The 69,004-nt window shown below is 31.5% G+C and overlaps 2 protein-coding genes across 3 annotated transcripts in view; one reads left to right on the top strand and one right to left on the bottom strand.

The window, feature by feature from the left end:
• LOC118182100 (protein dpy-30 homolog) overlaps window positions 1-1,365 on the top strand; it is a 13,344-nt gene extending 11,979 nt beyond the window's left edge. Inside the window, exon 4 of the mRNA XM_035351387.2 lies at window positions 1,003-1,365. Coding sequence (XP_035207278.1) covers window positions 1,003-1,099 — 97 coding nt within the window. The 3' untranslated portion in view covers window positions 1,100-1,365. The remainder of the gene's footprint in view (window positions 1-1,002) is intronic.
• Window positions 1,366-13,259: 11,894 nt separating this feature from the next.
• On the bottom strand, window positions 13,260-60,025 carry LOC118182101 (serine/threonine-protein kinase VRK1-like). 2 transcript variants are annotated; one of them, XM_035351388.2, is made up of 11 exons: window positions 59,867-60,025; window positions 50,989-51,135; window positions 50,844-50,890; window positions 45,291-45,360; window positions 36,871-37,067; window positions 28,896-28,994; window positions 23,994-24,123; window positions 22,622-22,742; window positions 18,614-18,672; window positions 15,535-15,683; window positions 13,260-14,304 (listed from the first exon to the last, which is right to left on the bottom strand). In XM_035351388.2, the coding sequence occupies exons 1-11, from the start codon at window positions 59,877-59,879 to the stop codon at window positions 14,098-14,100; spliced, it is 1,239 nt and encodes a 412-aa protein (XP_035207279.1). In that variant the 5' UTR covers window positions 59,880-60,025; the 3' UTR covers window positions 13,260-14,097. The 2 variants fall into 2 exon arrangements, with proteins under 2 accessions (XP_035207279.1, XP_035207280.1); XM_035351389.2 differs by lacking the exon at window positions 28,896-28,994 and having other exon boundaries at window positions 59,867-60,024.
• Between the last annotated feature and the right edge of the window lie 8,979 nt (window positions 60,026-69,004).

Genomic DNA, 69,004 nt, shown 5'->3' on the forward strand with positions numbered 1-69,004 from the left:
AGTTATGAGAAGAGTACCTAAATCAACTGGAGAATCAACCAAAACACAACAAAAGTATCGAGCACCTTTGGTAGTTACAGAAGTTTTACCAAGTGATACCTATAGAGTGACTCAATTAGAAGAGAAGGTGAAAGAACATTTCTTTAGTACGACAGCTCATGTGAGCCAATTAAAGTCATGGCAGTGTCAAGCTGAATCAGAAGAAGATGATGGTGATGACATTAGTGTTACTGGGGATAACGATAACAACACGCCGCATATTACTAAAACTAGGACACGGAAAAAGAATAGAAAACAACGGTGAATCTATATGACAGCTAAAGACTTTCGAACTAATAAACATTAATATTACAGATTTAATTTTTTTAAATATAAGTTCTTAATGTTCCGAGGTCGTAACTAAGTCAGGATGCCCGAATGTAAATGCAACGTATTAATTTTATTTAAAATGTATTTTCCCGATTGGCAACAACAGTTTTTTTCAGAACGATAACAATTTGAACTGTAATGTTTTTTTGTTTTTTGAGCAGTAATGTTGACGGTAATGTTTCTGAATAAAGCGAGTATTTAACAATTAATGTTTGATGGAATGTGTTTTTAATAAAGGAACTAATTAAATGCTAACAGTATTGTCACATAAAACCAAGCAACTTAAACAACTTACATTGAAAGAAATGTTTAATAAAGTAAACAAATAAATATCAAGCTTTTTTTTTTTTTTGTAAATTTTGATACCCTTTAGATTATAATTGTTCTTTATTTCATAAATTATGGTTTCATATTTTTAATTTCATAATTTACCAAATTTAAACGGATGATCTGTAATCGAGAAAAATCGATTATCCGGAATCGCCGAAGTCCCGACGAGTCTGGATTAAAGACTTTTGACTGTGTATTACATTGAAAGATTATTTGCTACTGTCTTTGTAAAAATATATATCTGATGGCTATTTAAAAGTTTGTTTTGTTTAGAATAATGAAATGCTTCATTTTATGTTTTAGGCCTCCTGATCCAATACAATATTTAGCAGATTTTCTTATCAGAAATAAAGCGCAGTATTCTCAGTCCATTGATTTACCAGATGGATCTTCCAGTTAATCTAGAGCCATTTTTCCTCAGCGAAATGTCCAGTTTTATATATTTCACATATTGCAATTCATTTGTAGTTTGCATAAGAAATATTTCTCATTCTTCATATTTAAAATACCATCTTTGTAAAAATGCATGTCTTCAACCACGTAATTACTTGTAACATGTTTTAGGAGTTACTAAATTATCAGTAAAATTCTCAGTGAAAGCTGGAAGTTTATTCTTTGTTTTGGACTTTGCATTCTGTATAATAAAGTAGATATGTTTGAAATGTTTGTAGTTTTAAAATCACTTCTGTTTTTAAACTTGAGTGTATTAAGTGGCTGAATTTCAGAGATGATGATTTGTACATTAGAAACCATGATACGAATTCTTCACTTTTCAAGTTGAAGAGTAACTACATATTAAAAATTAATAGTGAAACTAATCATATTTACACAATTTTTTATAAAAATGTTTTTTCCACGAAATTTTATTTCTTACTAACAACTATTCTGTGTTTGCTTCATATTGTTCAACAGCATTTTGTTTTCCAATTTCATGAAACTGCTACAGCCTTTTTCATCAGGTTTGGTTCAGGAACTTTTCTTAGAATTTGCAGTATTTTTCTAGATTCGATTGATGATGGTATGTTGTCATTTTCACTGTCAGTTTCAGCATTCTTTCATGGTTATTTTTTGTATATATTGTCCCAATACTGTTGTTAATTGACACAGTATATTATAAAAATGAACTTTTCTTTACTGATGCCTGTAACATTAGTTATAGTTTGTAATTTCTCAGAAGCTTCTGCATAAAAGCCAAATTTTCAAAAAGTTTTAACTGATTTTAAAAGATTAATCCCTTTCATATGTGTGGACTTTAGCGGTGATTTTTAACTTATCTCATTCAAAGTACTTGCATTTTCATAAAATTCAGTTCTTTTTACCACGTACTGAATATCTTTATGGAATAACATTTGAAAGTGTTTATAATCCACTTCTTAAATGATGAATGTTAGAAGTTGTATTTGCAGGAAGAGACACTAGTGTTTTTCAAAAAAAAAAAAAAAAAAAAAAAAAACATGCTGCACAGTTATCTAATTAGTAAAGCCTTTTTTCTTTTCCTGTTTGCTGTTCCGTTTAAAAAGAAAATCGGTAAAAATAGCATTTGTTATCCATGAGTACTTGTTGCTATGGTTAAGTTAGTAAATTCTTGGCTCCTTTTAAATGTCGAGGTTTTCTATTTTTGTCAACAACAAGTGCTGTCTTCCTAATTATTGAGTCTATATTACATGTTAATAACATGGTAACTTATTTTCTGAGTTTCTTAAATCAGCTGCTGTTTCACTTTTAACACATTGAATGGTATAAAGCATGTTATTGGTCATTGATGTCCCCCATGGCGCTATGAAGACTGGCATTGAGTTTCCTCGTAGCACCATCAGGGACATCGATGACCGTCGAAGCCAAGATAAATAAATTTTCCAATATTATCATCATTGCTAAAATGCCATGAAGAAAAAATGCAGTACAGAACATATCCCCCCCCAAAAAAAATAATTTTATTTATATATAGCATGCAAGTTTAAATATGTGCACATTTTGCAGTGTGTTGTATTGAAACACTCCAGGCAAATTAAAGTGAAGCAATGCAGTCTTCACAGTGTATCACAACTTTTTAGGTACAGTTTTTGCCTTTAGCTTACCTAGGTTTTTCAAAAAATTTTTAGCATACCTTGTAAAATCCTCTAACAAACTTAGCTTTTCTTGCCAATTTTACTTCCTTGTATGAAGTAAAGTACTATTTGCTGTGATTACAATACTTCCTTTACTTCGTACAAGGAATTGCTAAAAATTCCGGGTACAAATTTCAAGGAAAATATCCATTTTGACTGCTATCAAATAAAATTTAACAATTTTTTTTGTGTGACATCTGTACGTAAGGACAGAATAAAGGAATCTTTTTCTCCAAACGAATTATAAAACTGATTTAAAATTGATCCTGAAGAGATTTTTTTAATCTCATTTTATTAAGGTATTACATACATGAATGATAGGCATGGTTAACAATAGATTAAATAAATAAACTACGAAAAGCTTTGATAAGTTTGAGTAAGATAAGTGGCACTGAAGAATTGGTCTTTTACCAATGAGACTTTAATAAAATGGCAGGTCTTTTATTAACCCTCTGAGCGGCACATAATTTTAGATTCATCATGAAAATCGGTATTTAAACAGCATTTATTAATTGAGTTCATATAATTATTTATTTTAGGTTGTATTTTCATAAACTTAAATTCCTTAAGATGACATTTACATTATTAAAGGAAGTAAGAAAGTAAAATATCTTAACTTATAAGCTAATATATGCCATGTAGCAAAACTTCTGATGACCAGATAAAGCCGGTCATAACACTCGGAGGGTTAATTAGTATTTTTTTTTACTGTTGGAAGTTTGAACATAATAAGCAGCGAGTACTGTACAGTCAAATCTCGATAACGGTGATTTCCCAGTACTGATAGTAAAATCTTTTAAAACAGGAGACTCTAAAGTAGACATAGAAGTATGCAGTGAAATAGAAAAATTATTTATTGAACCTCACTAAAAAATATCTTAGCAAAAGGAATATATGAAAATATTTTGTATAAATTATAATTCACCAAAATAATTAAATTTTTATGTTAAAACTTTTTCTATCTACCTACTTCCTTGAACAAGCATTAAATACATATATTTTACAATATATTGTAATAAATTTAATGTATTTCACTTCACGTTTCATTATGGTGTTTCTAAGTGAAAAAATTAAAATATATTTCTCGAGTTTAAAACTGCATATCGTCTTGTCATTATCATTAGTTTGAACATGTAAATATTCAGGGAACAGAGCATTTAATCTAAAATATTCCCCTCTTCGTTCATGGATATATAGAAATAAAAAAGGGAGGAGGGAATTTGGAAGGAGCTCAAAACTTTCTTGCTTTTGAATTATGGACTTTTGTGTGAACAAATTTCACTCTGTAAGATGGCTAAACTGACAAAAGATTTACCTTTGCATCAGTTATGAAGTATCCCTATTAAATTTCAAATTTGTATGCTGGAGAAAAAAATTAGCATTTTTTCTCTGAATACATTGGCTTCCAGAAGTTAAGCAATGAAAAGATTCTGTCATTTTATGTTTGGAGCCAATATGTGACAAGTTCCTGCACATTTGCATGGCTTCAGAAATGCTGACTAGACAAATTTCTCGAGATGTAGATAAGTGATAAGTGAGTAGATAAGTGATAAGTGAGTAAGATAAGTGGCACTGAAGAATTGGTCTTTTACCAATGAGACTTTAATAAAATGGCAGGTCTTTTATTAACCCTCTGAGCGGCACATAATTTTAGATTCATCATGAAAATCGGTATTTAAACAGCATTTATTAATTGAGTTCATATAATTATTTATTTTAGGTTGTATTTTCATAAACTTAAATTCCTTAAGATGACATTTACATTATTAAAGGAAGTAAGAAAGTAAAATATCTTAACTTATAAGCTAATATATGCCATGTAGCAAAACTTCTGATGACCAGATAAAGCCGGTCATAACACTCGGAGGGTTAATTAGTATTTTTTTTTACTGTTGGAAGTTTGAACATAATAAGCAGCGAGTACTGTACAGTCAAATCTCGATAACGGTGATTTCCCAGTACTGATAGTAAAATCTTTTAAAACAGGAGACTCTAAAGTAGACATAGAAGTATGCAGTGAAATAGAAAAATTATTTATTGAACCTCACTAAAAAATATCTTAGCAAAAGGAATATATGAAAATATTTTGTATAAATTATAATTCACCAAAATAATTAAATTTTTATGTTAAAACTTTTTCTATCTACCTACTTCCTTGAACAAGCATTAAATACATATATTTTACAATATATTGTAATAAATTTAATGTATTTCACTTCACGTTTCATTATGGTGTTTCTAAGTGAAAAAATTAAAATATATTTCTCGAGTTTAAAACTGCATATCGTCTTGTCATTATCATTAGTTTGAACATGTAAATATTCAGGGAACAGAGCATTTAATCTAAAATATTCCCCTCTTCGTTCATGGATATATAGAAATAAAAAAGGGAGGAGGGAATTTGGAAGGAGCTCAAAACTTTCTTGCTTTTGAATTATGGACTTTTGTGTGAACAAATTTCACTCTGTAAGATGGCTAAACTGACAAAAGATTTACCTTTGCATCAGTTATGAAGTATCCCTATTAAATTTCAAATTTGTATGCTGGAGAAAAAAATTAGCATTTTTTCTCTGAATACATTGGCTTCCAGAAGTTAAGCAATGAAAAGATTCTGTCATTTTATGTTTGGAGCCAATATGTGACAAGTTCCTGCACATTTGCATGGCTTCAGAAATGCTGACTAGACAAATTTCTCGAGATGTAAGAAAAGATGGATATCGGTGAGAATGAGTTTGGGACTACATGGCAGATATTCAAACATCTTCAATTGCGTCTATCAGATCTGTTGTGCAGTCAACTGTATGAGGTCATTTGTTACTGTACACATTGAGCCAGCATTGTTTTGTCTTATTGTTTTGAATAGCCTATCACAATGTTTCATGGTAATAAACAATGTTCAAGTTTTTACCTCCGGCCAGCAAGTCAAGTAGATTTCCCTGTTTGTCCCATAATGAAGCATAAACATATTTTCCCCTATTGGCTATCCACTATAATGCGAATGTGTAGATTGCTGTTTGCTTTCTCTAATAAAATATGCAACTTATATTTCATCATTAGTGATGACCAAGTTCTGAATCAAGGCCATCATTTGGGCACTGCTGCAAAAAAAAAAAAAAGTTAATGCTAAGTCTATATACTTTGCAGTGTATTCGAATGTCAGTTGCTTCTGTAGCCATCTTGTGCATAATTTTGAAAATAGTGGGCTTTGTAACATTTCATATAACAAGAAATGGGAAATGCTGCAGAGTTCTCGAAAATGTACTGCTGCACTTGCTTCACAGTGCCATCCATATCAATGCTGCTCCTAATGCATGATTTGTCAACTTCTGAATACTGACTGCAGCATGTGATCTTGACTACATATGTTCATGACATCTGACCATACACCATTATATTTTTAAACATGGAAGCAATATCTTCAGGGTGGGTGATTACTTCCTGCTCTAAAGATATTGCTTTCATGTTTTTTCCCTAACTTTATTAAGAGCTGCTTTTTTTTTTTTTTTTTTTTTTTTTTTTTTTGTCTAAAACTTTCATTACAACCAGAAATTTTCTTCTAACTCTTCACTCTCTGACACTATTTGTCCTTCTCATAAAGTTATTTACATTTAATGCCTCTCATACAGATACATTTAGTACAAAGTATAATTGCTTTGATTTTACTAATGCACATGATAATATCAAACCTTCTAATGAAGTAAAAAATGTCTTGCAGATTAATCCCATTCAGCATATGCTATTTTTTTTTATTTTTGAACAATACATGTTGTCTCTGAAAAATTACTGGATTTGCAGGAAATATAACTTCAATGAAAGAATTGTCTGTCAGTCACAGATAAACTAATTTTCAAGATATTGAACAAATAATGATTTGTATTCAGTATTGTGCAAATGTGTACTGGATTGACAATGTTAAAAATAAAATGTAGAGGCAGCCTAAGTGTGTGTGTGGACAAACGGTTTAAAAAAAATTACTCTTGAAAACTTTAATGACCTTGTGACTCAAACTAAGAAACAACTAAAATTTTCCGAGAGAAGCAGAATGTTGATATTGGGAAAATAATGTTCTGTGTTTTCTGGTTGCTGAAGACAATTATAGATTTCTTATCCACGCCTTTTTTTTTTCAACTCTCAATTTTAACATTAAGTACTTATTAAGAAGAACTCAACTATCTACACTATTTTAATGTTCTTATATCTGTATGAGAGGCATTAATTTAACTTCTTCACATCCAATCCGCCCCACACGGCCCTACATTAAAACAACAAGAACCGCCCGAAAACGGCTGAGATTGTAATCTTGTTTTCTTCTCTCCTCCTAAGGTATGCAGTAGCAGGTGCAGTTCCCCCAAATGCATTGTATCAGTTTACTGCAGACAGCTTGTCCTAAGAGGTTTCTTGTCTTTTGGTTGATCGTGGCATTTTGTTGTTGATTCTTTTGTGATACAGTGTGCTTTTAAGCTTTAACCAGCAATAAAAGAGAAATAATTTAGTTTAAAAAATTAAGGATTATATTTATTTTTAAACATTTTATTCCTTCCTATAAAAATAACGGAAATAAACAAAATCTAAGTTGTGATCATAACAAAGCCAGAAAGGCTTGTTGGTCTAATCTTCAGAATAGTTTTATAAAGAACGAGATTAAAGGCTAATAGAATTTTTGTTAGAAAGTACAAAGGATGTCATTGGAAATCTTGACATTAATGGACGGGGAGGGGAGGAAATTGCTGTGAAATTGGAAAACTATTTCGGGCAGTCCGGTATTTTGAGGATACAGGTTAGCTAAAGGTCTGGATTTCAAAGAGTTAAAAAAAAAAGGCTTCTCTGATCACTGTATAAACAATATTTAAAATGTTAAAAGTTAAATGCTTTCTTCTAATCTCTCTACTTAACACACCTTAATTCTCTGTTGGGTATTTAAATCTATTTACCCTATGGAAACTCCAGCCAAGGTTAAAAAAATTCAGAAGCATTATTTTTAGTGCAGTACCATTAATTGGCATATTTATATATGCCAAGCAGCAGATTACTTTAAACTACAGAAATAGTTTTTTTGTTCACATTTTCGTACTTGCCTGAAGCTCCTCTTAAATAAGAATTGTCATTAAACCACAAAATATTTTATAAAAACTGTTATAACATATGTAGTATGTATGCCTTTTCACACTCTGTTTTCAGTACAGTACAATGTCTGTAATCCGGACTTGTCGGGAAATCGGCGATTCCGTATTCTAGATCAATTTAAATCTGGTAAGATGGCATGCAGAAATTATACAATTAAAAATATGAAATCGTAATTTAATGAAATAAAGAGCAATTATGATCTAAAGGGTATCAAAATTGACAAAAAAAGCTTAATATTTATTTGTTTACTTTATTAAACATTTCTTTCAATGTAAGTTGTTTAACCCCTTCCCTTATGATCTAATTTCCAAATGTGTGGGCCAAAAGCAACACCATAGTCGGTCGCGTGCAGGGACATAAACAACTTTGCTCAGCCTTCGAAACTGTACAAATCGCAAACTTCCTATGATTTGTATATACACGTGCGCAGTACAATTAACTTTGCAAGATGTTTGATAAATAATTACAGTTGGTTGATTATTAAACAAAAAAAGATTTATTGTTGCAAATTATATAATCCATTAATAATAACATTTTTGTTTTAATACAAAACTTTAGTAATCTGACAGTATGATATCTCTCAAAACATGTTGGTACATGTAATGCAATTTTGCACTTTTTGCATTCCCACATTGTCTCCCTGAGTTGTTTATGCTTTGTGCAAACTACACATCTTCGTTATGGGTGTTGGTTCGACGGCGTTGGATCTATATGTTTGGGAAAATGACTCCACTCTTGAGCCTGCAATCTTAGTGGTAAATCTACATTTGACAACTGTCCTTTACGGTTGTAGTTCCGTAATGGGCTATTTTAACCTTATATTCTGCATCCCTGTGTTTTTTCAATATTTATCTTGCTATGCAAAATGAGAGTTATGCCATGTCAAACATGTAAAAGAAAATTTTCCGATACCCCTTCATACACTTTCTCATAAGAGGGAAGCACGCTAGCATTTGATCTTGTCAATCAACTCCTATCATCCCTTTGTTGTATTCGACGATACACTTTGGTTTCCAAGTAGGATTGTGTTGCTTTTTCATTTGCTCAGTCATTGCTACTGTTGTATGTTTTGTAGATAGAATAAAAAGTCTTGTTTATCTTTCCATTTTATTGCCAGTAATCCATTGTAGCTTCTCATTTCATATTCTTCTGTTTTCAAGAAATCTTTCGGCATATTTTTTCTGTTTGCGTGCACTGTTCCAATAACATTAGTTTTACTGTTGAGTAGAGTTACAAAAAGATTTGGTGAAGAATACCAATTGTCCAAATATAATGTATGTCCTTTGTGTAAAATTGGCTTTGATAGTTCTTTGACTACAGTTTCAGATGTATTTTGTCACGGCTAGTGTATATTTTGAAATTATAGCAGTAACCTGTACTGGACTCGCATAATTTATAAACTTTTATACCAAATCTCGTTCTTTTTGACGGATTGTATTGTTTATAGGATAAACGTCCTTTAAATTTTACTAATGATTCGTCAATTGCAATGTCCTCTTGCATAGTATATATTTCTTGGAATTGTTGGTTAAAATAATTTATTACGAGCTTTACTTTACTTAATTTATCACTTTTATTGGCCACCTCATTATGTGCAAAATGCAAAAATCTACCTATTTGTAAAAATCTTTTGTACGGCATCGTTTCTCTAAATATTGGAGTTGCAATAATGGCCCTCTTAGACCAATACATTTTAATTGCGGGTTTCTTCACTTCAGCCGCAATTATACATAGGGCAATATATATTTTTAGTTCATCACAGTCAATAGGAAACCAAGCTTCATCAATTTTTCTCTTTTTTTTTATTATTTATCACTTGTTCCGCATATAGATTTGTCTCCACAAGATTTTCCAAAATATACCATTAAACATATTAAAAACCTCCATTTCCTCTTTGCTTGTACTCAACTGATCTAATGTTGCAGCTTTCATTCTGGCAATTTCCATATATTGCCATATTTTTGGTTGGTTCTCATTTTGAATTCTTCGCTAATCACCAGTTACTTAGTAGCTTTTCGTGTGAAACGTACAATGTCGTTACCACTGGTAGCAAAGTCATTACTGTTCTCAATACTAATTTTTCTTTTTGAAGACATTATAAATGGGCGATTTTATAATACTTCTTACAAACGATGTAACGTCGAATGAGAAGTAACTGAACTCGCACCTCTGGAATGTCTTATGGGCAGAGGCCTCATCAAGTTTCTGAAATGTTTTGCCTGGTAGAGTTATGACGACTCTGAGGCATCTTTTTCGTGTTTGGGCCCGATAACCTTGCGACGCTTCTAAGGTGTCTCATTCATGTTTGGGCCGATAACCTTGCAGCGCCTCTGAGGCGTCTTATTCATGTTTGGTCCGATAACCTTGCGACGCCTCTGAAGCGTCATTGTAAGCGAAGGGTTAAGTTGCTTCGTTTTTTTGTCATAATACTCTCTTTAATTCTATAAACAGACATAATTTCATGCTCAGTTACAAAGTTTCACTGTTCAAGTCCTGTAATTGCTGTGTTGAGAATACCGACTAACTTGTCAATTGAAATTTTGTCGTTTTAAATAACCTCTCTGTCACTTTCTTCACTATCGAAAGCAGTATTTCTAGATCTAGAACCATACTACAGATTTCGCCATCTGTTGATTAATGATTGGGGCATTGTCGTCGCAATGAAAAACTTCTGTTATATCATCTTTATTTATTGCCGCTTCTCCACATTTCTTTACAAAATCCCATAACTGGAAAATTTCACCTTTAGTTTGAGATGGCCGAAAACTTTCAAATTTGCGGCTATCATCTTCGTCATCACCATGAAATATGGTAGCTGGCCATAAATTATGCCGAGCATTTTTTGACGTATTTGGAGACACATCCTTCCAACGCGCATGCATAAAGCATACAAAAAAAAAGTGTGGCTTTGAGGTCCGGATTATAAATAATTCCAGATAATGGATGTCCCGATTACGGACTTTGTACAGTATTTTATTGTGGATAAAAATTTATTGGGAGAAATCAGTATAAAAGATACATTTTTCACATACAAAATGTCTTTGAAGTTTAATTATACGGATGTAAAGCAGATCTCAGCTCAGTTTGCTACATGATTAATATATTAATAATCAATGAAAACCTAATTCAAAATTCAGTTCACCAGATGAAATATACATGTAATGAAACATTATCAGTTCCCATAAATAAAAATTTGAATGTGGTGCAGATCATTTTGTGTGAGGTGTTAAATTTTGTTTTCATTCTTGCATTCCAGATGTATCATTGAAAGCAAAAAATTCCATGCAAATACAAAAACAAATTAACAATAGCATTTCCTCTGTTTTTAGTACTTCTCCATGCATTAAAATGCCTCATACCAGCTATCGACTACAATAAGTTAACAGTTCTAAAACTATTTATACAAAGTAATTTTTCAATAATCCAAGATAATTTCCAGTTTTAATATGTAAATCTTTGCAAAGAAATCCATCTCAGTGCATATAAATTGCCCAGTTTTCTGCAGTGCAACTGTAAGTACTACATGAATGCAGCATGTAATGTACATTAAAAATGTATGTATTGATCAATTTTATTAAGTTGATTAACTGATATAAACATCTGATTACTAACCAAACTCTATTAGCTATATCAATAGAATAAATTTGAATCTTTATCTAGTGAGATAGTAGAAACCTATTACTTTGTGGTTTATTTATTTTGATAGGCAGATTTAATTTATTGATTGAAATTTGTACAATTATTCATCTTCAAAAAAAAAATTAAACACTGAAATCCTTACACTTTTGCTAGAAGCTTACTAATTAAAAAAACTACATAGTATCATGAGACTAGCATTTTAGATGGGAACGTTCGGTACATGGACACTTGATCTTAAAAAAAATTACCACGCAAATGTTATTTTGGAACTTTGTAAAATAGACTTCATAAAGAAAATTTCATGCCTGAATTTTATTGTATAAAAATTTAAACATTTCTCGTTTATGATTTAAAACTTTAATCCCGAATGTCATGATTGTCTATCTGATCATGCGATTTTTTTAATTCTGGTGTATATTACCTTATTTAAAATATTCTTTCATTTTTTTAATGATTTAAATATTATTGAACCCCTTGAGTGGCATGACTGCCTTTATTTGATCGTGAGTTTTTTGGGGCTCTTTGTATATATAAATTTATAATTTTAAATATTGTGCTTTGTTAGTGATAGATTGAATGTTTGTCTTCATGAATAGAAGTTTATGAAAATAGGGACTAAAATAAATTATGCAAATTTAGCTATTAAATGTGTTTTCATTACAGGTCTTCATGATCAGATCCAAAACCGTGCCACTAAGAGGCTTTATAAGTTTATAAAAAGGACTTAATAAATTACACAAATTTAGCAAAAACATAGTTTCAATACAGTTCAAACAGAGCAGCAGCAACTAATAAAACACTATACGGCAAGCCTCATCAACCTATTACCTGCGAGTCACGAGTAATCCATTTTACATTTCCAAGCGACTACTTAGTTTCAAAAATAAATTATAAAAAGAACATTAAAAAAATGCAAACAAAGCTATTAATTTACCTGTGCATCATATCTTGAAAAACTTGAAGATAATAAATTAACTTTGGACAAAATTCATGCCTTTTTCATTCCGTGATATTATTGCCAAGGTGCCATTCTTGAGTTTAAATGCAAACAGTCAAAAAAAAAGTACAGATAGACAAAAACAATTTAGGTTTTTGCTTGACCAAAACATTTCTGCTACAACTCAAGAGCTGTAGAAGTATGTTAAGTGTTGAAAGTGAAATAGCAAACATAACTATAATGGGGCATTATTAGTGAGTTGGTAAACTGTGAAACTACATGGGTGAATAATATGGACTTGAATTTAAGGAGGTCATAATTTTTCCAAACTGTTTGGAAGAAAATAATAATAATGTATTAACTAAAGAGTAATTTTACGTTTAAAACCTTTGAAGAGTATTTTATGATATCTATGCATTGGATGTTTTAAGTAACAAATAATAAACAAGATTCGGTAAATTTGAAGGATTACAATTGCTATATATTTTGCAAAATTATAACCTTTGAAATTATAATTTTCCAAATTTACTCAAATTACTGTACCCGATTCTTGATTAGAATAATTTAGCATTTAATTCTTAAGACTTTTTTAAGGGGGGGACTACAAATTATATATTAATATTTATAAATTTATAGTTATCTTTGGATTACTCACATTTTCTGATTAACATGGCAGTTATCCTTTGTGAGTGTGTGTACATATAAAATGTATATATATTCTTACAGAAAGAGAATGGAATCATAAAAGAAAATAACAAAAGAATTCTATATATTTTTATTTATTAATTTTTAATATAAAACAATACCACACTGAAATTCAAGACAATTAAAATTACATGAATGTGAGATCATATTAAATAAAACCAAAAAATTATCAGTTTTTTAAAATCAATGAAGGAATGAATGCTTTCTTTTCTTCCCTCTGGAGATATAGTACACATGATCAGAGGAGAGTAAAGCACATTGATAGTTTTTAAAAGTACATACTAAAAATTGTGATTTGATGATTAATGCAAAATAAAACTGCATTCTGCTAAAAAAAATTTTTTTAAGGAAACAAAACACAGTTGAAATTCTGTTGACAGATACTTTCTATTAACAGTTTCTGAAATCTTGAATTAGAAAACCAATTCAGTTCCATTAGCCTAAATTGTCTCCTTGGATGACTGTCTATTAATGGGTGTAAAATAAATATATTCTTACAGAAAGAGAATGGAATCATAAAAGAAAATAGTTGGTCTTCGACTGTTATTGTTATATTTCTGTAAACAGTAGCACACACATATATGTAACATTAATTTGTTTCATTTTAGTTTGTGTTAATTTGTAAATTTTAGATTACAAAATGTTAAAAAGTTTCATACATATTCTAATAAAATCTGTTTCAAAGGCACTTTTAAATTAAAGAAAAACTTGCTAATCTGTCTTGTTTCCAAAAAGATGCATGAAATGAAATATTATACATTATGAAATTTGCATGATTTTTTTAAAAATAAACAGTTAAAGCATAAGTTTCTAAGTGAGATAAATATCTTAAGAATAAGAAATGACGTGTTACAGAAGTAGGATTTTTTTTTTTTTTTTTTTTTTTCATTTAGCCTTTTTTGTTATTTGGCGACCTTTAGGTTTCATATCTTTTTTCTGTAATAGTTCTAACATTGCTGGTGTTGGAATAATACTAGGATCTAAAGACACAGATGTTGTCTGCTTCCTTTTTGTCTGAGTGGATCTTGTAGTTCTTACAGTATTTTCTTTGTTAGAAACCTGTTTAGATGCATCTGCTTTTGTGGCTGGTTTCTGTTATTAAAAAAAAAAAAAAAAAAAAGTAAATATTTTAGTAAGTTAGTAATAAAATGAATGGGATTTAAATAATGATAAAAATAAATAAAAATAAATAAATATAAAAATAAATATAAAAATAACATTTATTACTATTAATATTCAGCTTTTAAAAAGAACAGAAAAATTATTGAATATTATTGATGATAATGAATTATGCTCTAAAATATAAAAATAAATTCAGAAATTACTTAACTAAGGTGCAAGCTTATGTAAAATTTAAACAGCACACAAAGTCTTAATTTAAAAAGTTAAAACATCGGTCATATTTCAAAGGATGGCAACAAAATACAGCTGCCAAAAAAGTTTCTGAAAATATAAAAATGAAGAATGATAACTGATAAGCAACAATGCATATTAAATGCATATGTGTAATATGTGTCTTCCTATGTATGCATATGTCCAGCAATATTTTTCTAACACTATTATCTAAGCATCTATACATGTATTTCATAATTATTAAAGTAATTAAGACTACATCTAAATAAAAACAATTCAGATATCAAAAGGCAAGAAACATTTTCTTATAGCACTTTTGTGAATTTTACAATGATAGTATTTTAAGAACTGGCTTCAGATGGTCAATATAAAGCTATTATGCTTCCCACAATGTCGAAACATCCCAAGTCAAGTTGATGATAATGTACAGCAATGTAATGTAACACAATATACCAGTGAAAAAATTTGGGAAAAACTTATCAGTCATGTCTAATGTCAACATATGAGTAGTTTCAGAGATCAATGCACATTATTAGAAAGTGTACTTATCATTTTTCAAATTTATTTAATAAGAGAGTTTCAATTTTCAAAAAATTAAGTTCTCTAAAATTAATGAAGCTAGAATAAGGAGAACATGCTCTTTGGCTTTTAAATTATGAAAGTATTATTTTTACTAGAAAATGACATATATTTAATAATTAAATGCATTTTTAATTATGATTTCATTATTACACTACTTTCTTCTTGTTTTTTTTTTATAACAGTTATATAAGTGTACATTGTGATGAATTGCGATTACATGCAAGTGAATTACAATCTACAAAATTTGGGAAACGCTGACTTAGCCATAAATTTGCATTTAATTCAATTCAAGGTGTATATTAAATATCACATATCAGTCTTCCACATTAAATGCATTCTCTCTTATTTAGAAATTAAAAATCAATACTGCTAAGAAAATTACTATACCTTCACCATTTTCTTAAAAATAAGAAGGCTATCTTTATCACAGCCTTTCTTCTTAAGTTCATCCTTCAGAAATTTCCTACATAAGTTATAATCAGGAGCTTCATCAAAGTCAAGATCACAGACATACTGCAAAAGTTTCGCTATTCCATCTTAAATAAAATTAAAAATTAGGACAATAGTTTTAAAATAAAAATAGCCTCTCGCATGAAATTGTCAATACAATCTTAAATATTCATATATTATGCTACAATTTCAGTAAATAGTTATCACTAAACTATGCAGTATTTAACTTCTTCACTCCATAGCTCCACGCACATATGGACTCTGGCTCAGTGTTATCTAAAATTAGGACATAAGAAAATTTGTAATTCTGACTCCATATGAATATTTAAATTCACAATGAATCTTAAGAGTCCTGACAATGAAACAATTTCTGAAGGTATATTTGAAAATGAGAGCACGTTCACATAAATGAAAGGAATTTTAATTATTATAAAGCTTAAATACATATATAAAGAAATATTATTTAAAAAAATTTCATGTTTCAAAATTTGCTCAAAAGACTCTTATTCATAATAACAACAAATTAAAAACATTACTGTGAATATCCCTATGCTTTTTATAATGGCTTTTAAAACAACAGATCATAGTGACGTACCAAAAAATGTCCACACAAAAATGAAACTCAATTTTTCTAGGTAGTTAAATGTCATAAAAAACATAATAAGTGAAAAATGAAATATTAACAGCATATTTAAAACCCAAATTCCTCTATATTATTTTAACACATTTTTATTACACATTTATTACAGACGAAAACAATAACAAAAGACATACTATGATATAAAATAACTATCTACAATTCTAGAAAGAACCCCTTCACGATGGCATGTTGCTGAAATAAAAACCATCTGCAGATGGGAGTGTCATATATGCATCAGTCCCAAATACCTAGGTGATGCACTGGTGTATCACATCATCTCCAAGGTTAGTTGCATTAAGCAACATGCCGTCTGGTTAAAGAATTACCTGCTGATGCATATATGATACACTTCTCCTGAAGGGGTTAACATGCAGATTAATTCAGATACTTTTTAAAACACCCATAACGAAAAGCAGTAAAATAATTCTATATATCATTAATCATTATCATAATATATCATTAATATAGCTTGTAATTTAAACTGAAATCGGTAATGAATTGCTACAATAAAAAATATAATTGATAGATCTGATTGTTTGGTCTGATCATCTGTCATCCAATGGTTGGCACACTTGGTAATCTGCCTCCACTTCTACTAGATACTTCACCCATAACATGGTGCTATTAGTATTTCATTCAGAAAAGCCTGTCAGTTCTTCACATTTTTTTGCCATTTGCAGTTAATATTCAATCTGAAACTTTGTATTTATACAGTGTGTGTGTGCATTTTTATACTTATTTATTCATGTATCTAGAATTTGATAAAAGTATTGATAAATAAAGCAGAAATATGTGACTTTAACAATTCATGAAAAGCTGAATGAATAACATCAATCTTATGGAATAAGAATTATTCAAAATTTAAATATAGGAATTCATTTGCACTAAATTTATGAAAACTCCACATGCATCAAAGATATAAAACTCAGAAACAAATTAAGAAAGTCCCTCCCTGAAATATTGATAAATATACAGTCCAACTATCCTGCATTGTCTTAATTGGACAGCTTAAGTAATCAAAATGCTTTTAAATTTTGAAGGCCCTTTTTTTTTTAACAAAATGGAGGGACTTGTTAAGCTATTTTAAAGTATGCTGTTGTTGCTAATCCTCAAGTCCAGCTTCTGCTAGACGAAATCCACGAGTTTATTCACCTTAAAAAAGTTATAGACTAACATAGGAAACTTAACCAGATCGTCGTAGTTTTGACTTCCTATTGTTGACAAACAAAAACTATCACTAAACACAGGGTTCGTACACATTTCTGCACGTGGAAAATAAGTACTTTTAAAGATTTTAGGGACCATTAATGAAAAAAATTAAGGGCCTATGAACAAATGGGAACTTGATAAAATCAATTAAAATTATTATTTATGCCTGAACTTCACTAAAAAAAATACCACCTAAAAATAAAATAGATCCATAAGTTGGATGCATTATTATTAAACTTGAATTAATTAATATAATTCTTAATAAGTTTGAGATTAAAATAAACTTTATGAAATTTATTAAGTAGCATTAAATATTTTATACTCATAATAGTTAAACATATTTGAAAGAAGATAAATGGCATTTTATTTATATTTTACTAACAGTTAGCTTTATGTTGATTTTTTAGTCCAAAGAGGCTTTGTCCCTGAAGGACTATTGTTTTCATTTTGCATTGGTTCACTATAAATGTGCATTTCACTTTCCAAACTGTTGCGACCAAATGTTAGAGTCCTGCATTATATTTGAAGAAATTAAATAATGAAAAATCTGCATAAACGTATGCATATTTCTCGCATTATGATAAAACAAGGCTATATAGAGCCATGGAATTTTGAATAATGTAATCCCTAGTGCGAATATGGGCATGTGGACCCCAAATTTGAAATTTGTTTTATTATCAATTTCATATTTTGTAAAACTTTTAACGAATTTTTGATTAACCAACTCAAGGATGTGCACGAGACTTTGTATCGAAAATTCTAAAGATATGCTATATTTAAAACTGTTTTGCAATATTGCTCTTGAAATGAATTTTATAGTTTAAGTGCGAAGAACGCGATATTTAATAAATAAAGGTAACAGACAAAATGTTACAAAAATGCCCCTTTGGATGTAATTTAATTCTTTTTTTTTTTTTTTTTTTTTTTTTTTTAATGTCTAATTTTGTCCCATACTTGCTCAGTCTGATATTTTTCTTTACACTGTTGATAGAAAATTTTACAACTATCAGTCTTAAAAACAGGTGCTAGTGTTCCACTGCATTTAAAAAAAATAAATGAATGAAATAAAAAATTATAAATGATTAATTTTTACACATTATTTCAATATTAAATTCATTTATTTGAAGTAGAAAAATAATAAATAAATAAATTAATTTCTTTTAATACCTGGGCAGTCTCCATCTGGAAATAATTTCTCCAAAAATTCATCTAAATTTGCCATGCACCTATAAAAAGATGATTATGCATAATAAAAATGTTAAGTACATCATAAACATGGATATGTTTATGCTATAAAAATTTAAGACTGTTTATGACAAATTTCTGTTTAGTAAATCTGCATAGAACATTTACAACTCTGTTATATCTAACTTGCATCACCAAATAATTTATAACTTCTTTATACTAATCTGTATCTAGTAATTAAAAGAATTAATTTTAAAACTGCCATTTACTATATATATGTATATATGAAAAAACATACAGAATTAATATCAACCAAGAATAGCAAATTATCTTATTATTAAGATTAGGTCATTTGATTAGGACAAAGCACACAGCAGCAATCAGCCTAAGGGAAGTGATGCCTTTGTGGAGGACCTTCTAAGGGAAACTGGCTTGTATTCATGTTACACATGGGGAAAACTACAAACACCAATCGCACAGCAGGCTGTTCACTTAGGTTTGAGGTCAAGAAAAACTATTAGTACTCAGTAATCTTTAATCGCTTGGCCACTATAAGGGGATATAATATCATATTATGATATTAATATTAATAAATAAATTATAGTTAATTGCATGGTCTTTCGTCAAGGAGCAACTGAAAGAATTATCAAAATAGCTAAACATTTATGTTTCTGAATTATTTCAAAAGAAAATACTCAAAGAAATTTTCTTTTAAATTTAAAAGAATTAAATGAGACTATATTACCACAAAATTCTAAATAAAAAATCTGATGTGTACACCACATGACTTCCTTGTATTGGAATACTAAATTATACGCACTTTTTCTTGCATTTCATTTAAACTGATTGGATTGAATTAAATCTACTTCGCCGACAGCGCATATACCACAATAGAATAAATGCATTCTTTAAAATTCATTCTAGTATTTGTTTACCATAGCGACACTCTGGCGCTAGATTCACTTAACAGTATTAATAATTATATAACAGTTAACTTATATAAAAATTATATAACGGAAACTAAGTTAACTGTTATATAATCCAATAATTATATATAAGTTAACATATATATTTCGTTCATATTATAACTCATAATGCACAAAATTTATATCATTTAAAGAATAGAATTATCTAATCGTTGCCACATTTTCTATTCAAATACTATAATAAAGCTAGAATGATGCATAAAAGAAATTAAGCAAACAAAACAAAAAAGAAACAGTTTTTCACAGACGATTGAGTATTTCTCATTTAATTAATTCAGTTCTCACTTCGCGAGAAGGCAAAAGTACATAAAAACTCAAAATATCTATATTAAAAATTATGAAGTAAATCTTAAACACTTATTTCTTCGAAAAAATTCCAGAAAGAATTAAGCACGATTTAATTGGCAATAATAAATGAATGTGTTATCTTTGTTGTTGCGAAGCTAAGTTTCTCTAGATTGGCAACAAATCCACTAGTCTCCTGTTTCAAATGTAAACATCAATGGCCGCCATTAAAAAAAGGTTTAGCGGCACTTATACAACTTTAAAATTGTTAATAATTCTAAAAATATTGCATACAAGGCATAAAAACCTTAACCGGAAGATAAAAACAACATATTACATTCATTTTTAAAGCAAAAAATGTACAATTTACAAACATATAAGAGTAAAGAAACTGAGATCACTGAACCGGGTAACTGAGTGAATATAGATATAAATCTATTTATGTATGTTTGGTGCGGCCGATTGCAACCTAAATACCAGGTGCACATCTACATGTTATAGCAGTCCTATACACAAAATTTCAACGTTCTGAGGCTACTCGTTTTTGAGTTATGCGAGGTACGCACGTACGTACATAAGTTCGTACAGACGCCACGAAAAATTCTCTTCAGAATTAATTTTAAAGCAGTTTTATAATTTTTTTTGAGGAAACGAGTCTTTTATTCTGCCCTCATGTACAGATATCATGCAAAAACATCGTTAAATTGCATTCGATAGCGGTCAAAATGGATATTTTCGTTGAAATATGCTGCCTGAAACTTTTCGCGATTACAATACTTCCTTTCTACTTCGTACAAGGAAGTAAAAACATTTAAGAAATTTTAAATGGCAATCATCAAGATATAGCCTGCCCAATTTGCCACCCTTGATTAATATTAATTCTCTGGGTTATATATTTTATCTCTTTCTTAAATAATTAATTTTAGGGGATTTTTTTCAACATTAATAGTATTAATTAAATATTCCTTCTTTCTGGTCTTTATACATATACATTTAATACAATATAAAAATACATTTAAATGTCGTGGGGGTACAAAATATGCTAAAACCAGAAATGAAATACAAAATTTTCATCTTTTGTTGCGTCCTTAGGGTAGCACAAAAGTAAATAAAGTAGCTTGTCACTAAACCAAAAAAGGACACAAGTTAAAGTTTAAAATAATCTTAGAAAACAATAATCTCTGTCTTTATCAGTTTAGCCCCTACAGGCTAAAGTAGGTAATGCAAAAATTGCAAAATTATAGCATCAAAAACGTAGACATCTACTCAAAATACATTCAAAATGTCATTGTGAATAAAAATAAATATATTTAAAAAAATTATGAGAGTTGTGTCTGGTAAACTCGGCAAAGTTGTGAGACTAGATATAACCCTCCCATTTTTAAAAGTCTTTTTATTATTTTGTTATTTAACACTACAACTTTTTCCATTCATTGAACTGAAAACACATTAATACTTTACTTGAACTCAAATCAGCAGCTTTTTAGGATTCCTAATCCAGGTAATTCCAAAGTTTTTTCTTTTTCAAATTATTCATTTTCACTACTAAAAATTTTAAAATTCAATAAATGTTTTCCTTATTATTTTTATTGAGTTATTATTTATTAAAACACATTTCTTCATTTTAAAGCTTTTGTTGCTCATGTTATAGATTTTAAGAACACTCTATTTTTTATTTTTTTGATCAAATTTTCATTTATTTCTTCATATGTTTGATTACTTCTGTTGTAACTGTTTTTGGACTTGGTCCACTCAAATTTTAAATTATTATTAGATTTTTAAGCTTTATTTCTTCTTTAAGATTTATACTATTATATATATATATATATATATATTTAACTTGGGCTTTACAAAATTTGCATATGATTTTGTTTTCAAGTATCGGATTATTGTTTTTGCAAGTTTTATTCGACTCTTATCTACTAAAATATTTTTTTTAAATTTGTTTGTTCCTGACAATTTTTTGCACTGCTTACTTCAGCCTGTAAGAGTTGGGCTGATAAAGACCGAGATTACTTTTATTGTTTTTCTAAGATTATAATTCCATACTTTAAACTTAAATTTGCATTTTTATCAGTTCAGAAACAGATTGTTTTATTTATTTCTTTTGTTGCACCAAACCCTTGATGAAGATGGAGTGAAATATGTAAATTTCATATTTCACTTTTGGTTTTGTTATCTTTTGCCCCTCTTCTAGCAGTTTGCCACTGTGGTTCTTTTTTTTTTTTTTTTTCCTCCGGGCGGAAAGGGTTTGTATGATATTATTGATTCTGAACTGAATACATGATGAATTTTAATTTTTTTTTTTTTACTTTGCATTACTAAGGCCCATATCACACATGGATTTGTTTAGACGAACAACTGTTTCCAACAATTTTTCTGCCTGGTTTACTATTGAAAGAAAGATTCACGATTTTTTCCTTCCTTTTGAAAAATATTGCAAGTTGTTCGTTTTCAACCAATCAGCTATCAGCTTGTTTGTAATGAGAACCCGTTTCTCCTTTACATGTTAACCCCAAAATGATCTGTGGTGATTGGCTGCTGTGACAAAGCAGAAAAACTGTTTCAAACAGCTGTTCTTCCGAAACAAACGGATGTGCAATACGAGCCTAATACTATTTGTCGCTGATATCAGGAAGCAACTGGATTAGGTTTTGAACTGTTTTTTACATTGTATTTATTCATTTACATATATAAAAAATACATTAAATAAACTCACTGCTCCTTTTCTCGCTGGAGTTTGTTATTATCCGAGATACAGTGTTCCCAAGGTAGTTCTCCACATAGCCACTGAAGCAAATTGTAGCATAATACTTCCAAATCACTGCGGCGTGAAAAAGCTGTTGAAACAAAATACTAAATTATTACTATTATTTTTTAGTTTTTTTTAATAACAAAATTATAGAAAAAATACAAGAATGATGAAAAATCAGAACTGAAAATTAAGTTAATCCTTTTTGACTAATGCATATATTTTAAATATGGCATACATCAATTCATGATTCATGTATTTTTATTTGCAAAGTTATTCATTAATGGAAATTAGTTATTTATTTGATTTATACATTCTACATCAGGTAAAATAATACGATGTGAATTTTTCATTCTATAATATTCAGAAGCAATCACAATAGAATTTTTATATACAAATTTTCATTTACTTTAATATTAAGGCTTTCATTTCTATTATTTTACTTGACATCAAATAGAGAGCACATTATTTCATATTTCATTACCTAAATTTGGCGATATCAGCCTACATTTCAGTATGGTCCCTGTGTATTGTAATTGATCCCTATATGTAATTGTAACCATATCATCCTTATATGTAACTTTATATGCTTTTTGAAAGTAATTTCGAAAAATGGAAGGTAGTGGAAATTCCTCGGTGGCCAGAGGAAAACTATACAAGACCTAAGAGAGCATCACTTGTCAATTTTTAGTTCAGAGTTGATTTTGGAGTATAGAGAAATCTCTGTGAGAGCTTTGCTCTATAGATGTGCTTTGCACTAAGCTGTGTTAAACTTTTTTTAGTAGTCTGTAGTGGCGACTACTGACTCTGCTCTATCATACTGAGAACTTTGAAGTACTTTCACAAAAAGTTTCAGAACTGTAAAGTATTTCTTTTGAAAAAAGTATTTTTACCACGCTGTCATTGGTTTTGCGTGCGTTCAACCCATTACAAACTTGTAGGTAGATAATAATACATTTAACAAATAAGGGCTGCATTATTTTGTACTTAAGTATTTATGTATAGCAACAACACATTAAACAGTTTACTTAACAGTTTATCTATTGTTTTGCATAATATCCAAGCTTCTGCATGTAGCACTACAATTTCTACTAGAAACTTCATCATATGTTTGATTACTTCATTAACAATACTCTGATAAAGTTAGATTTAGTTCCAATAAAAATGAAGCGGCAATAAATTCTATAATTATTACCACTTCATAATTCTATAATATTTAGACTGATAAAATGAAATACACGTTCATATACCATGCAAAATCAAGCATGCAGAAAATTATCGGAAATGATGTGGAACACATGTATTAAAAAAATTGGGGAAATAATTCATAAATACTTACATCCCCTGTGAGCATCCCTACTAGTAAATTCAGGTGTTCCATTATGTGCTTTTTTTACATCAGGTAAATCTTTTTTATGAACCCCTTCACGTTGATATTTACATGCCAGTCCCATATCTACAAGATAAACCTAGAAAAATATTAAAATTACCATACAATATAAATAAAAAAATCTATTTTACATTGAAAAGGCAAAATTTCTTTTTGCAAGGTATATTTGAAACAGTTTCTAAATAATGCAACAGTGAAGTATTTTCATACCATTTTTTCAAAGGCATTTAATATTTAATCTCCTTTTTTAGACAAAGATTATTTTCTGTCAATTACATGGAATTAATTTAGATTCAAATATAAGTAATTTAGACTCACTTTAAAATATTTAATCTAAACAGTTTTACTCACATAATTTAAAACAAAATTACACAAACATGAAAAGACACAATATGCAATAATTAATCAAGAGTTTTCATAAAATTAATTTTTAATAATATTTTACACCTGTCTTTATGCTTCATAATATTTACCCAGTTTAAAAACCAATGAAAAATGATAAAAATACTTTTAAAACATATACAGTACAAAGTCTTTAATCCGGAATGATCTAAAATCCAGACCTAAAACCTACAAACTTTCTGCGCATGCGTAAGTGCTTACGCATAATACGTTTATGCATGCGAATTTAATGTATAACGGACGGTATAAGCTAGGCTAAAATTATCTAATTATCTATTTCAGTTACTGTTGCAGATTGCGTTGTTCCTTAATCTCCTAATTGGATCTGGCTTATCATTTTTTGTTAGAGCAATTTTATAAAAAGTAAGCTTGAACTTTCGATTATGTCAAAAGAGTTTCTGATTCTGGAGCTGCCAAAGGATCTACAAAGCGAAAGCATGTTTCGATATCCATCAAAAAGTGGATCAAGGCATGAAGAAAGTGACAGAGAGGTTAGAGAAAATGAAAAAAGGTACTTACGTATTAACGCAAGCAGACCAAAATTCGCCTAAATCGCCAAATTTGGCGACCCTACGTGTTATACGTAGTTTTGTAAAAAGAATTTATTTGTAAAAAGGAAAAATAACACTGGGCGTGTACTACCACAGCAATGGGTTTTCAGCGGAATTTGCCGAGAAAAGAAAGAGACTTTTTTGGTTACTGTACCTAACAGAAGCGCCGTTACCCTCATGGAAAAAATTTGCGAAAATATCAAGGAAGGAAGGATCATTTATTCGGATTGCTGGAAAGGATACAATACAAGTGAGTTCGAAAATGCTGGATTTCTGCATGGAACTGTCAATCACAAATATAACTTTGTGGATCCCAACACGAGCGTTCACACACAACATGTAGAGCGCATGTAGGGCTCAGCCAAATGGCGCAACAAAAAACAGAGAGGAACAGCCCGTCATCATCTTGACTCATACCTTATCGAATTTATATGGCGCCAAGCTCAAGCTGTTAATGGCGAAGACGGTTTTCAATCAGTGCTAAAAGCAATAGCCAAAAGATTTCTGCCGAAAAAATAATTCTGCAACTTATTCAAATTCGAAACCGGAAGGGTTTAATTGCTATTTTATATTTTAAAACAAAATAATATAAAAAACTGTATTAAAAATTATCTGTAATTAATAAATGTACATTTTCTTTCTATTCATACTTTTTTACTCAAACTTACAAATCGCATCAACCTGGTTGCGATAATACGTAAGTACCTGAATAAATGGCGATTGACAAGTTAGTCGGTATTCTCGGCACAGCAATTACAGGACTTGAACAGCGGAACTTTGTAACTGAACAGGAAATTATGTCAGTTTATAGAATTAAAAAGGAAGTATTAGCACATAAAACGAAGCAACTTACATTGAAAGAAATGTATAATAAAGTAAACAAATAAATATTAACCTTTCTTTTTGTAAATTTTGATACCCTTTAGATCATAATTGCTCTTTATTTCAGAAATTATGGTTTCATATTTTTAATTTTAATATTTCTGCATGCCATCTTACCAGACTTAAAATGATCATCTATAGTCCGGAAAACCCCTTATCCGGAATCGCCGAAATCCCGACGAGTCCAGATTAAAGACTTTGTACTGTATAGCACTAAAAATCAGCTAACAGAAAGCCTTGGTAGATATTTTTAGATGGTAGTTATTTAAATATTTAAAAGCAAAACTATGAATGAGTGTACCACTATGATGGTTTCCGACCACGGACAGGAACCAAACAGAATTATATACCATCACAGCAGGGAAAACTCCAAAGTAACAAAGCTGAGTATTACATACTAATACAGTCAAAAGTCGTTAATTCGGACATCCATAATTCGGAATGATCTATAATCCGGACCTCAAAACTAAAAACTTCTGCGCATGCGCCGTGTTGACACACGCGTATAGGCGTTTACGCGTACACGTAAGACCTTTTACGACTGCACATATGAGTGTGCGCAAGTGCAGAATACGTTTTCGCGTGCGCATTTTATGTATAATGGACGTATAAGCTAAATAATTATCTATTTCAGTTAACGTTGATGATTGCGTTGTTCCTTAATTTTCGAATTGGATCCGGCTTATTACTTTTTGCAGACTGTAAGAGCAATTTTATAAAAGTAAGTTTAAACTTTCGATTATATCAAATAGAATTTCCGATATATATTTGTTAATATGTAAAGGATCTACCGAAATCTGTTTATCAATTTCACGCTGCTCGGCGGGGGGAACGCCGCGGCGGGCGCGTAATGAATTGGAAGTTGATCTGTCAGCACTATCCTTATCTTCAGGGCAGATGTTTTTATTTTATTTGGCTTATAATTCCTTATCAAATGTAGTATTTCATCTCGATGTGCTCCGTCTTTGATATGATTTAAAACAAGTTCCTTGTCATTATAATTCGCTTCCGATAGCGAAGAAAGTGACAGATGTTATTGAAAACGAAAAAATTTCGATTGACAAATTAGTCAGTATTCTCAACACAGCAATTATAGGACTTGAACAGCGGAACTTTGTAACTGAACAAGAAATTATGTCTGTTTAATAGAATTAAAGAGAAAGTATTATCACATGAAACGAAGCAAAACTTAAACAACTTACATTGAAAGAAATGTTTAATAAAGTAAACAAATAAATATTAAGCTTTTTCTTTTTGCAAATTTTGATACCCTTTAGATCATAATTGTTCTTTATTTCATAAATTACGGTTTCATACTTTTAATTTTAGAATTTCTGCATGCCATCTTACGAGATTTAAACTGATGATCTATAATCCGGAAAAATCGATAATCTGGAATCGCCGAAGTCCCGACGAGTCCGGATTAACGACTTTTGACTGTAGCAGTTTCTATAGCTTGATAACTGCAGTCACCAAGCATTAGTCCGATTATCTGCTTTAAATTCTGAACATTTCAAACATAATATTATTAATGGTTTTTCCTGCTTATGCAACGTCTTGAAATTTTCTCTATTTCACCAAGGGCCACTCTCTTTTTGAGTGTGTTAGACATCCACATTGCCCAGGCACAGCCCGCTGGTTTCTTAAAGCGCCAGGTTCTTGTATGTACACAATGAAAAAAAATAATGATCCCTGTCACCTTCCTCTCCACATTTGCAGAAAGGAGTATCCCTAAGTCTGAATCTGTTAAGGTATACTTCGAATGGTCCATGACCTGTCAAGAATTGTACCAGGCTAGCATGGTGAGTCTTTATTTCCATGTTAACTTTTGGCAGTTAGTGATATGTCCTTTGTCCTACCTCAGCCACTGTCCATCCAATTTTGTAGCAAACCTGTCAGACTTGTTCGTTAAATGCGAGACCAAGGAAGTTTTTTCGGTCGTTCTAGTAAATATGTGCAACTGACTGCCAGCTTGGGCAATAGGTCAGCGGCTTCATTGCTCTTAATCTTTGTATGAGCGGAAACCCATTTTAAAGTAGGTCTTTCTGAGACAGGCATTGCTAGAAGCTGTTTTTGAATTCAGTATATTAAGGGACTCCAGCTGTTTTACCTGCGATACCTGCCAGTCTTGAAGCCGAATCGCTGAGTATGGAGAATTTCTGCTGCTGACATGTGTTCGCGTACCTAATGGCGGCATTGATAGCTAGAAACTCTGCTTGGTATACCGAGTTGTTCAAGCCTCGTTTCTTCTTCCACTCAAATGTTCCAATACCATTTTCCAGTCTACAAAAGGCGTTGCCCATGCCGTTCTCCATATTGGAGCCATCTGTAAAAAGGTTATTATTGCTGCTTTGAATTGGTTGGTTGTTTATGCTGATACCGTCGGAGAGATTAAAAGCAAAAGCTATGTCTGGTTATGGCAAATGAATTTTCTAATTGATCAAATAAAGATGGGGTAGAAGAAAACTTTCATTTAGACTGTCTTGCCATTTTCATGCCTAGCCAGTCATTCTGACTTTTTCTATAAAAATACATTTTTTAAAGGTATGGCTTTAAAAAAAAACTTGCAATTCTCAAAGTAAAAATGGGATTAAAACTTCACTAAAAATTACACCAACTTCATAATAATCTTAACAAAAGTTAATATATCAAATGCTGTTAATTTGCAAATAACCCTTTTTGAGCAGCTGCATTCAACGATGTTATAACAGTCATAAGCATACACATACAAAGAACACATTGTGAGGTTACATATTTACTGAATATTCAAGTGCAAAAATAAGCATGGATTCAGAACAATAAAAAGGTTGATAAGGAGCACAAGACAGACAAAATATATTTACTTTAAAAATTACTGGCTTACCAGAAACCAATATTTTATGTGCAAATTGCAAATGAAACAAAAAAAAACTAGATTATTTGTTTCCCAAATGCACAACTAGTACACAATTTTTTATACCCTGTGATTTTACAAAAATCGTAAAACAATTATTTAATTTCATCTGCAAGTGCATACCTGATTCTCTGTACCCTTTTTATGGCCTAGCAGAAGATTTGCAGCTTTGATGTCTCCGTGAAGATAACCTGAGCTATGGATGTACTCCAAGACATTAAGCTAAAATTTAAAAATAAATAATTAACTAAAAGAAATTATGTTATAGATAAAAGTACGTAAAAACAAAGATATGCTGAAATAAATCAGTTTACTCATAGCATAATATCATTTAGCAATAAACATCATGCTATACCTTTCTGCTTTAAAATTTTTAGTAAAGACAAATGCTTAGTGAATTTGATATACTGTTCATCTCTTTGTTCTGTTACATTCATAGTGATTTATACACTTTTCATACAAATAATATGAAAAACTAATAAAAAAATTTCCCCGTTTTGCTCATGGAAATTTCTAAAAAATGTTACAAAAATTTCAAAATTTTAATTTTTACTTCAGAATAAATACGGCATATTTCTCAGTTGAAGATACAGTGATGTGAATGCAAAATCATCTTTAGCTCATAAAGAAATTTTTATGATATATTTTGCAGCAAGTGGTGCTAAGCTCCTAAAAGAGACTTTTAGCATGTGTAGTAATTCGGAACAGAAAATGCATCAAAGCAACTACATAACTAGCATAACAGTCACAGTTTAAGTCACCTTACTCCCTGCATTTTCATTAATTGTTTACAGTTAATGCATATAAGAGCAATACATTATTTACAACACGTTAAGATTTTTTATTTCTTTCAACTTAACTATTTTGTATTTGATTTAAATACATTGCTTAAAATTTGAATAAAAATTGGATTTTTAATCCATTAAATTTTTTTAAAATATGAAATTTCCATAAGTACATCCATAGCTCAGGTTATCTTGACGGAGACATCAAAGCTGCAAATCTTCTGCTAGGCCATAAAAAGGGTACAGAGAATCAGGTATGCACTTGCAGATGAAATTAAATAATTGTTTTACGATTTTTGTAAAATATGAAATTTTAAAATAAATGATGTACTTGTGAATTAATAATTTATTTACCTATTATGCTGAATACTACTATGACACTTTTTTTTTTTTTTTTAATTTCCAGTTGCAAAAAGAAAATTAAAGTATTCTAGTTAAAAAAGTCAGAATTAGAAGCACAATAAAATATCCTGAGCAGAGACCGTAAAGTGTTTCGATTCTTTGTAAGAAGGAAAACTTTCCAGTTGCTAATTTACATGTTGACAGTTAAAACCACAATGATGCATAGGAGGAAAACTTTTAATGCTTCACAACTGTCAGTACATTCTTAAACAGAAGACCAGCCACTGGATTGTGATGTCACAAACTGGTGGATTACAATTAGCCTTGATCACCCACTTACTGCTGCTGTATGTGTTTTTAAAGATTTACTAACAGGACATTTTCTTCATCTGATATACATATACTATACTATATTCTTTTTTATACTTTAGATATATATATATAGACAGAGAGATGAAGATATATATTTTCAATTCATTTGCGGATAAAATCTTGGAAACATATGAATATGTACAAAAACATTATAAACCATTAATTCTTGTACGGTTTTATATGTTTACAATTGGAATAGTGCTTAAGTGACTTAAAAAAGTAATAATAAAGAAAAGTTAGAATATGCTAGTAATATTTAAGTCATTTACTGCATAACAGATATACAGGAAGGACATATAGAAATATTTTTTAAGGAAGTTAGAAGCTTTTAAATTTCAGCAGAGCATGTGGTAGGGCCTAGTTAAGTCAAGAAAAATGCTATGACATAATACCGGATGTCCCATGCATTAACACTCCATCCCTTCCTCCTCCCGTAATGAAATTCACAATTTTTAAAATAAATTATAAATTTTCCTCTGTTGTTATTTTACCAAGTTGTTTACTAACATCCACAAAATATGCTTACTTTTCATTACATTCAGATTCCAGATTTTTTTGCATAAGCTAACAGTAAATAACAAATTTTCAATTCTGTATTTTATAATGTTCCAATTAAATTTTTATGCAATGAATAAAAAACAAAGTTTTTCAAACTTTTTCTTTCCGCCTTGTTTGGACAATGAGTCATTCATTGTTTTGCAGTAATTCCTAATTAATATATTAGAGGCCACATCACAAGCATTTTATGAAGTCTGTTGGAGGAGTGTTCATTTTCACATGCCTCGAATGGCAAATACTTACAATTTTCACATACCTCAAATGGCAATAGTTCTATAACGAGCTGGGTTGCATAAACCTATGATTTTTCTTTAAAAAAAAATAAGATTCATTTTCAAAAGATATTAATGTGAATATAACAAATGTATTTTCAATTATTTCTTATGCTAATGCAAAACTATGCACTTTATATTACAAGTTTAAAAAGTCATGAGCATGTTTATTGTTTTATAGTTTTTTTATAAAAACTTCTAGTACGAAAATATATTATACATTAATTTAAATACTTCCATTTCCTGCTATATGCATATTAACTTAAAAGTTTCAAGTTGTAAAATTAATCAAAAAATCAAAAATTGAAGATTTAAAAAAAATGAATATTTAGCAGTCATACAATTTGATACATTGATTAGCCTATACTAACTGATACATTATTACTCTATACAATGTTACATATAATCTATATATATAACGAAGAAAGTCTGTGTGTTTGTCCTCTAATAACTCGGTCACTACTATAGCTATCGCCGCCAAACTTTCTACGATTCTTTTCTGGGTCCTAGAAACTGTTGACGTCCACTTTTTCCAAAAAAAAAGTAGTTAAATCCGAAATATAAATTAAAATATAAATATAACTTGGAAAAACAATCAATTTTCGCTTTCATTTTTTCCGAGCGGCAACAGTCTTGCAAGCCGCTTTATTTCGAAAGTTATTGCCACCGCTCGCTTTAAAATCCTAAAGTTTGTTAATAAAATTTCTAAGTTTTACGACGAAATAAAAATAGTACTGCCAAACATTAAATACATTATTCACGATTCCAAAAATTCATTGGAAGCCATTTCGACTATTATCATCTAGGTACGACTTTAATCACCCAAAATATTAATTAAAATGTCTAAAAGTGCTAATTTCACACTCATTTTTCAGAGTGGCAACTGTCTCGAATGTTGGAGATAAAAATGCTTTATTTCAAGAAGCGTTGCAACTGTTCGTTTTCAAATTGAAGAGTTTGTTAATACAAAATTTTTAAGTTTTACAAAATCTATACATATAAAGAATGTATGTTTGTTTTCGTTATTCATTTCTGATCAATTATGATAATTTTTTTGCCACATTTAATCGATTAAAATTGAACATAGGTGAAACATTGGATGGAAGAGCTTTTACGACTATTTGATTAGAAAAAGAAAAATCATTAAAAACTGTGTGCCATTGTTGCTGATATAACGAGAGATAATTAGCTTATTTTACTATCGAAATTTTTTATGTGGGTTCCATATTACATCAGACTGAAAAATGTATGACTATGAATCGTATTTCTTGCATCGTTATTAGAGAAGTATTACAGCGGTATCTTTCTCTTTGTTGTTAGATGCATTACTCTCAATCTAACTTAACTGGCATTGGGTACTTCTGCTAGTACATAACTATAGAAATTAAATTCCACAAATACCCATTCTTTTAAATACAAAAGCAAATACCTTAACACTAGAATGGCGGTAGGGGTTATTTTGACCCCTGAACACTTTTGACCGTTGATTACTTTTGTTTTATTGGAAGAAATCGTTTGGAATTTTTTTACTTTTCCTAAATAGATAACAAATATTTGTAAAAAAATTTTCAGCATTCTGGGTTTGTTAGTTTTTGAAATATTGGCATGTATTCCTAGAACAGCGGACATTTTGACCCCTTTACTTTTAGTCCTGTTTCTGCTCGAGGCATTGTCAAATAACCCATGAAAAACATTCACTGATAAGGATTTTTCAATTGCATTTGTATTATCGCCCAGAAAGATAAAAACCTGGGTGGTCTCACTACTAATGACTACATAATTTGTTGTGCCTTTGTTTGCAATTATCTATTCGTTTGAAGAAAATACTGCAAGGAAGGTAGATGCAGGGTTTTTCATGCTTACATTTATTTTCAGAAATAGTTTATTTTACATATGTATTTCCCATTTGTTAGTTCAGCTTAGTTACTGCGGGTGATAACGGTTAGGACAGATGTTTTCATGGTAATCCCAAATCAGTATTTCAGTACATATGGATTCTGCCATCAAGTTCATTATCACCTTTCCCTTACGCTGTGAGAATCATATGCTAAAATATATTCCCTATCGTTTTCTGATAGTCTGATATTTTTCTACTTTTTTTCAAATTTTACAAAATATGTCTAATAAGCAGAAATAGGTCTTATGGATGAAGAAATTAAAAAAATTGCTGCAAAAGCTATCTGAAAATGAACCCGATGGAGATGAAATTGATCATTTTTCTGTATAAACTGAAGACGAATTCCAGACACAAACTATTAGTGAATCTGAGGACAGCGAAGTAAACGAAGAAGAACTCAGGAGAAATAAACGGGCAAAAATGGATCAGTGTATTTGCAAAACTGGTTTTTACAGCTCCTGATAATACTATATGGTATGAAATAAATTCCAAAAATTCAGTTGGCACCGTGTTCCTGCTTATAATGTTCTAAAAGAAGCAGCAGGACCAACATCTTTTGCAAAGAGTCGTGTTTCTGAGGACAAAGTGTCTAATGCTTTCAAGCCTTTTTACTGATGATGATATCTTGCTTCATATAAAGAAATGTACAGAATCCGAAGCTCATCGGCAACTTGGAAATAAAGACTGGAAGTTATCCGTGGCTGAGTTAGATGCTTTTGTCGCTATATTATATGTTCGAGGAGTAATAGGAGCAAAGGGCTTAGATTTATATTTCTTGTGGTCCAAAGCGTGGGGAATACCATTTTGCAAAGAAACTAGATCAAGAGGTAGATTCAAAGAAATAAAATGATTTTGAATTGTTTGATGAAAAGACAACAAGATCTACTCGATTACAGACTGATAAATTTGCTCTTGTATCAGACATGTGGAACAAATTTATTGAAAACTGCAAAACGTGCTACTGGCCAGGACAAAATATTACAGGTGATGAACAATTATTCCCATCTAAAGCTAGGTGTAGATTTACACAATATATGCCTAATAAAACCTGACAAATTTGGAATAAATTTTGGTCATCTCTCAACGTTGGTGCTAAATACCTCTTGAATGGATTTCCTTATCTAGGAAAAGATGAAATAGCAAATCCTCAATTACGTTTATCTGAAAATGTTGTCATAAAATTAACGGAGCAACATCTAAACAATGGGAGGAATATTACCACGAATAACTATTTTACTAGCATTGAATTAGCAGAAATACTAAAATAAAAAATACAACTGTGGTCGGCACAATAAAAAGAACAGAAGAGAAATTCCTATATCTTTGAAAAATATGCATAGTAATCTTTATTCATCGACAACAGTGGAACATGATACTATCACACTTACCATCTATCAAGGCAAAGAAACAAAAGCATTTTTCTACTGAGCTCATTACATTCTACTGTAAAAACTGAAGACAGTCTCAAGAAGTTGCCTGATTCAATAGCATTTTACAATGCAACAAAGTATGGCGTGGATATTCGTGATCAGATGTGCCGAAAATATTCAGTTAAATCGGCTTCTAGATGATGGCCTGTACATATCGTTTTCAATATTTTGGATCACGCAGCTTTGAACGCCTGAATGATTTATAAAAGTGTAACAGGAAACACCATTAACAGGAGACATTTTTCTACTGAAATTAGGAGAGGAGTTAAGAATACTACATATGGCTTCAAAACTCCTCAAGATCTTTCTTTAGTCTTCAGGAAAAAAAAAAAAAAAAAAAAAACATGAAAAGAAAATGGATATCAAGAGAAAAAATAGTCAAGTACAAAGATGCAATCAAAACAGATCTCAAGAATATTGTGTATCTTGTTCCAAAGTTGTGTGCGGAAAATGCACTGGAAAAACTGTTAAAAATTATTTTTGTATCAACTACATTAATTCTTAATACATATGTTCTATGTGAAATCTCTAATATTTTTAACATTAAATAGAACTGAAATGAAATGCTTTACATATTCCATTCAACTACACGTATAATGATATAACTGTAACATCAGAGAACAATTCTCATTTCTGGATTTAGAGAGTGAATCATCCTCCGAGTAAGTTCATAAAAAATATTACTATATAAAGTGTGTTTTATTTTAGTTAACACTTGTTTTAATTTGTAAAACCATTTTTTTAAATCAATTCTTATATCAAATTAATGAGTTATTTGAGTAATTGTAGTATGATCCAACTGATCGCCATGTACTCGATACATTTACAGTATTTTAAAAAGTCAATGAATTATGTGATATTAAATATAAATTATGAAATACATATAAAGTACATATTTGTACCAATGTATGGCATTCAAAATTGTTTTACCTTTGTTATTTCAGTACTTTCATCGAAGGGTTAAAATGACCCCTTACCACCGTTCCAGTAGGTAAGATTTTTCTGCCGTTCTAGTGTTAATAAATTTAAATTTCAAATTTTTCATTTAAATTTCTTGACTTACCCTAAAATACTTCAAAGTGGTAAAATTTTCTCATGGTATCGATTTTAACTATTTTTTTTAATAAATCCGCTTGCTTAGGAAATCTGTATACTGACACTTTAGGGTATTCACTATAATTTCCTTAGCATAATGGCACATAACACTTTAAAGGTATAAGTTTAGGTTTGGTTTGGTTTATTAGATCACGGCAAAGCACTTGAGGGCTACCTGCCTTAAGGGAGGGATGCCTTCATGGAGGACTTTTTAAGGGAAACTGGCTCGTATACACGCTACACATGGGAAAAACCACGAAAACATCCATGCAGCCAGCCCGTTTGTGGGATTCGAACCTCGGACCGAACTACCAGTGTTCAGCGACGTTACTGCTCGGTCATCTGGTGGGCCTTTAAAGGTATAAAGAAAACAACAAAAAAATCAGAAGGCATAGTAACTGACTTCATTTGCTGTGGACGCTATGCTGAGTCAATTTAAGAGATAATTTAATAACTTAAATGATAATTCCAGAATGGATTAAATATAATTTAATTATTAAATTAATAATAAAAGAATACATTACTTTTTTCTTGTGAAGTTTAGTTTCTCTACATTGGCAACAAATCCTCTATTTTGCTAAGTTTCAAATGTAAACAAACATGGCTGCTATAGTACAAAAATTAGGCTTAGCTCTTCTTAAATAACTTTTAAATTGTTGATAATTCTAAAACTATAACATGCAGGTTAACTATAGGCATAAAAGCTTTAACTGGAAGATAAGAATAACATAATTCAATTCTCGCAAATAGATCACGCTACAGAACACTGTGAGCACTGTCAGTTATGGCCACCTGATATATTCATTCAAGAAATTAGTATATTCAGAGAGTAGCTACTCAAAAATAAAATTAAAAAGTACGTTTCTAGTGTGTTTTAAGCAAAGAAACGGCACTATACAAGTAAAGTAACATGTTTTAATAATATTATTGAATGCTATAGCCGATAATTCTAGTATTTTAACAATTAGATTATTTACCCTCACCCAACGCATTTGCTATTTATCTTTAATTGGAATACATTTGCTTATTGGACACTTTTAATAAACTTTAAGCAATAATTCTTGGAGACGGTTTTCTTCTATGTTAAGTTTAACTTATGTCATAACCTTTAGCCCACTGTCACAACATACAGCAACCCAACAGAGTTGGCAATCCTACTTTTAATACATGACTACTTTTTTTCATTATACTAAATCCTAAATGTTACAAAATTTGTATTTAGAATTAGAGACTAGGGATACCTAATTTAAAAAAATAAATTAATGCACAGTAAAAAATACTTAAAATGTATACAAAAATAAAACTTTTTTCACGTGTTTCATTTTAAACTTGCATAAATTATTTTACCACAGATAAGCCAATAAGACAGACAGTCTTCACAGGAAATGTTTTTCCATTATCATTAAGAAGTTGTTGAAGGTCTTTATCAAATCTTTCCAAAACCATGAAACGATATTTGGAGTTGTTGAATTCAAAGGACCCAAAGCCATGGCATGGAGAAAGACCCAAATAATCTAGTTTTTTCTCTTTTATCCATGTTTTAACTATCAAAATAGAAATTTTTAATATTAAACTTGATAAAAATATACCAATAATTATAATAATATACCAATAATAATAATAATACCAATAACATTAACAAAACATTTTTATATCTTAATTTAAATGTACACATATGATAATGAATGAATCATAATACTGCTGATAGCTGTTACAATAGATTTTGCATCCCAAAGAAATAGGACATTATAATGAGTAGTTATTATAATTAAAATGTATTTAATATACTCTTATCAGATGGGGTCTTTTTACCCTAGTCACTGTAATGAAATGGTCAGTATAATAAACATAAATTGCACAATCTAAGATAGAGTTTCTTATCTTTAATTCCTTGAAACCCTTGTATTCTTTAAGAAATAGTATTATCTGCATACAATTACAAGCAAATATAAGGATAATAATTACATGCAAAGTTTATTATAATTTTTAAAGATTACTGGAGACACGAATAGAATATCAGCAATTCTATAAGGCTAAAAGAAAGGCTGAAAAACACTAAGGTAATCAAATGCTATCATGAAAATTTTCATGCTACAATATAAAGTACAAGTTACGGAATCACTGGGATCTTGGTGATTTTAGATTTAAAATTATCTGTTTAAATCTAGTATGATGGCGTGTACAAATTATAGAATTATATGAAATGATGAAGCACTTTGCATTTTAAGGGAATTTAAAGTACCAGAGAAAAAAGAGTGAATATTTGTTTTATTAAATATTTTGCTTATCATGTAATATGCAATCTACTGCTTTTAGTTAATTATTTTTTAGATGGCGATACTAAAATTGTTATTTTAATCATTCTTTTTTTTTCTCACTTTATCATAAATTCGAATTTAAAAATAATGCCTTAGTGGAATTTAAGCAATAACTAATTACCTACAAGTGACAGGTTGAATATTACAGGATTACCAACATCTGTTTCAAAGTAAATTATTTTAGCTGTTTCGTTTTTTGTGCTAATACTTTCTCTTTATAGATATACATAATTTCTTGTTCTGTTATAAAGTTTGCACCATGAAATATAGTAGCTGGTCATAAATCAAACCGCCATTTTTTTTTTTTTTTTTTAAACATCTACACAGATGTTCTACCATGACCTTGCAATGTGCCACACACTATTTTATATCTGCATTTCAGCATACTAATATCCACTGACTGAATAATGGATGCAAAATTTGGGGGAAAGAATAAAATGTTACTTTTTGCTAAAATTTTAAATGCACCATAAGTCAAAAAGTTGTCATTATCAGAATAATTTTGCCATCATCTGGTAAACCAACAGATTTCCAATACTGTTGTGCATTGAGTATGAAATGATTTTCAAAGTGTCATCCATGTTCTTTATTTGGATGATATGCAATTTTATTCCTTCCAGATACAAATAGTCATGTATTTTTTTTTTTTTTTTTTTTATTATGAAAAGTTTACACTGCAGCATTTGCAAATGCCAAAACTGTTAGTCTTGCTTTGGAATCTTTAACACCAGTTGGGAGCTTTTCTGCAGATGCTGCCAATGTTTTTCAGAACACACATTTTCAGAATATATGTTCTGAAGATAACTTCCCACTATTAAAGTTTAATGAATTAGATGAATGAAATCTGTTCTGATGCTTCTTGGAGCTGAACTTTATACAATAGCAATTTTAAAATTTGGTTAATCAACTTGTCAAATATGTGCACTCATATTTTGGCTTGAACCATTAACATTGGACCCATCAATAATATACCTTTGCTGCGACATTTTCTCAGCCATTCATTCAACATTTTGTCACTTTTAGCAAAATGAATGATTTTTCTGTTATTCACTGGGAGCTGGGTGTCAGAATCCACAAAAATTCAAGTTCTTTTTCATGATTTTTATGTTGTATATTGTTGACTTTCTTGATATACTTTTAAGTAAGCATAATGTTGAGATAGATATGCTTTTATTTTTTAGTAAGCATAATTTTAAGACAGCTATGATTTTATCATTTTTATAGCATCTTTTTGATATAACTGAAAATTTAAACTTTAATTTTGCTAAGATAGCTGCAATAATAACGTGCAAAAAATAATAAGCTGGAACAAATTAAAAAATAGCGTAATTTGCTATACTAACTGAATTAGGAATCTTTATGTCACTCCATAACTATGCCAACAAAAGAAGATCATCCCATTCCCCACAAATATTTGCATGTGTGTGGTGATTCTTAGGGGGGGGGGACTGAAAGGCTTCAGATTTTAAATTACATCCAAAGGGGCATTTTTTTAATGTTTTATGTGTTACCTTTATTTATTAAATATCATGTTCTACGTACTCAAACCATAAAATTCAGTTCAACAATATCGCAAAATAGTCCACCGCCCACTTTGAGAATATTTTTGTTTTCTAAAGCTCCCCCCCCCCAATTTTTTCACTTGTGAATTTGAAACAACTATTGCCACAATTATATTTAAACATGTAATATTATATAGTAAAGATAGGATATGACTCGATCTTTAGTCTGAATTTAAAGACTTTTTCAATGAAAACAATTAAAACACATACTTAATTATATTTAAAGGTATTTTTATTGTCAAAAGATATATTGTATTTATTACTTATCTAAGGAGAAGGTTGAATTTGATGCATTTTAAGCAGTTTGTTAATATCAGGCTCTATTTTACTACAAAACAGCCATAAGTCGTTCCGTTCAGTAACATGAAGCCAATTACTCTTTTTAGTTACCAACGTTGCTACAGCACTAAATCCTTATGCAGCTAAATAGAAAGATGGGAATGCTGTCAGAAATCATTGAACAACCAACTATAATCCTGGGTACAGCTGCAGAACTGGCTTGTGTAGCCAAAATTCTTGGTAGCCCTTCTTTAATTTAATTTGTAATTCTTCATTTGTTGTCAGTTCTATTAGTTCTTCTAATTGGGATGATCCTGCTGTATTGACATTTGAAAAAGGATCCAAAACCCAGTCTGGTATGGCTATGTTTAGAATGTCGCAGAATTATTCCTTGAAATCATTGTGGAGGTTTTCTCAGTGTTGACATTAAACAAGCAAGTCATCATGCTTGAATGATACTGTTGATAAATTTGGGAAGTTATTGAATTCGCGTCTGGCAATATTTCTTTTGTATAACAGTAGTTTTGACATGGAAGCAGCAACTCTATTTTTTTTTTTTTTTTTCCTCCTTAATCCAAGTTTAAGTCGTCGCCTTGAAGTTGGAGATTGGCATCATTAAATAATTTATGCAGGTTTGTCAAGTATGCAATATTGTTCTTTGATGAGATGAAGTTGTGCAGGACTCATCCAGCTGAATTGAAAATTGACAAGTCTGCAGATGATTGCACAATGATTCTGCAATGTTTTCAGCCATCTCATCAATTCATCTTTGCACTGTTGCTCAAAGGAATTTTTCGGATAATATCTGCAGCTGGTTTATGGAGCACAGTGGTTATTACTTCTTTTACTACTGGTAAAATTAAATTTTCCTCAATAGTATGTGGTTTGCCAATTTTAGCAATCAACAATGAAATATTGTAAGAAGTCATCTTGCTTAGAAACTGATGAAAGAAGTTTTGATACAGTTGGCTGAATTTCGTACTTCTTTTTCATGTCTTGAAAATAAGCCACATCTTTATTATTCAGGTGTATTTTATTAAAATGTTCTTGAAATCTAGAAGGCTTCATCTCTTCATTTGAAAATGTTTTTTTGACAAATAAGGCTCACCGGCAATGGCGGATTTGTGGCATTTTCGATAAATCCATATTTAATGAATATTAGACATATCCAAGTTAGGGCTTATTTATTATAAAATATATACACTGTCACAGCTGTGATAAGAAACATGACATTCAGAGCATGATGATAATTAGCAGTCACAAGCTGGTAAAAAAAAAAATTGTGCCAAAAGACTGTTGTTATCAATTAACCATTTCCATTACCCAAAAATATGAAATAAACAAGTTCTCAATTAACTATTTCCTTTTCTCATGGGCAAAACCGGTAATAAGCACCCAGTGGAAGATCTGCTCAGGGAGACACAAAAGAAAGACTTTGAGAATTCTAAAACTGAGAACTGTGATGAAACTGCTGAGAAATGTGATGGATGGTGCTGTGAATAAGGCGCAAAAACTGTGTTTGCAAAAGCGAATCATCTGCTTTGGTTTTAATCAATGCTCTAATACTGATTTTAAACATAATGCACCTCTTGTATAACCAAGAATTAATTCGCTAAGTTTTCATTAAAAAGTCAAAAGACAACTTGCCTGTTTATTCTCCCATCTCGGGAAAACTCAGCAACATTGCACAATACAGGAGAGGTATTTCTCAACAGTGAAAAGATCAACTTTTAAAACCCTGTCATCAATTGTGTGCGATAATGCTAATAATAATAAAATGAACAATCATTGCCTTTATATAGGTTGGAGACATACAACACGCATCAACAGGAATAAGATAAACATTCAGTGACTCGTTTATAACACTCAGCCACTCCGCAGAAGTATAGCGTGGGGGCAAGGGTGGTGTGGGAGCAGAGTGCAGATTAGAACAAGCACAGCTAATACTGCAGGACTGCAAAAATCCTGTTATTTTAAAAAAAAAAAAAAAACTTGTAATAACTGAAGTGCTAAAAGCATTTTTTTTTTTTTTTTTTTTTTTTTTTTTTGCTATTTGTTATTAACAATCTTTTGTTAACTTTACCTGTATTTACATACGAGATATTTCATGTCAAATTGGACGATTTGAAAATTTTTATATCATACAAGTTAATGTAGATCTGAATGTAATGGAATCTTTAAGTTCAATCTTCATCCACTTCCCAAACTACAGAAATATGTGAGTTTTGGCACACATGATAAAAATACACACAATAATAAAAGTTAACCAATATTGGCACTAGTTCAGTTTTCTTACCCCCTAAAATATTTATAAACATCTAAAAAATGTAAACATTTAAACAAAATCTATTGGTCTATTTTTTAAAAGGCAGAATTTTATATAAATCATGAAGTCTATCAGTAGCCATAAAACAACTTTTTATATATAATACTTAATTAGCTTTATAAATAAAGTTAGGTTATTAGGTTATGGTCAGTATCTCCTCTTGTAAGGTATAGTTGCTTAAACTATAATTATACATTTATGAAATCACTAGTGTGTATTCCAGATACAGTAACAAAATGATGCTATAATTTATTAATTCTCGTTATTGTTGAGTATAAGGGAACCCATCAGACACAACTTTAAACTAAGTATCACGCTTTATTGTTTCTTCCCTTCTTTTGCTACAACCTCTACTAACTACGAAAATGTTATCAAACAATTCCAGGTTTACAAGCTCCTCCAACATGATTTTAATTTTTTGGACTGGGGAGAAAAAAAAAAAAAAAAAAGAGAGAGAGAGAGAGAGAAGCTAACTGACCTTTAGTTCACTTTTCCTACCCCTCCCCAGACTAAATTGCATATTTTTTTTTTACATAATGTATAGGGGGTAGGGCAGTTGAACTAGCGCTCCAATATTAAATTTTACTTTAGTTAGTACTTTGTCCCTGAAAGACTATTGTTTTCGTTTTGCAATTTTGCATTGAATCACTATAAACGGCGAATCACATTTCAAACTGTTGCCACTAAACGTTAGAGTCCTGCATTATATTTGAAGAAATTAAATAACGAAAACTCTGCATAAATGTATGTATATTTCTTGCAGCATTGTGATAAAACAACGGTACATAGAGCCATCCAATTTTGAATGACGTAATCCTCCTACAAATATGGGCATGTGGGAGACCAAATTTGAAATTTGGAATTTGTTTTCTTATCAATTTCATAAAACTTTAATGAATTTTTGAGTAACAAACTCAACGATTTAAAAGCGAGCAATGGCAACACTCTATGGAAGAAAAAAACCTTTTTATCTCCAGCGTGCGGAAATGTGTATCAGAAATTCTAAATGTATGCTCATTTTAAAATTATTTTGCAACACTGCTATTGAACTGAATTTTATGGTTTAAGTGCAAAGAGAACATGATATTTAATAAATAAAGGTAACACACAAAACAGTAAAAAATGCCCCTTTTGGATGTAATTTAAAAACTGAAACCTTCGAGTTTTTTTTCGTCTTCTTTAGATAATATTTTTTAATCTGCCCATGCCCGTCCGAGCATCTCAACATCGAATTTTCTCTGGGTCCTCTACTGCCCCCGAAAGTCTCAAATGCCCACATGGGCATTATCGTTCAAGTCGAGAATCTAGGCTTTAAAGCAATCATTTGTACAAAATACTAAAATAATCTGAACTGCACATGGTTCTCTTAGTAAGATTTGACTGCATTTCCAACTATTGTATCCAATACTTCTAATTTTTACCTTCTGCCAACCTATACGTATAGGAAGGAAGGTAATGTTTTCAGTCTAAACATTCGATAGTGAGTTTTCAATGAATAAGCACACAAATTAGGCGCTCCACAACACTTTTTTACTATTGTTATGATGATGTCTGTCTGTGCATCTGTATAATGAATTTTTTCATTAAATCTTACAAGAAATTTTCCATATTTAAGCTTTTTACATACATATAGAGAGCTAATTAGATTTTGGGGTTAAACTGGACAACTAGAAGTAGTACTTTACAGGAAGCATACGTTGTTGCTTATGCTCACTTCTCTGACATAGTCAGCCAAAGCCCACGAAAAACCTCATGGCAAAGAGTGCTAAATTACGCCTGTCGTTGGCACAGCCTTGAGCACCTAACAGGTGACAAGGTGGCTCAGTTCCACCTCCAATTTTGAAGGAGAGCACTCCAGGGAAATGGGTCCAAGGGTCTCCCACCCCTCTCCCCATATTTAGAGTGCCGCCATGATGCAACGACACTATACATTTACAAACATCCATGCCTTCTCCGGGATTCGTACCCGGGCCCTTCGGGAGAGCAGTCAGCGACACTAACCACTATACCGGTTGGGTGGCACAGGAAGCATATAATGGTCTTTAATATAAAACTGTACTAAAATACAAAACTTTTTCATTTTAGTATATAATACTTTTATATCAAGGGTAACAACATATTAGAATTTGGCTCAATTTGGATAAACTGGAAGTGATACTTTACTCGAAGCTTTGAACATATTTTCATGAAAAAATATACTGAGATAATTGAAAATGTCTTAAATTTGGTATTTAAAACAGGTATGTGATTGCGAACAACACATTACATTTTCACCTCCTTTTACCTATTACATTTTTAACCTTTAATTAAATGTATTCATGGAATTATGTTAAATGTAATGACAATAAGTCAAGACTAACTCTCTTTATGAAACAAATGTATTAGTCTCAATCCTCAACTTAGTGTTTGTTTGTCTTTTGTGTCCAATCATTTTCAACAAAAGGATGCTGCCACCAAATGTTATTGCTACGTATCATTTTTAAAGAAATAATATAGCAAATATATATAACACAGTGAATATGAAAAAAATATTTCAACAATTAACTCACTGGGAATTCTAAAGATATGCTGATTTTAAAGATTTTTCTGTTGAATTAATGTCACATAAATGCAAAGAAAGCTATGTTTAATAAATAAAGCTCATGATAAATAAGAAAGTTTGTAATCTTATTAAAAAAAAACTGAATACTGATATCAATAACCAAGAAAGGACTGAAAAAGAAATATATAGTAAAACTTTATTGGGGGATTCTAAAGATATGCAGCTGTAAAAGTTTTGTGATTGTTAAGCAACAGATTTGTAAATTTGAAACACTTAAAATGACAAGAGGATATAATCGGTGCAATATTTTCAAATCAAAGCAAGAGAAAGGATATATACATGAGCATGTATAGTTATCATTGTCCATTGCATGGAAGAGTAGATTTTATAATTAACATTGAGCTATAAAGTGTATTAACAATTTAGAATTTATTTACAAATTATAAATTGGAAGTGATATTTTATTTAAAGTTCCTTGGCAATTTGATAAAAAGAGTGCACATTAATCTTTATATCTGGTAAAAATGGTACATATTTCTTTGTGAAATGGTTTGTGCACAAGACAACATTTCATACTTTAAATGAAATTAATTTTAATAAAATTCACTAACTTATTCTTTCTGATCACGCTGTTAAAAAACTAGTAAAAATAAACAAAAATAATATATATATATGTACAAAATTTTTACCCTGTTCCAGATTTTAGCATATATTCTTTAAAAGAAAAATTAATTACTCACGATGTTCTGGTTTCCCAATTTTCTGATAACAATGCATCTCTGCAAACAGAGGTCCATTTCCATGATACTCCTATAAAGCAGGAACAAAACATTAATCTTAAATGCTGCAAAAAGTTGTCTAAAAACAATACTAGGTACAGTCAAAAGTCGTTAATTCGGACACCCATAATCCAGAATGATCTATAATCTGGACCTCAAAGCTACAAACTTTCTGCGCATGCGTCGACGCATAGCCGTTTACGTGCGCGCGTAAGACCTTTACAGCTGCGAATATGCTTGTGCGCATGCTCATAAAACGTTTACGCATGCACGTTTAATGTATAACGGACAGTGTAAGCTAAGCTAAATTTATCTAATTCAGTTAATGTTGCAGATTGTGTTGTTCCTTAATCTTCGAATTGGATCCGGCTTATTATTTTTTGCAGACTGTTAGAGCAATTTTATAAAAGTAAGCTTAAACTTTCGATTATATCAAATAGATTTTCTGATATATATTTGTTAATATGTAAAGGATCTAAAGCAAAAGTACGTTTCGAAATCCGAAATCTGCTTATCATTTTCATGCTGCTCCGGGGGGGGGGGGGGGGCGCCGCCGCGCGGAATGAATGGGAAGTTGATCTGTCAGCACTATCCTTATCTTCAGAGCAGATGTTTTTATTTTATTTGGCTTATAATTCCTTACCAAATGTAGTATTTCATCTCGATGTGCTCCATCTTTGATATGATTTAAAACAAGTTTCTCGTCATTATAATTCGCTTCCGGTAGTGAAGAAAGTGACAGGTTATTGAAAATGAAAAAATTTCGATTGACAAATTAGTCGGTATTCTCGACACAGCAATTATAGGACTTGAACAGCGGAACTTTGTAACTAAACAAGGAATTATGTTTGTTTAATAGAATTAAAGAGAAAGTATTATCACATGAAACGAAGCAACTTAAAGAACTTACATTGCAAGAAATGTTTAATAAAGTAAACAAATAAATATTAAGCTCTTTCTTTTTGTAAATTTTGATACCCTTTAGATCATAATTGTTCTTTATTTTATAAATTACGGTTTCATATTTTTAATTTTGTAATTTCTGCATGCCATCTTACCAGATTTAAACTGATGATCTATAATCCGGAAAAATTGATAATCCGGAATCGCCGAAGTCCCAACGAGTCCGGATTAACGACTTTTGACTGTATAATAAATAACATTTAAGAACTGCTCTTGTACAACAGAGAATAAATATTTTTGATACATTCACTGTATTTATATATATTCTGTGGCATATACATGAATGAATATGTGATGAAATTTTGAACCTGACATAACCAACACTAAGTTTTTGCTGGCCTGGTACAGATACACCAGTTTGACACAGAAGATAATAACAGTAGGAGGATCATAAGGAAGATGCACTCAGGACCAAATGATACAGTTGTTTAATTATAGTATAAAATCATCAGTGTAAACATCTGTACCTAAACTAAGTCATCAGTCATTCCATGGTTCAAAGCACACATTCACAGCACTGTGATAAAAAGAAACAGTTGACTGTATGCTAGCTGGAAAGACACAAGTGTAGGAAAAACAAAGATTATAACTACTGATAAATATTAATGTACTATACTAGCACCTGTATCTTTAATGTGCAATAATTATTTTTCATGTTAAACATTTTTTACGGCAACAGCAATGTCTATTTTGTGAGAGTTGTTGATTATGTTTTAGATTTCAGAAGAACAGAATAAACATGTATCTTTAATGGTACGCATTTGAGTTTTCCCTTAGAGTTTTATTATTTTTTAATTTCTTATCAGTGTTTATTTGATTTGAGCTGATTCGATAAGAGTCCCTTTTGAAATATCTGGCATCCATAACAGGATGATTTCTTTTGAGTAAACTACATTTGCTTTTAATGGATGCATTGAAAGCTAAGCGTACTCACTTTAGAAGATTATTTACTAAAGTGTTAAATTATAACGAAAAAACTGAAACTATGTTATTGGAGGATCTAAAGCTTCTGAAATTAAAACTATTGGAAGAGAAAGCAAAGCAAATGCTAGAAAACAAAGAGTTAAATAGAAATAAATTATTTCATTCCACAGAAAGTGAAGATGCAATAAATAATCTTTTGAGCCTGAAATTTATACTGATAAATGGAACACGCTAGAATCTCAGCTTTCAATCCTTCTAGTTGACGCAGATCGTAACTCTTGCTATTCCCATAAACAGTGTTTCTAAAAAGACAATTCTTCACTATCCTAAGCTAAAAATGCCCCAGCTTGATGGTGTTATTAAAACCTGATTGGTTTTGGGGACAATTGAAAAAAACTGATAGTGACCCAAGTTTAGGCGTTCATGAAAAATTTGCATATTTAACTGCAGATATTGGAGAGAGGATTGCTCACCGAGGAATTAAGTTTGCCCCATGTGGTTCAAAGCAAAAAGTTACAGCAAGTTGAAAGCAAGTTACAGCAACAAAAGTTTAGAATCCCGCAATAAAGTTACAGCAAAGGTTTAGAGCAATTACAAGTGTGCTATAGTAAAGAAGACCCCCTGATGGTGCATGTTAGAGATTTACTTTCTTTAATCTTAGAGAAAAATTCAAGTAAGAAGTTGATCAAGTAAGCAAAATGAATCAATTCATTTTTCTTATGTTCATGGACACCGCAGAAATTTTGGAAATGAGAGAGCTAATGTTCTAGCAAAGCTAATCCTGAAACATCACATTTATTTAAATCTTTGTGTCCCTGCTTCTCAGTAGAAGCACTTTTATAGAAATGATGCTATCTGCATTTGGAACAGATAGATTGCATTTGTATCGAGCCTCACTAAAAGCACAATGGACCAAAAGTTTTTTTTTCCTACTATTTTTCAGAGAGTAAAAATTGTACAATTTTCAAAAGATTTTAAAGTAACTCAATTTTTGATTACATATGGCAATTTTAAGAGCTATTTAAACCGATATGGACTTGCTTCAAGTGCTTTGATGGTGCATGTTAGAGATTTACTTTCTTTAGTCTTAGAGAGTTTAAATACTATCTAATCAATCTGCAGTAGTAGCGATGAAGATATAAAGCATATTCTTCTTGAGTGGTTCATCATGTCCAGCAGAGAATGATATTTCAAGCAACTTTGATGAGGTATAAAATCCCAGGAGAATTTTTACATTAAAATCAATAAAATAATTTTTGGGAAATTTATGCTTTCTTAGTGAAAACCCTGGCTGGTCAGAGGATTAGGGAATGCTCTAAAGTGACTGGACATCTACATATCTATATAACAGATACTGGCAGGCAAGAGAGAAACTTCAAGATCTTCACACTGTTTTACTTTTTCCTTCTGACCAAATTATGTTCCAAATTTTACATTTTGTACTTTTTCATATGTTTGTTTCAAGGTTCATACACATTTTTGCACATGAAAATTAAGTACTTTTAAGGACCTGTAACGAATAAAATTAAGGACATATCAGCTAATGGAACTGAATAATTCAATTAGATTTCTTCTATGCCTGAATTTAGTGACATTTCATTTAAGTTTTAAAAACAGTTAACTTTACGTTCATTTATATATATATATAGATATCCTTCATTTTGTTACGTACTTATTCAGTCAAGAGATTTAATAAATAGCAAGCAGATTTTATGTCAAACATCATAGGTTAAAATGAGAAGTAAAATCATAATCAACATAATCTGTAACAGAAGACTGGCTGTTGCCACCACTGCTGTACACTTAGAGGGAGACATGATCAGAACAGACCTGAATGCCTGATGTTGGTAAGTTTTGAAAGTTAGGTTTTGCCTGTCTGATACAGTTAATGCTGTAGCTTTAAATTCCCAAATTAATAACATTTCACAATTTAAAGCACATATAATTGATTTTTAAACATTAAAGGCTACAAAACATTTACGTTTTGTAAACACAACAAACTACATAATATTTATGCATCTTTTTTGACTAATACATATCAATTTCCTTCTCTTTAAGCATCTTTTCTAGCAATAAGAAATTTGTTTCAATATGCAGACCAATGTTCCCACTAGGTTTTGTTTCATCTCCTAACTTGTCAATGACTCGATAATTAACCTATGAGGTATCACTTGATTTGGTAAACAATGAGTAGTCTAAAACATCTAACAGACGTGAAGCAAATTATCGCCATGTCTGAAATTAAGTACAAAGTAGAATAAAGGTTTAAATAAACTTGTTTATTTAAACTGAACTTGGAACATAAAGGCACATTCTTTTGCTAACAAAATCTACTACAGCTGTCGCCCAGATGGTAGTGGTTAGGGGAGCCTACTACGGTACTGAAGGGACCAGGTTCAAATCCCAGAAAAGACATTGGTGTTTGTAAATGTATAGGTGTCAGTGTAGCATGGTGGCACTCCAAATATTTGATGACCTGAAAGTCCTCTCATGTGGATTGGTGGTAGAGGAGAAGGATGGGTGACACCCAGATCCCCCCACTGGGATGCTCTCCCTCAAAATTAAGGGGGGAAATAGAAGTCCAACCTCTCTTCAGAGTGGGCTCTGGCAACCACTGTTCCATGTAATATGGACAAGACAACAACATCAACTACAGTTGGTGGTGATGTAACTTATGTGTGTAATTAAAAATGCGAGTCAAAGACTACTCAATTTATAAGTTGGCTCAGTAACTCTATCTAATAAATTCTAATAGCGGCAGCGATAACGCAAAGCCGAATAATTACAAATTATAAGAGCTGGCAGGAACTAATGCAGCATGCAAGCGGAGGCCAGAAACACACTTCTGTCTTATTATCCAAAAACCTCAGTTTAAATACTATCTAATCAATTTGCATTCAAGTGAGAAAATGAAAAGGAGAAGTTACAGCAAAAGGGTGAAATTATAAAGAACTAGTTATTTTACATAATAATATCTGTACATATCTTTGAAGACTAATTTTCTTTCTCTTTATGTATTCAGTTTCTTTCAATAAATTTCCTCTTCATTTCAGAATTTGTGGATTTAATTAAAGATTTCTATTATTCTAAAAACTACATATAGTTAGAACATATAGAAGCTGCTAATTTTATGCAGCATGAACATGGAGAATAAATATGAAATGATATATGATCAGAGCCAGTATGGCAGATGAATCTTTTAAGTTGTCAGTTTTCAATTTCTTCATTAATAGAAAAATTCCTTTTTATAGCTGCCTGTCCACATAAGATTAAGAGGCAATTTTTTTTTTTTAATTCAAAATGAATGTGGAAAAATAGACCGGTATTAACCGAGGGGGAAGTATTACTTAATTTTCAAACAATTTTTGGCTGAATAGCACTAAATATCGAGTGATTAATTTTTTTTAATTTAAATGCCCCATAAATATCTAAATATTATTAGATATAATATTTACCTTGACAATTATTGTTTGAAAAATAATGATAACATTACCAGGATAATTTTTTCCCAAATCATATCATGAACATATTCTTAAAAGTGTTTAAATTAATAGCAAATGCAATTTCAAGTTAAATATTTTAGTAACAAAACAATACAAATGAAAAACTGTAATACTGATTACTTACAACTTTGATAACATAATCAAAATTCTTTGGATTGTTGGATTCAGCAGCTATGGAAAATAAATAACAAGTTTAGAAAAAATATTAAAAAAAAAAACAGTAACTAAAGCCTCAATATTATTTTACAAATAGATAAAAAAACACATACCAAAGTATACTGTTCCAAATCCACCAGATCCAATTTTTTTCCCAAATACCCAAGACTTTTTGGTTGTATCACTTACTGCAAAACCTTCAGGTATAGGTTCTGGAAGCTTATGGCCTTTTGCAGCTTTTTGACGGGGAACTTTTTTCGCTACAAAATAAATAAAAGATGCCAATGGTATAATTTTTTTATATTTTGAAAAATGTGAGATAAAAAAAAACCCCTATGGAACATTAATAATTTACTTTAAACTAGCAGCTTTGCTGCCAGCCTTCGTCTGGCTTTTAGATGTACTGGAAAAATGGCTGAAGGAAACACCAAATGTTAAATTTAAAAACTGCATAGAATTTTACTCTGCAGAACAACTTCATGAAAAAAAAGCTATTACGTATAACAAAATTAAAATGAAATAAGCAATATCCCTTAATACAAATATTAATTATCCTAATAAATAAATTAACCAACTTCCCTTTGGAAAATCTTAAGAACTCAAATGGTATAAAGGTTGTTAAGAACTTCCTTAAAAAATCATTCAAAACTTTTCAACATCTTAAAAACAGTGAAATGAGCAATAAATAACATAAAAGAATACAAAAAAAAAAAAAAAAAAAAATTCTGAAAAGCAAAACATAATTAATGATATTTTATCTTATATTTTCAAGAGAAAAAAATTACAATGAAATAAGCTATATCTCTTAATACAAATATTAATTATCCTAATAAAAAAATTAACCAACTTTCTGTCGAAGAAAAAAAATTCATGCAAACCTTTTCAATATCTTACAAACAGTGAAATAAGCAAAAAATAACATGAAAGCAACTCAAAAAACATAAAATGCTGCACAGAATTTCACTCTGCAGAACAACTTTATCAAAAAAAAAAAAATAAATAAATAAAAATTCATTAAATATATATATAAATGACAATGAAATATGCCAATCTCTAAAAGCGTGACATAAGAAATACGATGAAAAATTGTTGCCTTACCCATATTTCTAAAAGAATGAAACTATTCAAAATGATGCGATTTTATCAAAAATCTATCAACAACAAAAGACTGTTGCCAAAATCACATTTTTAAAGATGTGAGATGTGAGAAGTATACTCGGAAGCTTCATTTAAAAAATTCTTTAAAAATACAAAAGATTATTATTTTTCCAAAATTCTTTTTGTAAAAGCAGTCACAAGGATGAAAGTTTAATGTGTCCAAAAATCAAAGAAAAATAAACTGTACATTTTTAAAAATAAACTTTTTTAGAAAAAATCCCATTGAAAAGGTGTTAAGCTTCCTTTGTTAAATAAATTCACATTTAATCGATTTATTGGAACACAAAATTTATTTTAAGTTCGTAAAATAGCTAAGTGCCTACGTTTCATGACGATGTGAGAAGAGAGTGGGTAGAGTAAAATCTCGCTTTCCTATAGCCCATTATGTCTCCAAATGACGCGATTTCGTCACAAAACATAAAATAAAAAAATTCGAATTCGAATTTCGAAAAAATCGCTTCGAGGTGCACTGGCTCTTGTCTAGGTGTACCTATGTACCAAATTTCGTAGTCGTGGGTCTATTAGCTTACGCGCAGCGCGAACGAAAGACAGACACACACACACACAGACAGACTCTTTCTTTTATTATATGTCGAGATTAAGATTCTACTTGAAATTAATGTAGATAATTACTGATAGAATTACATTTTTGTAGCGTAGTTTACGTGAGATGAGATCATGTGATACGAATCGGCGAATCAGGATGTTGAACCATGAAAGCAAAGTTAATTCTTAATGTCTTTTTACAAATTTATTGTCTTTATTTATTAGCTTTTTACATAATTTTAAACCATATTAAAATGTTTATGTCTTCAAAATAAAAAATTCTTAGAACTAACATTTTTTATGTACATACTGTATGCTGTCGTCAACAAAGTCTGCTTGGCGAGGTTTGTGCCGGTGAAACGGAAAGCACCAATATTTTCTTAGAAGAGTTAGTTTCTTTATTTTTCCAATTTTACAATATTTTTTAAAGTAATCAATTTAAAGTTCTGTAGTTCAGTTAATAGCATTTTTCATTTCTCAGCACTTTCTGATTATCTTCACCCAAAAGCTATAAAGTATTGTTCAGGCAGTGCATTGAGTCATCAATAATCATTTACCTGACAAAAAAATGATGTCACCAAAAAATATTTACGTGGTAACCCAGGTATGCATGTTTCTTTCCCTCTACTTTTATGAAAATTTTCATCAGTGTGACTGCAGATTATGATGGGAATTCCAGCATTTTATCATTGTTGCGGACCACTCACCGAGTTCTGACATCTCTGGCAAAATCTTCGACTTAGCTTTCTGCATGCATAAAGAGTAATGGGCCTCCTTTCCCTCTTTTTAGGATTTCCTGCATAAGGCCAAATAATACTTGTGCGATTCTCCAATTTCTTTCTTTTTTTTTTTTTTTTTTTGGAAAAACCGATTGCTGCGTTCATGAGAAGAAAAATTGCACACACACACTTAAAAAACGTTTTGACGGCAACAAAGATTGCAGAAAAAATAAATGGCACTAAGATGCATCACTGAAATTTATGTAAAGACATCTAAATGAACTTTTCCTTTCACAGTCATCAATCAGTTCACGAGTACTCTCTAAAGCCATCAACATGTTCACAACATTTTGGTGTGATACACATAATCAGAAAGCATATATTTTTTTTAATGTAAAATGGAAGTTGAATAAAAACTCAAAAATTCTTCGGGGATACTCAGATAATAGGCACTTGGCAAACTTCCTGAAATCGTTTTCAGCAACTTGGGCGATAAGTGCCATACAGTGGGAGGACAGTTTAGGTTGCTAGTTTAGACCTTCACTAAGCTAGGAAGAAAGGGAAATTGGTTAATCTTTGGATTATGGTAACTTGGCGATTTTTTGGCGACCAACTCTGCTACAGCAATCTGCTAGTTTTTGTTTGGACGCCATTTTGTTTTCACAAAGTAAAGGCATGTTTCTTTTTTTTTTTTTTTTTTTTTTTTTTTTTTGTTTTTTACTCAACATTTTTTTTCCAACAATCTGCTAGCCGAATTACGCTTATGCTAGAACTTTTAAGGAACAAAAGTGCTTAATCATGAGGAAGATTAGGTGCGAAATTGGGAGAAAGTGCAGAATCGCAGACTGCTTGCTGCGTTTTTAAGAATTGCACATACACGGTAACCATGTACACGTCGACCTATTTTCACTTAAAAAGACATCCTAGAATTGCACAAAAATGGCATTGCGCACACTCTTGACTTTATCCATGTACACTGCTAAAGTCCTAGCTAGTAAACCTTATCGCCTTACAAAAATGTCGCCAAACAACCTGTTACCACATTCCAAAGATTAGCCGGGATATTTTCTTGCGATATGTAAATACTTATGCACCATACTTTGGCTGTCACAAGAAGTTTTACTATATAAGCAAAATACAGTCAAAAGTCTTTAATCCGGACTCGTCGGGACTTTGGCGATTTCGGATTATAGATCATCAGTTTAAATCTGGTAAGATGGCATGCAGAAATTATAATATTAAAAATATGAAACCATAATTTATGAAATAAAGAGCAATTATGATCTAAGGGGTATCAAAATTTACAAAAAAAGGGTAGAGTAGACTTTAAGGTACCCCTTATATTATGGCGAAGTTGCTGTTTGATTTATCGCCAAGTTGTTGTTTCAGTTATGGTAGCCTGAGTAGTTAAATGTTATGAAACCCTACTGTGACGTAATCGGGTGCATGATTCTGGGAAAATATTGAATCATGAGATGTTTTGTAAGTGTTTTGTGGTGTGTGTTGGTTTGATTCTTTAGATGGTAGAATGGTCGAATGTAGTAAGATTAATATGAAGTTTCTGTACGATTTGGAGGAAAAGGGGAGAAGAGCTTTAATTGACTGGTGTGTAAATGAAGGTTTACTTAGTAGCCATTATAAGTGTCCTGTATGCAGGAAGGATACGCGTCTAGTCGAACGTAAAAACCGTTTAGATGGATTTGAATGGGTTTGTAGGAAGAAAGGTTCACATGGTCACTATGTGAAGTGTTCGATCAGAAAGAGTAACTGGTTTGAAAAAAATCATTTGAGTATGATTGATATTTTGATTTTTATGTGGCTCTGGGTGTACAAAGCGAACTCGAAAATCATGGTAAGTGAATATTTACTTTTGGTAGTGCTTATTAAATGTATAACATGTTTTTCCTTTTTTTATGTTATTTTATTGTTTGGTATAAAATGTATTTTATTGAGATTATGTATTTTTCGCTTGCCTATATTGTAGAATTTGGTGCTCCTTTGACTTTTTAATTGAAAATATATGAATGTGTACATGGACAGAGTAAAGGGAGTGTGCAATGCAAGTTTGTGCAATTCGGGGATTTTTTTTCAAGTGAAAATATGTCGATGTGTACATGGATAAAGTCAAAGGAGTGCACAATGCCATTTTTGTGCAATTCGGAGATTTTTTTGTCAGTGAAAATAAATCGATGTGTACATGGATACCGAGTTTGTGCAATTGTTTGTCTTGATATTTTGGCTTGCGAAGTGGCGATTTTTGTTTAAAAATCGCCGCTTCGCAAGCCAAAATAACGAGTCAAAGAATTGCACAAAATCGGTATCCATGTACCGCCAAAAATCGCCAAGGGGTACCCTAAACTATACTTTTACCCCCTCAAAAAAAGCTTAATATTTATTTGTTTACTTTATTAAACATTTCTTTCAACGTGTGCATGCGCAAATCATACATTACGCATAGTCAAAATTAGAAAATTGGGCTGATCTTTGGAATATGGTAACTGGTAGTTTGACGACATTTTGGAGGCGATAAAGGTTACTAACTAGGACTTTGGTAATAATGTGAGAAGCACTCAGTTCCGATTACGCATTATTTTGTGTGAGGGAAATGACAGATCATGAGATATGTCATGTGACATTAATGGACGAATTACAGTTCTTTAATCGGAAAAGGGGAGAAATCTGGAAATTCTGTATTTAGCTTTATTCTGTGTTGTGTGAAACAGTGTTGGTTAATTTTTGGATCCCATGGCCCTAACTAAAGCGAATTCGAAATGGGTATTTAGGCATTGTGATAAAGAGAATTTTGCTATTTATTTAGCGGAGGAAGTATGGAGGAAAAATTCGCAGAAAAAATCTTTCAATAATTTTATTGAATGAATTAGAAAAGTGTATCTGCAACGTAATCAAAATTCTGAATAAGATTAGGTAAGTTAGTATTTTTAATTATTTGAGGATATTATTTTTATGCGCTGTTCTAAATGTAAGGAGTAAATAAAGTAATATGGTATTATTGGAAAATCGTCATTAACAATGATTTAGTTTAAAGTAATTAGGATTGTAAGCTAATTTTTTTTTAATTTAATATATGTGCTTATTTATATTTTAAGTAGTGTTTTTAAATTTAATTATATTTTAGTTAAATGATAGTTATTTTGTGAATTATATGTTTGTAGGAATTTGGTATACGTTTCAGTGGAAGTAAACGTGCATGGAAATAATTTAAATATTTGACACTAAGTATTTGTAACCATTTGTAATGTTTGCGGTATGAATTCGTTGGTGACGTTTATAATATAATAGATAATTTAGAGGTAAAAGTTTTTGGATATTTTATTTATTTTATACGTAGAAATGTTCATATTTGGAAAGGGTATATACTTTTTCGCGATCAGGTAATTTCATATATGTTCTTTTTACCGGATTTAAAGATTCACAAAATTTTCATGCATTTTCGTGAAATTTTTCTAATTTATGAGAAAAAAAGCAGTGTACATGGATATAGTGAAGAGTGTGCGCAATGCCATTTTTGTGCAATTCTGGGATGTTTTTTTAAGTAAAAATAAGTCGACGTGTACATGGTTTAGTGATATTTTAATTAAATGATATTTATTTTGTGAATTTTATGTTTGTAGGAATTTGGTATATGTTTCAGTTGAAGTAAACGTGCATGGAAATAATTTAAATATTTGACACTAAGTATTTGTAACCATTTGTAATGTTTGCGGTATGAAATCGTTGGTGACGTTTGTAACATAATAGATAATTTAGAGGTAAAAGTTTTTGGATATTTTATTTATTTTATACATGGAAATTTTCATCCTTGGAAAGGGTATATACCTTTTTCACGATCAGGTAATTTCATATATGTGCTTTTTACCAATATATGTGCTTTTTACAAACAATTAAAGATTCACAGAATTTTTTTGCATTTTCGTGCAAATTTTTGTAATTTATGAGAAAATAGCAGTGTAGATGGATAAAGTTAAAAGTGTGTGCAATGCCATTTTTGTGCAATTCTGGGATGTTTTTTTTTAAGTAAAAATAAGTCGACATGTAAATGGTTACTGTGTATGTGCTATTTTGAAAAACGCGCAAGGAGTTTGCGACTGTGCATTTTTTCCCAATTTTGCAGTTAATATTTGTCATAATTAAGCAGTTTTGTTATATAAAATTTCTAGCATAAGTGTAATTCGGCTAGTAGATTGTTGGAAAAAATGTTCAGTAAATAAAAAGAAAAGAAACATGTCTTTACTTCGTGAAGACAAAATGGCGGCGAAAAAAAAATAGAGGGTTGCTGTAGCAGAGTTGGTCGCCAAATTTTCGCCAAGTTACCATAATCCAAAGATCGACCGAAAATTGCAACCAGAAAAAACTATTTGATGTGTACTCGTGATAGTTATAATGACGAGGAATTTGATTTAAATCATGTCAAAGATGGAATACATCGAGATGAAATACTACATTTAGTAAGGAATTATAAGCTGAATAAAATAAAAACATCTGCCCTGAAGATAAGGATAACGCTGACAGATAAACTTCCAGTTCATTGCACGCTGCAACGTTCCCCTCCCCCTACCCCACACAGCAGCGTGAAATTGATAAACAGATTTCGGAATGGTTAGAGAAACAAAGGATATGCCTTTATCCATTTTTTGCAGCAATTCTACTTTTTGTTTGATAGCTATCGAAACATACTTTCACTTTGTAGATCCTTTGGCAACTCCAGCATCGGAAATTCTATTTGACATAATCGAAAGTTCAAGCTTACTTTTATAAAATTGCTCTAACAGTCTGCAAAAAATAATAAGCCGGATCCAATTTGAAGATTAAGGAACAACACAATCTGCAACATTAACTGAAATAGATAATTAGATAATTTTAACTTACCTTATACCGTCTGTTATACATTAAACGCGCATGCCTAAACATATTATGCGCATGCGTAAAAGTATCACACGCATGCGCAGAAAGTTTGTAGCTTTGAGGTCCGAATTATAGATCATTCCGGATAAAGGGTGTCCAGATTAATGACTTTTGACTGTATAAGACAGTTTTCAAGACATATTCTAAAGTACGTTACAGAATTAAAACTTAAAACTGCTCTGCATAACCCAGGATTTGTAGTCACCGTAGATTAAGTTCAAGAAAGAAGTGTAAATTGTTTTGGTGTCGTGACTATATATGAGTTATCTGTCACATGATTACCTTAATAAAATTGGTTTAATCCTAGTATATGGTACACACAGGATTTGGCGACATTATGATGATCAGTAAATGTGGTGTTTTATGAAGAGCAGTAAATGAACATTTTGCTGTAGGCGAAAATTGGTGAATCTTCGGATTATGGTAACTTGGCGGTTTTTTGGCGAAACTTTGGCGACCAACCCTGCTACGGCAACCTGCTAGTTTCTTTTTTGGACACCATTTTGTTTTCACGAAGTAAAGATAATTTTTTTTTTTACACAACATTTTTTCCTACAATCTGCTAAACGAATTATGCTTATGATAGAACTTTTATGGAGCAAAAGTGCTTAATCATGACGAAGATTAGGAGAAAGCGTAGAATCGCCCACTGTTTGCCGTGCATATACATGGTGTCCATGTACACGTCGACCTATTTTCACTTAAAAAAAATGGCATTGTGCACACTCTTGACTTTATCCATGCACACATCAACCTATTTTCACTTAAAAAGTCAAAGAAAATTGACAAAAATCCATTTCTTCTTACTCTTGTAAAAAGCGCCAAACAAGTAAGCGGACAATTCTGCACTTTAGCAGCAGAATTGTTTCTAAGTGCTTATTAGCTAAAATCCCCATTGGAATTTTCCAGAAAATGTCACATTACGTCTCCTGATCTCTCATTTCTGTGAGACAAAATAATCTGTGATTCGAACTGTGTACTTTTCAGATTATTGCTGAAGTCCTAACTAGTAACCTTTATCGCCTTACCAAAATGTCGCCAAACTACCTGTTACCATATTCCAAAGATTAGCTCTAAAATTTTTTAAATCATACCAAGCTCGTACCATATACTAGGATTTTACCATAAAATTTACTTCTATAATTGCATTTCTATAACAGATATTGGTTTAATCCTAGTATCCGGTGCACACGGGATTTGGCGACTTCATGAGCAGTCAAAACGGGACATATACGATGGGCCATTCAAAGAATATATATATATTTATACATAGTATATACATAAACATTCTTTGGGTCATTTTTTAGTGTTGCCGATAATTTTCAAAATCGGGCCAAGGTTTCACCGTTTTACCCAGATATTTATGAAGGTTAAACTATGCAAATTCATTTCATCTCAAATACAGAATATACAGCGACTCTATAAACGCTGAACGACTTTAACCAAATCTGCCAAATTCAAGAATAAACCATATCATATTACTGTAAGATTGTTTAATATACACAATTTAATAACATCACCATAGAAAAGGGAGAGGTTAAAATGAATCAGAAATAAAAACACAGTAGATGTAGTGCTACACTGCATTTCTAAAGCGAAACTTATATTACACTGATAACAGCACTATTACTAATACTCGACTTACCTGCTCCAGCCATTACTGTCAATTTTAAGTATCAGTGCTAATAGAAAGTTGCGTTATCACAAAACCTGAAATTTAGAGTCGTTAAAAAAAAAAAAAAAAATTAGATATATGCATAACACATATAATGGACAAGACCCGCACAAAAAATTAAAAATTGTTGCCACTTCATAATATCTAAATGCATGCAGCCAGTCAACGGAGTAACGGAGGCATACGTCACAGAAGATTCGAGTGAGTAAACTTAACGAAGTAAGCCAAACTCTTCCCCCCTAATGCGCGAAACAGTGTTTTATCTTAGATAACAAGTTACTCATTTATAAGTCCGTTCTACGCCCATTACTTTGTTATGCATGCCCAGGCTCGGCTTATGTAAATCAAAAAGAAAAAGATTATAAACGGTGCAGAAATGTGTTCTTCGCCGAATTACAAATTTTCATTCGATCTTACGCAATAGAGTAACGAAAAATTTAACGTAGCATAACGTAACGGAAACGCGTTCACGAAAAACTTAACGTAGCATTGCTTATATGGAAATTTCCGGTTATGTTTTTACCACCAATCCTCGAATTCCATATCACAGATTATGTTCTTACTGCATTAATATAATATTAACAAGACATAGTGCACAATAAAAATTAAGCTTTATTTAGGAACTTCGCGCACACTGCCCGACAGCCTGCCTGTTTCGCTCTGCTCGCTACTCGTAAGAAATTTCTCCTCTAGGGTTGCCACACTTATCGGAGGGCGCAAGGCGCGCTCCTTATCGCCATCACCACAGAGTTTCCCCCCAGTTCCTTTAATGACTATTCAAAGGAACGACATAGGTTATGAAATTATCTTAGAGGATCCGTACTGTCGGGTATTTTTTACATGATTACAAAATTAGAATATAAAATTAGAAAAGATCAAAATGCAATTCAATATATAACAAGGTATTGACACATATAATAAACATGAAATAACAAGAAATATGTTAAGATATGAATTTTAAAAAAGTGTTTTAAATTGTTATGTAAGAAGCAAGTTTCTTAGGGAAGTGAACATGTCTTCCCAATCTGGTGACAGTTTGTGTCTTAGAGAGTTCGTTTGCAGATTTATTCTGCTGAACTGTCTTTAAGTCTTTATTTGTTTTCAGTTCAGGCAAATTAGAGTCCGAAAGCAAATAGGCTGGTTTCACACGGTCTATAGACACAGTAGATTTCAGACCGTTAACATCAATTGTGAAAGTTTTGTCTGTTCTAGAAAGAACTTTATGCGGACCTGTATATGGTTGTCACAGAGGTGGCTTTACTCGATCGACACGTAAGTATACATGCGTACACGACATTAAGGTAGCACTTACGTAACATTTTTCTTGGCAATGTGCAGATGTTGCTATTGGATTCAACTGTTGCATTCTATGCCGAAGATTCGTGATAAATTGTGTGTCATACGGAGATATCTTAGATGACGTTATCATATCACTAGGCAGCTTGAGAGTTGTGCCGTACACCAGTTCAGCACAAGATGACTGTAGATCTTCCTTTACGGCTGTCCGAATACCAAGCATAACAACTGGTAGTGTTTCAATCCAGTTATTGGTCTCGTGAGCCTTGAGAGATTTTAAATGTCGATGAAATCGTTCAACAATGCCGTTTGACATTGGATGATAGGCTGTTGTTGTGATTCTGTTCGTACCCAAAATGCGCGTGAATTCTGCAAAAAGTGCGGATCTCATTTGAGAACCTTGGTCTGTTGTTATGATCGATGGGCAGCCAAAACGAGATATCCAACAGTTGAAGATGGCTCTGCAAATGGTTTCCGTTTTCATATCCGGGATGGGAATGGCTTCAGGCCATCTGGAGAATCTATCTATTAGAGTCAAAAGGTACACATTGCCTTCTGATGGAGGTAACGGTCCGACGATATCCATATGGATTTCTGAAAAACGTGCATCAGGAAGAGAGAATGTGCCCAGTGGTGCTTTAGTATGCCTAGTAATTTTCGATTTTTGGCAAGATTCACAGGATTTCACCCAATTTTTGATATGACGTTTCATATCGGGCCATACATAACGAGAACAAATAAGCTTCGTAGTAGCTGCAATTCCTGGATGTGACAGATTATGCAGATGATTAAAGATGAGTCTGCGAAAGGAATTCGGAACAAATGGACGAGGAATGTCTGTTGATATGTCACAAAGAATATTACCATCAGAATATTGGCACGGTTTAAATTCCAGTTTCAAAGATGATGTGTTGTTTTTGAGAAGGTCTTGTACCTCCGGATCATGCCGTTGAGCTTCCGAAATTTTTTTAAAATCCAAAAATGGAGATTTTGTTATGGAATCAATTTCGATTCTTGAAAGAGTGTCAGCAACGACGTTTTTTGAACCTTGCACATGGCGCAATTGTCGAGGTGAACATTTATGAGGGTTCTGTTTAAAAGCGTATATTAACGGTTTTTGATCCGTATAAATTATAAAATTTCTGCCCTCTAACATGTGTCGGAATTTCTTAATTGCAGAATAAATAGAAAATAATTCCCTATCGTACGCGGACCATTTCTGTTGACTTTTATTGAGTTTCATAGAGAAAAATGCTATAGGTTCCCATGTTTGTTGAGACAACTGCATAAGTGTGACGCCGATTGCGACGTCTGAGGCATCTACCCAGATGCTTAGCTGGGCTCCGGGAATAGGGTGTCTCAAAAGGGTAGCCTGAGCAATGGCATTTTTGGCAGCAATAAAGGCTTGTTCAGCATTCTCGTTCCAATTTAATTGTGGGGATGAATCCTGAACACGAGAACGAGATTTCTTTTTATTAATATAGCCTTCTAACAATTTTATTAAAGGAGAAAGAATATGTGCTGCTTTAGGTATGAAACATCTATAAAAGTTAAACATGCCTAAAAATCGGCGAAGCTGAGTGAGAGTGGTAGGTTGAGGAAAATCTAAAATACATTTGACTTTGTCAGGAAGAGGTTCAATTCCGTTTTCACTAAGGTGAAAACCTAAGAAATCAATAAATGTTTGACCAAAGGTGCATTTTGAAACATTTATGCAAAGTCCATATTCCTGAAGTTTGGAAAATAAAGCTTTCAAATGCCTGCAATGTTCCTCAGAATCTTTAGAGGCTATGAGCAAGTCATCGACAAAAGCGTAAACGCCTTCTAAATCCCGCGTGACTTCATCTATAAAACGTTGAAAAGTCGCAGATGCATTGCATAAGCCGAATTGCATACGGATACTTTCGAATAAACCGAATGGTGTGCATATGGCGGTTTTGTGGATGTCGGCTGGGTTAATTGGTATTTGATGGTATGCCTTAATCAGGTCGACATGACTAAAAATTTTAGTACCGTGCAATGCAGCAGTAAAATCGGCTAAACATGGAATAGGGTATTTGTCTTTTATTGTTTGAGCGTTCAATGCTCGATAATCTCCTACAGGTCTCCATTCCAGACTTCCCTTTTTTGGAACCATGTGAAGTGGGGATGCATAATTGCTGCTCGAAGGTCTCAAATGCCCCAATTGCATCATAGTTTGAAATTCTTGTTTTGCTATTTTTAAGCGATCTGGAGCTAACCGACGAGGTTTTGCAACCACAGGTGGACCTTTAGTTATGATATAATGAACGGTGTTATGTTTAACAGGTTGGTTAGGATCTGGTAATCTAGTAACTGAAGGAAATTCTTTTAAAATTTTGTGATATGGTGTATCACTAAATACAGTTTTTACTGAATAAATGCTTGCAATTTTCACGCAACCGACGGTTTTAAAATGCGTTTTTAAATCTTTGAGACATTTGTTTCTGAGATCAGGCGCCAATTCAAAGAAATGGAGAAAATCTGCTCCAAGAATGGGTGTACTAACATTTGCTATAAGAAAAGTCCATGTAAACTGTCGTCTTAATTTGAAATCCAAAGAAAGTGTTTTTTGACCATAAACATGAATAGTAGAAGAATTAGCAGCGAAAAGTGTTTGTTGGGACGAATTCCGTTTTTGAGAATTATTTGCTGGAAGTAAGGACACTTCAGAGCCGGTATCGACCAAGAATGAAAGGTTTGTTCTACGGTCACGAACGAACAGGCGACGTGAAACTTGAGGCAAAGAATAAGTCGCCTCTATTCTTTGCTGGTTTCGTTTCCCTGCCATGAACAATGTTTTGTACATTTGTCATCTCTACACTTTTTCCCAAAACGTCTATGATACCAGCAAACAGAATAATCTCTCCTTTTGGAATTGCTTCTTTCCTTATTGCGATCTCCGCGATTTGGCGAGCGACCACGAGAAAGAGAAATGCGATCAATACGTTTGTTTAATTTTTCTATTTGTTTAAATAATTTATCCTCAAGAGACTGATCGACTGTGCGAGAAACGGCACAAGTCCCTGGGGTTGGATTTACTTCTAAAATTCTGTCGGCAATTTCTGCAGCTTTATCTACAGTTAAATTGGAAACCGCTGCCAAAATAGACTGAACAGTCGAAGGCAAACGTTGAAGGAATAATTCTAACATTAAGTTATCAGGAACATTTAAAGATTCTGCTCGACGTTTCATATTTCTAAGCAAATCGGAAGGTTTTCGAGAACCTAATTCTTCTCCAGATAATAATTGGCGAATTTCTTGCTGAGAAGATTCTCCTGAACGATTTATTAACTCAGTTTTAAGCTTTGCATATGGATCAATAGGGTCTGGTTTCATAAGTAAATCCCGTACTAGTGATGCGATATCTGGAGGAAGATGAGAAACTACATAATTATATTTAGTAATGGATTCTGTGATAGGTTTGGGGATGGCAAGAGCAAAAGTACTTTCACACATAATAAACCATAAAGATGGGTCTGATCGGTTATAAACCGGAATTTGGACGGCATGAACATCAGACATTGTGCAAGGTTTTTAAGCCAAAATAAAAGCAAAAATTTAACTAAAGAAAATTAAATTAAATGATAAGTAGAAAACAGAATTATAAAATGATCTATAATTACTACTCATCTGTGATTCGGAGGATGAAAATCGATGTAATCCATTACTTCTGGTTTGGAGATCTTGAGTGATGGCTTGTAGTCAAAACCGAAAGTGCTTGAGAACTGTTCATACGATTTAACACAGTCCAGGTTACCATTATGGAGATTTCCGGTTATGTTTTTACCACCAATCCTCGAATTCCATATCACAGATTATGTTCTTACTGCATTAATATAATATTAACAGGACATAGTGCACAATAAAAATTAAGCTTTATTTAGGAACTTCGCGCACACTGCCCGACAGCCTGCCTGTTTCGCTCTGCTCGCTACTCGTAAGAAATTTCTCCTCTAGGGTTGCCACACTTATCGGAGGGCGCAAGGCGCGCTCCTTATCGCCATCACCACACTTAGAACGCACTACTTCACCTTACCAAGAAATTTCATGCACCTTAGAAAGAAATTTCATGCAAGCCGCAATGCAGTTATCATAATCTGTGACTACGGTTATAATGACCTATCCACTTTAACAGACCTATGGCCATCCTGAATATTTATAATCTCGATTTTATTGGATCTTCTGCATTGAATCTTAGTTATTGCTTATTGTGCATTTATGTATATTCTTGCAATTTATTGTCGTGTTACTGTGAATTTCAATCTTAATTCCTTACTAGTAGAACTAAAACTTTTCGTACTTGTCAATGTCCCTTTTATTTCAGACTCTTAACCTAGCTCGAACGACACAGCTAAACAGTATAAACAGTATAGTATTGTGGCCTTGGGCTTGGCTACTAAAATATTGTGGCCTTGGCTACTAATGTTTCAAATTAATTTATGATTAGGAATAGCATGAATTATAAACAAATAGCTAAGTTTATTGCTTTTTTATTTTCCAGCTATCGAAATGCTACTAGCAATGTTTGGAAACCAAAACCTAGCAACCAAGAATCAGAACTAGTTGCCATTCAGCATAAAGAAATTTAAATATAAATACGAATATTAACAAAATATTAAAGTTAATTTTATAAAATAATTAAACACATGAACAAATATATGAAGTAAAAAATAATTATTTCTCATGCAATAACTGGGCCACTACACTACTCCCCCACACGTAACTAAGTTACGTTACGAAGATGGAGAAATAGGTAGTAACTAGTATTGCAGTGTTAACCACTATTAGAATAATTTAGTCAGTCCTTGAATCTAACAGGTAAACGAATAGTTCTGCCTGTGCGAGAATGTTTTTGATTCACATCGGAATTTGAGTTCGGTCTGTGCAAGTTACTGTAGTCAGGTTGTATCAGTCAGGTTGTATTGATGTAGATCCTGAAACCAAAACTGACTTTTTGAAATATATAAAAAGTAGATTTCATTTACATTTGTCAAGATTTATTAGAAATGAGGAAACCTAGCATTATTCTGCATATTTTTCTATGACGCCAGTAAAGACTTGGTAAAGCTGGCGTTTTGCAAGCCAGAAGAAAAATTCAAAGCCTAAATTGGGCCGAAACCCATCGGAGCCCGGCTCTGGTACTACTCAGTTTTCGAGATAAAATATAATTTCAGCCGGAGCGCACCGGAGACCTACATAAAAGGACTTCGGCACTTTTTCACATAAAATACAGTTTTAGCAGATAAATTTTGTTTGAATCGTACACATGCCTTAAAAATCGATTCTAGCTTCTTAAAGCAGGCCTGTCTTTTCCTCGGACTCAAACCTTGCACAGATTTTGACACTTTAAAGGATAAAAGTCTCCAATCATATATCAAAGATTTATTTCCCAGGAAGTGCAATGAATTTATAACAGCGGGAAAATTTATGTTCCTCAAAGTACTAAAAGTGATACCCTAGTCGTGCACGTTCCAAGCTAGTGACTTCCTACTGCAGAGCTCCTGTAGAGTTTTTGAATGATGTAACTAAACGAGAGGACAACGGCTGTCACCTATACAGATGAATATTACGTTTATTCTCACTTGATATTAGATCGTATTCAGGGAAAACCTGAATTTCTTCTTGACGATTAGAATTATATCGTCAGGGCATCGCGATCAGAAAGTCTTGAATTCTCCCCTCTTTATATTCCAAGCTACACTTTTCCGTAACATTTCCTTCTATACCCTCATACCGTTTCTAATTGTCAATATTCTCCTAAGTGACGCTTTAATTGTTTTACCTTTTTTCATTGGTGTACTGCAAAAAAGGAAGGGCTTTTGTATCTGTCATTTCTTGAAATAGTACATTATACTTAAGACGAAGATCGGCTGAGTTGCTTCTTAGCTTCTTAGTGAAACTGTAATTCCAGCCGGAGATCCAAATAAGACAAGGTCCGATAATTTTTGTTATTTAACTATTTTAAATTAATTTAATATTTTATTAGGTTTCTCTATATTTCTTTGCATTTCTTTATTTTTAAATTTAATTCAGTTATTTTTAGTTATTTTATTTATCTAGTTCTCTTGTTCTTTGTTTGTTATATTCTCCTTTGTTTTAACAGATGTATACCAGTGGCGTCATTAACTTAAAGCTTTAGAAGACATGCAAAACTTGAATTTTAACATGCGTCTGAGAAATTTAAAATCTTACTACAGGGCAAGTAACTTTCAAACTTTGTGCTCAAGAACTCTAAATAAATTTCGCTTCGATTTGCATGTATAAATCCAACTGCAAAGGCTTAGTCTACACTACATTTAGACGATGCGGGCATTTAACAGACAACAATTTTAGTGGACAGAGCACATTCGGACAAAAACATGCGACAATGTTTAATTTTAAAGTGAAAAAATAAGAAAGTAAAATTTGTAAAATTAGTAAAATTAGTCCATATTTATTCGGCAAAAGGTCATTTCCCAAATAAACAACGAGAAGGTTTAGGACAATTATCTCATTCTGTCTCTCTTTAAACTATACATAGACTTTAAAATTAAGCAGAAAAGCAGCCTTAAGTTGACATAGATTTTTAAATCTATTTATAAAACATATTAGACGATTATATATTAGAAAAAGCTAAGAATTAGAATTTTGGAAATTTTGGGAAGAGCTGTATTGGAAAATTTATGTCATTAACTGAAGAAAAACGTTTTTGTGAATGTCAAAAGATTCAAAGAAATCCGATAGAAATAGAGTTTACTAATTAAAGAAGTTTTAAGGACAATTTTTGCAGACCCAAGTCAAAATGACCATTAATTGTCCAGCTATGGTAAGCTAAAACATTTTGGTTGTTTCTCTTCTTTGAACACACGACTGATATTCCCTAACAAGAAATTTCAACACTGCGTTAGTTTTGCAGATGCACGTCAAACTATCCTGGCATGATGTAATAAATTCCAGAAGAATTAAAATTAGAGATTGGATCTTTAAGAATCGATTTACGAATTTTACTTATAGATGAGAAAATGACTTGAACGTTGAACTTATGAAGAATTCGAACAATTTTTTAAGTCGTAGAAAGATTAAATAGTTATCGGATAAATAGGGAAAAATTTTACTAAAGTATTGTGACATGCTTTTGCTTTAAATGTACGCGTTGTCAGCTAGACATGCTGTTGTCTAACCGTGTTTTTGACTAAATATTCTGTCAGCTAAATGGCGTGTCGGCTAAATGCACACATTGACGAAAATCAAAAGTAATCAATATAAAATTACTTAAGCTTAGTTAGTTCTGAGTCTTTTTCTAAAAAGGGAAAAACATTAATGGGAAAATATGAATGAAACGATTTCATACATTCAAGCTATACTGGTTCTTTTCATTTTGCGCAAATGTGGCGAGTTTGTCTTATACAATTTTTGACGGGACATCTTGGAGGAATTTTCAGTTTATTTTAAGGTTGTAACAGCTCAGTTTTATTTCAAGGACGAAATAATCATTATCAAGTAGAATAAAATATTATTATTGCTCCTATACAACGAGGTTTTTGTTTTTATTGTTGAGAGACTCTGTACTGAATAGTTCTCCAGCAGATTTCTTCCACTTATATTAATTTTAATAAAGAAAGTATTTTTGAAGAGGTTAATGTCAGGTGGACAGTATGAGTTTTGTACGTGAAAGCAATGCATTAAAGACACAATAATTTGGAAAAAATAGTCTTTATTCACAGTATTCCAACAAACACCGAGGAACTAAAACGCATACTGACTTCACAGCGTGATATGAAGTATAAACATATCGATTCATAAATAACATAG

This window comes from Stegodyphus dumicola, chromosome 6 (genome assembly GCF_044657685.1).
Source record: "Stegodyphus dumicola isolate Sdum_Otavi_A_Nest chromosome 6, ASM4465768v1".
NCBI lineage: Eukaryota > Metazoa > Arthropoda > Arachnida > Araneae > Eresidae > Stegodyphus > Stegodyphus dumicola.

What these genes read in the sequence shown, in the direction of transcription:
- LOC118182101 (XM_035351388.2), bottom strand. An exon ending in AATTGGGAAACCAGAACATC is followed by an intron (nt 37,068 to 45,290) that starts GTGAGTAATTAA and finishes CTATTTTGATAG; the next exon opens with TTAAAACATGGATAAAAGAG. An exon ending in TAGGGATGCTCACAGGGGAT is followed by an intron (nt 22,743 to 23,993) that starts GTAAGTATTTAT and finishes TTGTTTCAACAG; the next exon opens with CTTTTTCACGCCGCAGTGAT.